A 69082-nucleotide genomic window follows, 5' to 3' on the forward strand; every position below is an offset into this window, starting at 1 on the left:
TTTTTAGAAGGGTGTCTGCCACTCATTATGCCATTGATTGATTTTAAGTGCATACACATTTCTTGAGAAATCAAATCAAAACCTTCTAGTGATTTCTCAGTAAATATTTAACGTAAGACGGATCTGAATACAATATTTCGGATTATTATTATTATGATCGCATAAGGAAATGTAAATGTTATGTTAAACTGAGAATTTAACAGCGATCTAACGAGTTCACGATTAAGGCCCGGTGCACACTTGCGTCATTTTAACGCGCGGCAACGCTGCGGCACCGCAAACGCGGCATGGAAAACCCAAAATTTAATTGCGTTATGCACACATCACAGCGGCAACGCTGCGGTGACGCGCGTCCATCTGCGACAAAGTTTTTGTCGCAAGTTGTTATCGCACCGCAGCGTCACCGCGCCTTCACTTGCGGTCGCTCAATTCATTGTATCATATTGGTCAGTGTACACTATCGTCGTTTTGTACACAAGGTACGCAAAAATAATACGTTTTCTTTTATAAATTTCCATCGCTTGTGTCAAATCCATACTGACAATATATGTAAATAATAATATATGTAAGTGAAAACTGCAAAACTGCTCAAAAGAAAAGTGTTATGTTTGCGTTCCAACGTCGTACTGACCGTACGTATGTATGACGTTATGTATATAGGTATACATAAAGTTATGTATATGTATATAGGTATGTATATTTGCCGCTAGGTGTGCATTGAATACGGTACCGCAGCGTTGCCGCGCGTTAAAATGACGCAAGTTTGCACCGGGCCTAAGTAACCAGTTTTTTTTGTTATATATATATTTGAAAATTACACTTCGCTAAGTGGTGTATTTCTACCGATCGTTTGGCTGGATTTGCGTTTAGCTTAAAACACCTAGTACTATCATATAGATGACTGTATGACGATATTGAATCGCAACTTTAATTAATTTAAACAGTTTTCGGTTCGAAGAAATTGCCGGTAAAGTTAAAATGAAATTACAATTCAAATAATTAACATAGGTATGAAACACATTGAAGTGGAAAAAATGATACATCATATATTTATAAAAGACTAAATTTAATTTCTTTCAATTCAGGTTCTGAACATTGTTAGCGATAAATAAACATGAAATAAATATCGCGTCCGGGACGAAACTTTAAAATGCGCCCTTGCATTAATTCAAAAACATTACGATTATTAGATATTGTTTTCGACGATTGCTCCGAGGTTAATGCAAAAGACGTTGAGGTTTTTTTAAACGAATTATATAGCATTGTATAAAATACAAGATTTTCACGTCCGGAGCGCAGGTTCCTCTCGACACTCCCTCGCTGCGGCTCTGCCTATGCCACCACGTGATAACACACAATTGCACGTTCGCACGCGGTAATACGACGTACTCCCCCGTGGGTGCTGTGGAAATTTATTTATTTATTTATTTATTTATTAGAATTAAACGGGCGAGCCCTGTTACAATTTAATGTGGAACAAAAAAATATTTACATAGATGAGAATTGTTGTATACAATATGTTAATTGATTAAATTACTAAGATACAAATTAAAAGAAACAATAGAATAACAAATAAACATATCAATATTATAATTATTTACATGCTGCATGGATCTAATTAAAGGGGCGTTTTTACCATATGAAGTACGCTGGAATGGCACATAAAAGGTATCTGTTTGTCTAGTCCAATGACCAGGAACTGAAAAATAAATATTTGACAATATCTTGTGGTCAATGCCGCGTTAAGCTATGTAGCCGCCCCGGGGCAAATCAAAATATGCCACCCTTAAGAAAATTACAATTCAAAATTATATATACCACGCTATTAATTACAGTCAGTAGCGTATTAACGGATAGCCCAGAAGTGCACTATGCAAGAGCAATTCATTTACAAATTACTAATGTCTACTGCACTATGTACATTTTAAATAGCACATTATATCGTTGGTTGCAATGGTATCGAAAACGACGTGTTTACACCGGGACGTCATCTCGGTTTTATCGATTAGCAACCGTTTGTACGTTTCGCGACGACCGCAAACTATTGGTTTTGTTAAAAGAGAGAGAGAGAGAGAGAGAGAGAGAAAGATATATAAAAACAAGTTTTGACGGACGCATCGTGCATTGAGCGCGCGAGCTAATCCACTCGGACGGCCGTTCACACGGCGCGGCGGGTGGGTCTCACACCGATTCTGAACCGGGCGAAAAAAGTGAAAAACAACACACCGCAGCAGTACACATCGGTCGTATACTTTATATTATAATGCAGCTGTTCGCCTTGTAAGCGCCGTGTGCATTAAATATAATTTATTTATTTATTCGGTACATAAACGGGTTTAAGCCCAATATTAAACAATAAAAAAAAAAAAAAAAAAAAAAATAATAAAAATGTTTAGTAGGTATTAATAAATACAATAGCGTTACGGCAAAATTGTATACGTTGAAAGGTAGACGGTAAATATTTAAATAATAACGAATAATATGAAGAAAACAGTAAGTAGACATCCGGTGAGAAAAAAGATAATAACAACTAGGGGGAAAAGGGGGGTTAGGGTTATCCTCTGACCAAGATTTAGCCCTCCCCCCCCATATATATTTCAAGTTATACATGGCATACCACATGTAGTGTATTTAATTCACAATAGTGTCACATACAAAATAAGACACATTGCAGTAAATCCAATCTGGCTCAGAATCTAAAATATATTAACATGGTATATAAGAGTAGGAGTAATCTACAGGTTATTTTAAATTTTGGTAAGAGGGCTGTAGCCCCCCCTCCCCAGATTTTTCACCTTTGTTGCGCCTATGTTGAAATTATTAAACGAATTAACATTGACTGTAGAATGTAGTTATATAATATATTCTATTGAATGTAGTTTATTCTATAACCAATGGTACTAGTAGCGTAAAATATGAGTTAAACGATGTTCAAATGATTTTTATGTGAAAATATTTAATTTTAATTCATTCGATAGAAACATATCATAATATACGGGTCATCAATACGGCACATCAGGTTGTTCGTAGTGTAGTATGAATTCGTAGGAAGGTAAAGTGAAACGCCACCGTTGAGTAATGGTTTCACATTTTTAAATCCACATCTGCCTCAACTACTCAAGGCACGTATACTATGGCAGTATAAACGTATATAATCATTTGTTTTTTTACGATAAGACCAACTTCCTAAATATGATTACGATCATTTACGAGCAAGAAGAACGAACGAATTGCAATCGTAAAACCAACGTTTTTTTATCGAATATGAACACAAACTGAACGTGTTTTATCATTCAACCGTGAGACGTAACCCTTAGTACTTCGTGACGATTTCACGAGGATGAGCGAGGCTGTTTTCCGCGTAGTGTCTGGTGGTGAAGCCGCGGTGTCGTCCCGAGGACAGGGCGAACGGAACACTTGTTCAGGGCCTCGAGTCTGTACAACAGTGTAGTACATCGTGTAAATAAAAATATTTCCAAACATTTTAGCAACGATTTTAGAATTTAAATATGTTTCAGATGATATCAATGTTTGCAAAGTAATGGAGAAAAAAAAACAGCAAACTGCCTGTTAGAATAACATAGTAAACAATATTATTTTGAACAGTTACTGACATTGTCAAAATACACTGTAATGGTATCAGATAAATTAATGTTTGTTTTCGTATTAAGATTCTGTTAAGTCCGTTTGCCACCGATGCCAGTTGAACGTCATATGAATATTGACCGTGTCCAACACCCTTGGATCGTAATGTTGCCCGGGGCCTTGTGAAACCCGGGAACGGCTGTGGTGCGGGGACCGAGAACGCGTACGATGGCGAGGACGGAGGCTGACGACGAGATGACAGACATCTTCGGATTGACACCCTGGTGTGCAGATTCCGGTACCAGCGTAAGTTAGTGTGACGACAAGATGTTGAGCCTGGAATAACGAAAATATCGGGAATCGTAAAAAAAAATACGAAGAACGCAGTATTAAAAATATTTGTTTTTTTAAAATTACGTTTGTATCGATTTTTAAAATTAAAACGATTTAAATACATTTTTTCTTTTTATTATATATATAACTCTAAGATAAACGCTCGAAACATAAAACCGTCGAAAAAATCCTTGATGATACTTTGGAGTTTCATTCCAAGCGCCATTTATCGTATCGACAAACGACCGCCGTTATCGATGCGAATAATAAATACAATACAACACGTGGTAATAGTTTTTTTTTTTGATTTTTATAAGATACATGTGATCTAGGGCACATTAAGAACACGTGATAAGCTAGAAATAATACGATGCCTGATGATATGTACTCGATAGTGCTCTGCACGGTCCGTTATTTTAAGGACCAGACCGGACTTCAAATTTTACCAGGGGACCGAAATCGAACCAGACCACACTTAAACGTTAATCAAAGACCAAAATTGAACCGAACCGACGGCTTCGTATTATTTTTAGACCGGATCGGACCTGTAATTAAATAACATTTAATAAAGTAGACCATGAACCAGACTGTCGGTCCGATCTTAAAACATTTTGGACCGTTTATGAACCGGTCCGTATGGATCAGTCTGTATTAGCCCAGACCGTACCGTACCATATGATGCGTTTAGTATTACATTGGACTGGACTACCCGACTTTATAAATAAATATGTATCTAAAATTGTAGGTTTTTTTGTTTCATTTGTTGTGTACATAACAATATCTGTATTTAGATTTTAAGTACCATGATTGGGACCGGACTGAAAATAATACGTTTGATCTGAGAACTGGACCGAACTATTCCTAAAAATTATTGAATTATTATTTATTATCGGACCAAACCGACGATTCAATAGTTTTTGTATGTTAGAACCGTACTAGACCGGACTGATTAAGACCGGACCGTGCAGAGCACTAGTACTCGAATATTGTCGCAGGCTACTTGCAAAAATCGATTTACATCCGTGCGCAAACATATAATGTGCTTTACGTACACGACCTGCGGGTTGTGCGGACGTGTATGATTTCGAATACAAACGAGTTGGTATTACGTACGTCGATGGGTTATCGATTAATATCAATCTCGTGCAAAACATCATTATCGCCTGCTTGTATTATATGTATAAGCGTACAGTCCGGGACGACGGTGACGGACGGCAAGGTCGTCGTCGGAATGTGATTCGCCAAATATAATTATCGAACCCGGACGGTAAGCCGTTCCATTAACACGTTTACGATTTGAAACCGGTGAACAATTGCATTTCCGCAAATATTTTCATCTAAGACTAAGCACTTAAACGAACCGTAACGTAAACATTTGACAATATTATCCATATAAATATATTACATGGGTACAGCGGCGCCCAACTCGGAGTTCAATGACCAGACGGTATTTTTAGGGTTTTGGGTGGTGCCATGGTGGATTTGCATACGAGTGAATCAATTCAATTAATCAAAAATCATAATACTGCCCAATTCATAATTACCATCGTAAAACGTTTAACCTAACCTAAATGCTAGATAAATTTAAGCATTTTGAAAGGGTCCCCGCCCTTAAAGTATGATGGTGAGGTGGGTTGTAAGTTGTAAATTTGGTGGCTATTGACCGGATCGTTCGATATTTTGTTCGGCGCCATTGCATGAGTGTATTATTCTTGTACACCGTCTTACGTTCAACTTAACTCGCATACCTAACGCTCGACCGTTCGTAATCCATGACTATAACTGTCCTATCGAAAAACCTAACTGTACGCACCATATGAACTAGAACGATTTTGAGCTCGAATTGTAAATTTATTGCCCGTCGGTATTCTCTTTGGATTTCACGTTGAACCGAAGATGCTACTAATGGTTTGATAAATTTAGTCGATTTCGCAACACCGCGATATTCGCGCCATGATATTGCACATTTTATTTTATATTCACAATATTGTTTCAACGTCGGTGACTGCAGACGTACGTTTTCAGTTTACGCGGTTTTCTTCCCTACCACGATTTCATTCGAAACCGTGTAAAACGCACGCTAAGAAAATAAATTATTCCACCACGACCACCGTCGACTTGAAACCTACAATTGAAATTCCTAAGATGATGTATTATTAAGACTGTGTAAATAATACGTGTACACAGATCGTATACAAATTTATATATATATATATATATATATATATGTATTAGTACGAATACATTTCATTTTCATCAGTGATTTCGGTTTTGATGGATTAAATACGGGGAATAATTATTTATAAAGTTGCACGAACAAGAAAAAGCATTTAAATTATCATGATAATTTACCGTTTTATCTACACTGTAAGAACGAAGAAAATCGTGTGAAATAATATGTCACGATAAAATAATTATAATCACGTTGTATATCATATGACGTATCAAATTATGTACATCTTTATATAAACTACTATAATGTATGCAGTTTCAAAATTTAATACATTATTATTTAAGATTAAAAATAAAATTTCTTAAAATAATCCTTAGTTTTATAACATTTTTTAAGTATTCGATAAATCGCTATATCATTTAGATCACTGTGACCCAACTCTTAGGCTAAGGAAGCCCATAAATGTCTTTTGTGTTGGGTAGACGACCCTAAAAAAAAAAAAATAAAAATCTAGTTTGCTTTGATTCAAGAAATTGTATTATATACTTTAACGCAATACTACAAAACTAAATTATGATATATGTAATTATATTTTGATAATTATAATATTTTACTTATCATTAAGATTATTTAACGGAAACAAAAACAGTTGTAAAATTTGTAGAATATAAAAAATATTAATTTATCTTATTATAGAAACTCGGACTAATATGTTATTATATGGTGCCTTATGTTTATGTTAAACTATATGAATATATTATGTAAATATTTTAAACGCGTTTAAAGTGCAAATTGGATTGAATTAAAAAAAATTATATTTTTTCGAGCAACTTTAATACAACCGTTATAATAAATACAAGTATTAAAATTCAAAGCAATGAGGGCCGTAATAATAATTATTTTAAAAACATTTTTTTTTTTTTACATCAATATAATTATGCTATAAACGCACTAAGATTTACAATAATTACAGCGAACCTGCATATTTCCTATAGAAATGTGTTCGGTAAATAAGTTAAAACATACTGCGGTGAAAAAGTTTACAGTAGTAATTACTGATTTTGTGTGATGTTAGAAAAAAGTAACTCTCCTCCTTGCTGTTGTCCAAATTATCTTCATAATATTTTCTGACGTTTTATGCAAATTATTTGCAAAATGTATAAGATTGTTTTTTATAATTTGTTATTTCGGTCGTGAACGTTTTTCTAAACGTTTGAAGTTAATATTGTTTCGTAGGAAAATGTACGCTTAAGATTACATCTCTCCTGTAAAAAATCGTTTGTTTAAATTACAATAAACAGTGTTACGAAACATATCGCGCACTATACATACATACTCATTGGTATCAAACGCCGCATCGGCGTCCGATCGTAATAATACATGTCGTGAAACCGCGGTATCGTCTGATTGCGGGCGCGCGGCAGGTTCGTGTAAATCGATTCGAGTCGGTATTATAATAACAATAATCGAGTATTGGCTCTGAGGCGGAGATTTAAACGCACACGAGGAGGGACTGATCGGGACGAACAGGTTGAACGCATCGGTCGTGGTGCTGAAAATGATTACGAAGCGATGACCAACGCGGACCGTGGCAGCAGCTGGGCGATTTGTTGTACGAGAGCTTATTTATGTTTGGAGAAAAAACCAATAGTATAAACGATGAAACCGCAACACGCACTTTATTCAATAATATATCGTATAAATATTATGTTTTTTTTACATTTGTATCGCAGGAATATAGTAAAAATAAAATATTTATTAATGTTTTGGGACGACTTATTTTCCCTACTGGTTCCGTGACGCTACGAACTTGACCGTCGTCACCGGCTAAGGGACGGAGAATACCAAACCAATGATCGCATTGTTACACGTAAACGTTTCTCGTGAAACGGGCACACGTCTAGTGGCGTGACCGGTGTTACGGAAAACTACCCGTTGTGTTTAAGGTTCTTGGACGATGTGCGCTAAAATACGTTCACTCGGGATGTCGATATTCGAGCGGTCGACCCCCAAAGCCATCCCGTTGGCGTTTTCGGCTTCATACCCGCAAAAACATCGTCGCCGTCGGACATTCCTGTTCTCGGCTATCGTACGGACACATGCCAGTGGCGTAGCTATACAAGGAAGGGCCCCGGTGCAGTATGACTCTCAAACTGATATTATCCTTACACGAAAATTCAAAGGTATACACATTATATTGTTTTTTTTTTTTTTTTTTAATGTGAATAATTATTTATTACGAAATGAAAAATAAAATTAATTGCCAGATAATTAACAGATGTGCAGAGTAAAAAGAAAATGCCATTTATTAAGAGGTACCTATATTAAAAAACAAACAAATATTGCGTATATTATTATTATTCTGCTTCAATACCGATTGTTACTGGAACCACCACGTACGATTAGGAAAGTTAAATACAATCAACATTGTTAATTATTTTAGAGAAGTATAGTTTCAGAAATGTTCAAGACGCCCCTATGCTCCGGGGCTCTAGGGCACTGCCCCGCTTCGCCCTATAATAGCTACGCCACTGACACACGCCCCCGGTGCACAGGTCTTTGCGCGCGTCACGCATTCCCGTCGACCGGTCGCGAACGATGTACGACCGTTGTCGTTTCCGACAGCCGCTGCCCGATCCCGTGTTTGCGCGTCACAAGATACGTCCAATTAAAAAACTTCGCCGATTCGGTCTCCTCTTTTCATCGCTACGTTGCGTGTACGGGTTTTTTTTTTTTCGCATAACCTTGGCCTTAGTCGCGTTCGTGAACAGCATAATTTCTCGCGTCGCGTTAGCGCCGCCGGAACGCGCGTACGAATCGTCCGCTTTTTCGTACCGTGCATAATACGCGTACGTGCGCGCACGTATACGAAGCGACGGAGGGGAAACGCGATCGTAAGAAAAACCGAAACGAAAACGAAGAACGGATAAAGAAAGATGTTTGTTTGAATATTTTCCGCGAGTCTTAGCCGTACCCGTCGTCTTAGAATGTGTCACGTCTTCCGGCGGTTTTCTTTTTTTTTTTTTGTTTTCCCTCGAAATACAATAGCGTTAGGTGCGCGTAAACACACTCGCACACCGCGAAAGCCTTACGACAACGATTCCGACGGAATTTGCCGCCGACGGACCGCGGTAACGAGAGAAGGTCAAGAAGACTACGGCGCACAAACGTGCGTGCACATGTGACCGATTCAATTAAAAAAAAAAAAAAAAAAACGTTGAACGCGTTCCGCTCGCGTTGCTCTTCCGCGCACGCGTTTGTACTCGAAAACAACAACGTTTGTCTGCTAAAAACGACAGTCCGTGATTACTATAATATCGTTGTTATCGCGTGTTTCCGCGGACCGAAATTATGAAAAGGAAAACAACGAACGTGTACTGTGTCCGCTGAACGCGACGGTAATGTTGCGCGGGTAAAAAAAAAACACACGTCCAACATACTCGAAAGCGAGAATTATCGCATCGACCTTTTTCTATGTCCGTCCTTGGATCGATTCATCGAATTCGGGTTCCCTCGAAACTTAAGATACACGATCGGACCTGTAATAAGTCAAATTACTTATACTGCTTTTGGGGCGATGTTTAATTCGACTTCGCGAAACATGACTGATCCATCCATTGGCATGTACACCCTTTAACTAAAAATATTATTAATATTATTGCTATTCGTAGACACGTCTACGGTTCGTGCTTATCGTAGAACCTGCAAAATTTGATTTCAACTTAATTATCAATCAACGGTAGTTTAAAGTAAAGATATCAATAAAACGACGTTTAAAATTGTGGTGGGAAATCAGAAAGTTCATAATTTTATTCGTATAAATAAGATAATAATAATTTTTCAAAATTTGAAGTTGACATTATAATATTATATAAACGATAAGTGATGATAAGCGTCTGTGTTAAAACTTAAAATTAGTGTGTTGATTTCTTCCTGCGTGCACAACGATGGCCGAAATGAAATTTAACCTTCAATTGTTTTCGTTTTTGAACGTCAGTCGATGTAGATTATAATAATACACGGACCTGCAATAATTGTAATACAAAAAAAAATCGTTAAAACTCACTTGTTCTTATTTACACGAGCACCGTCCATATGTGTACTACATAGTTTTACTCGCATTGTCGTTTGTGCGAAATTTCAACGCGAAATAAAATACGTGCATGCGCGTGAACTTATGAATAATATAGTCGCGCACTCGAAAAAGTTTCCTTTTTCCACGCACAAAGTCACGTAGTGCACGTACCGCGTGCATTTGTTTGTCACGTTCACACGACGAATTAAAAACACAGCCAATGCGTAGGTGGTGATAGGAAGACGTGGTTTTATACCATGTGCGGCAAAAGTCGGTTCACCGATTTTCAAAACATAGAAATTTCGTAACACAAATTTACCGTTGTAAGCTCGTACGTTTATCGCGGACAATACAAGGCCTATTTTAACCGACAATGCGGCCAGCTGTCATTGTTATCGATGCAGCTTAAAGTTGATATTCGTTGGGCGTACGTCGAGAACAAGTTATCGAGAACCGACTATTTCCGCACCTTGTGTATAGTTTGCAGAAACACGCCCGATCATTTAAGTGGTGAATCTTACCCTAACGTGTATGTGGATTCCAACAAATTCAATATTACGTCCGACTTGATAAACGTATCTGGTTCTTATACATATGGTGTCAGCTACGACACAAAAATACATAAGTTATACCAAAATACTTATTTTGTTCTTATACGATATTCGGATTAACGTATTTCGACGGATCGTACAAAAATATGTGCATGGGCCTAAATCATACGTAATAATATCTATAAAAAAGATGTACTACTTTCATACTCGAGAGCATTACGGCGTGGAAAAACTGGAAACATAAAATTATTGATTAGGAATGATACCGAATGCATATTACGTTACATTATAGTTTGTGCATAAAAATTAAAAAAAAAAATTCGAATTGTTTTTAGCCACGTTGTTCGCTGCTTTTCGAAATGACTAGACCAAAAAGAGTTTACAAACGTTATATTATTTTAAAAAAAAAGTATGGAATTTCTTTGAAAAAAAGCGTGAACGTAATGCTCAAAAAACGTTTATCAAATCACGTTGCTACGAGTACTTTAGTTTTCTCCATCGGGATGTCTTTTGAGGTGAAGAACTAATAGTTAAATAATCACGTAGGATATTAATTTATTGGGACTAAAAATTAGGGTTCTCCGCAGTATCGATTCTCAATAAATCGTTTTTTTCGTCAGGGACAACGTGTTACATTATTTTAAACACCTAAAAATATAACGTATGGAAATATTTAATACATTTTTATAACAGATTATGGTTTGATTAGCTACATCCTCGCCGTGTACAGTTGCTCGGTTAAGGGAAATCAATTACGAAATCCCGCCGCACACACTTTACGCGAACGGTCTCCAATCGACGACAATCGCCGACACGCGCGTGTATTATGTACGTATTTCGTATTGGTGTTGTTAGTAAAAAAGTGTATGTGCAACAGATTTGGTCGAATGTTCGTCGTACGATCTACGTCCGCGTACACGCCGTAAAGCTCTACATAACCATAGATCAATGGTTCTCAAACTTTTTTGTTCCCGGAGCCCTCATGTTCCTAAAAAAATGTACGGAACCCCGAAAACCAGAAATTTATATTCGAGACAACAATAGTTATTAATATTTTATATTAAAATTCAAGTTTTTTTTTTTTTTTAAAAAAACTCGGATTTTGTCATCTACTGTGAACTGTATTCGTTTTACGTTGTATTGATAAATTCATTTCATTTTATAAAAATATCAGCCAAGTAATGAAGTCAGAATAACCAAATTTTATCAGAATTGTAAATTAAATGAGTGTCACTATAAAACGTACAATTCATTGCGCAATTTAGGTAATCATACCAAGGTATTTTCTCGATACCAAAAAATTACAATAATATTTTAATTTAATTGATTCAGAAATGCCCCTAAACTTCGCTCGTGGAGCCCTAGGGCTCGGTGGAGCACAGTTTGAGAACCGACGCCAAAGATTATAATGAACTCATCACGCACGTCTAATTGCGCAACCGATGCGCGTAGTGAACGAGCAAGTAAGATTACTTTTTTTTTTTAAATTTTTTTTTTTTTAGTTTTTCAAAAAATCCGGCATGATTCACGTGTGTTATTGTTATTTTTATTTTTTTCTCTCCAAACATTTACTGATGTCACATGTTTAATATTACCACGTCATGTTTTCGAACAATAATAACGATTATTGTTGTTACGGAAATATGTTATTGGTGAAAAAAAAGAAAAAGAAAAAACCACCAAAATATACCTGTTTGAAAATTTGCTCATTCTGAACATTTAATACAATATTATTATGTCAAGCGTATATTGACGGTCATTATCAATGTCCAATACACAAAATTCGTATTTATTCGAACATTCTGAACATTTAATACAATATTATTATGTCAAGCGTATATTGACGGTCATTATCAATGTCCAATACACAAAATTCGTATTTAAAATTATTTTTCCGATTGTGACGGACCAATTGTACAATCGACCAACGGACAAACCATTTGTTTTAGATTTCCATTTCTTAAAGTGTGCCATTTACCCAGATAGATATGCTGCTAATTAATTTACCGTTTACCTAATGATCACGGACCAAAACTATAATGTTTCCATGTCAATAACTACTAAATATGTTGGCAACCGTGCTCTAGTAATTTTTTTTTAATATTTTGTTAACTTACACGCGTTAATTGCAATGCCGTTCAAAAAATTATTCGTCTAATGTGCGATCAATAGTACGTATATGGCATATTATGATTATAGATTTCACCGATTTTTAATTATATTCGAATCAAAATCTATAATGTATCATCAAGTGTTTTGTTTTTGAATAATGTGTACGTACCGTATTATAATTAAATATATAACGTTAGTTATTCAAATTTACGTACGAATTTTGATCAATCGCAGAGATAGTAAGTTATAATATAATTTTAAACTCATCTACATATTGCCTTCAATAAATGTTATTAAATGTATAGCTTTACTTAATAGTTTTAAGGTTGTAAAGATTTAAAAGATTAAATGTTGATTATACTTTGATCAAAATGTTTTAAATAATTAATAAATTAACTTATACGAGTACATGATGACTTTGAACATAAACCGAAGTAATTAAAAAATTATATTTTAAAATCGTACAGATAAATAAGATAATGTTATCAAATAACTAAATATTGTGTTAGTATAACAATAAATCATTAAAAATTCCGCCGAAAAACTGTACGCATTTTTTAATAACTTATGAGAATAACTTTTATTAACTTATCTTAATACGATCAAGTATATGGAATTCAATCGTAAAAATATAAAAATAAAAACCAATTTATGCGAATTTTAAATTCTCTAGAACAATAATTATACGTTTAACTTATCAAGGTGGTCGGATTATTATTTTATCGTGGAGGAAAAAGAGAATAAATTAATTTAAAACTAGCGTATAAACTGCTCCATGTGATTTCCAACATTTCCATTCATTAATGGAAGTCTGAATTTAATAATTTAGTGTTTTTACTCAACCTAAAATAAATGTAATATAATATAAAAGTACTATATAATATGCTGTTTTATTCAAAGAAAAATTAAATGTAAAGATGTTTTAATTTCGTACACGAGTGATCGTTATAATATACATAATGGTTCGTAGTTTTTCTTCAAATATACCCGACGGTGTATTAATTGCAACTACTATACCGAACGACTAATGAATATAAAACCAACTCGGTCAGCAATTATAATAATGGTGCACTGTAATGCGTGATGTTGTTATTAAATAGAAACTATTTCGCTCCAAACATCCGACGAGTATTAAATACGTTACACGTTCGCCCGTTCACAGCGACGACGAGCAAACGTTTTTTGTTATGCTGCGAACGCGCGCGTAAAACATTTTTACTCTAAACGAACTATACGTTTCAACTTTTGAACGCGCGTATTTCAATTATTTCAGAATCTGCCGGGAAAATTCATGCCGCGTGGAAGTCCGGCGATCGTTTTTTTTCCGTAATGTGTACGATTCGGACATCTTTTACAAAACTGCCGGACGAAAATCGACCTGAATATCGATTGTAGCACATTCAACACTGGTCCGAACACATTATTAAACGCATTATTCAACATTATTCAACACTGGTGTGTTCCGTTATTACAATAATTCCTCGGACATTTAAAGCGTGTTCGTACAATACGTGCAGTGGGCAATGTATGTGGTCCGATCATTTCTCGTAGCCGGAAAACAAACGGCTATTCCACACACACACCTAGAAAGTAGTTGACGATTCGACACGACAACTCACGATCGATGTTATGTTTTATATTTTCATGAGATGACTAAACTACTTTTTGAAACTTTTTTACGTTCAATATTCGCAACTAGAACACTTTATTGACGTGTATAGAGACGAACTGCACGTGGTTGGTTTAGGTTTATTTTTTTATTTTCATTCGAAATATATTTCGGTGCAAAAGAAAAGAGCGAAAAAATGAATGTTTGTTTACAATTTTATTGAACAAAGGTAGAGAATATTTCGTTCCGTTTCTTTTACAGTGTATAAAAGTGATGATAACAATAATAGTTACAGTAATACTAGTAACGATAACAGCAACAGCGTTAATAATGAGTAAAAAATAATATTGTACATGTATGCGAAACAGACGCAGTCATGATCTACGATTTCGGTAAACTATTGTTTGGGACGCACGCATACACGCAGATGCGTGTAGATAAATACATCAGACGTATATTTGTGTGCAAATAGGAATATTTTTTTCCGATTCTCTCCTTTTCGTACACGCGTTTTTCGACTACAGTTATGCAGGTTAAACAAATCGATACGGCTTGTTTATCGTACGCGAAATCATTCGGGCTTTACTGTATCCGAGTCCAAAGACGATAGTTAATGGTAATGTTATGTATGCGTGTATGTGTGTGCGTGCGCGTGCGTACGTGTGTGTATTGAAGGTGGAGAGAGAGAAAGCGAAATCATCATCAAAGTTTTCGAGTACCATCATGCAGTGGCTCTTGTCACGGTCGCACGAGGAGAACGCCAACGAATCTTTTTCACGCGCCGGCAGCTGGGCTACGGACGTTCGTTGGTTAATGTCTTTTTCCAGACGGTCAACGTATACGCGTTTCGGTGTTCCCCCGTTCGTCCGTCGAATTCCGATGCGATTTTATCCGGACACTTATTTAAATGCGTGTGCGTGAGTCCGCGAATGTACAATTTATTAAATAAACGTAAAAATACACCACTGCTATACTGCGTATACGCGTTGTTCAGCTCACACGCGCACACACATGCACACAGGTTATATGAATATACAAATGTGTGTATGAAGTGAAAAAAACACGCACACGATTTAAACGAATTCGATCCGGATCGCACTAATAACGTTTAAATAGCGATTTTACAACCGTTCGCTGTTTGATGAAATAGTAAATTGTGTTTTATTGTATATCTGTATATACACAGTGTGTGTGTTTGTAACGTTAATACCTATGTTCGGACAACGCATGCCAAAATCGTCGGCACCGCCTGTATCTGTTTTATCTACATTCCGAATTTGTCGACAATGTATCACAATATATTCACGTGTCATGGTCAATATGGTCAAAACGTTACGCGGCAGTGTAACGATATAAACAGTTATTGTTCCTGATACACCATCATAATTTATCTTACGACGGGCGAACTTTGGAGGTGTTAGATAATGTCAATGTCTTCGGGGGCGGTTCATTCAACGTATCACGCTAACATCCAACGTCTACGTATATTATATAATCTGAATTTATTGGCGGTTTCGTTAAAAATCAATTGTCCCGCGTGTAATATGATATGATATTTGGTGCGTTCAGAAACATAATATCGTCGACATGATGAATACTAATCGTAACATTATTTTGTATGTTTACCAAGAAATAAATTCCACTGTAATTCGATATACCTCGTGTATCGGTTTGAAATAAAATATGAAAAATAATAATGGTTTGACACAAATACCATCTAAAAAATGTAATGCAATCGTTTGAACATTGTTTATCAGTTTTTTTCGATGTGTTTAGAAAATCAAATTCAAAATGCAAATGATTGCAATAGTGTCAAACCATACGTCAAATATTTATATAATTTGTCCAATGAACTAATTAATAACGTCATAATGTTTGAAAGTAATACAGATTTATTACAATGAAAACCGATAGAATTTTTAAAAATTTGAAAAAGTTCTACATATTAACCGTCGAGTCTTATTGATAATTCATAAATTTACCTATTTTTATATCGAATGATTGGATTTTTATTAGATTTTTTCGAGGTAAAGAATATATTCCTTTTTGTCTATTCCAAAACTACGGTCTAATTGTCTAGTGGTAAATCAATCGACAAATAAAATTTCATCGCCTCAAAATATTTTGATTTTCATATTGTATATTTTTCTTTGTACAAAATAATTACTGTCAAATTTAAGAAAATGAAAAATTTAATTTATCTTTTATTTTCTTAAAAAAAAAAGGAATAATTTTGTGTTTTATTCTATTGTTATTTTAATAAAAACGTATCAGATTCCCTTGTTACATAATGCATTTGATATACAGTTATATAAGATATATATTTTACACTTATCTTCAATGAATTATTTTTTTTTTTTTTGAATTAGAAGATATATTGCTGCTTTGAAATTTGTAAATAAATAATACAATCAACATAACAAAAGACAAATACCGAAACCAAGTATTTTTTTTTCGAAATTTTAAACAAAATAAATAATGTCATAGTCTACGAGTTCTAAAAATGTTATTGTTATGTTATTGTTCAAAAAAAAAAAAAAGTAAGCCGATGATTCAATATTTTTAAAATGATTTACATCTAATCAAAACATGCATTTTTTAAAAAAACAATAAGATAATATTAAAACAATTTTTTGTGTCCAAAGTAATATTTTCTTCGATCGTTGGAATGAAAATTCAAAAACCAGTATCGCCGCAATCTTTATAGCAAAAACAAATAGTTCTCGGTTATAGAAATTACATGTTGTTGTCCAACTGTCTAAATGATATGACAATATTTTATACTTTATGAAGGTTATCCTTGTTAGGTAGGTATCTTAAAAAAAGAAGTTGGAAAGTCTACATTCTCATCAAGTAACATTTCATCGAATGGAACTAAAAATAGTTTTTTAATTTATACGTGAATAGTTCAGAAAATATAATTGTTGTGAGTATTATAATACTATATACATATATTTACTTACACACTCAATCGGCTATTATTTTTTTTTATTTAAATTTCGTTTCTATCGTAGAATCAGGTTTGGATTGAGAATCTATACCGCATGACCCTACGGTGCCGAAACTTGATTGCCGACTCTTCCCATATAATACCTGCTACTCACTCTTAACGAATAATTGCATTACCATTGAGCTACGAATCCATACATATAATAATATATACATAAGTACTGTGAAAATTTTATAGCATTTGTAATTATTAAATTATCATACTATGTTTAAAAATGTTATTTGATTTACAATTGTTTCATAATTTACACTTATTGTACTCGTACATATATGATTTAGTGTTTTAATACTATCGATTTAGATACCAACGTTCATTATCTGCAACGATCTTCTTAAACACATCAGCACCGAAGTCTGCATACGAACCATCATCCTATTTAGGCAGTTGAACGTTTTATAAACAGTCCAATGCCACACTGCCATTATTTTTAGACAGTTTACTCAAGGCCTCGACCTATTTGTTTAACGCTGGTATTGTTTCCCTATTGACGTTCACAACACGAATCGAACAGTTTTAGGCTGTACTTATGTGTACTCATACTTAACATGTAATGTTATGATAATTGATAATACAAAAAATATATGTAAGATGTACGTCATACACAATGCAGATACTTTTGAGGTATGTTCGTCGGAAAAATAACCTTAATACAATAATATAGTGATGGGACGTGTAAATTGTATTGTTATCGTACCCAGGCAGTTGCGAAAAACCGAGACGAAACGACCACTTAAGCACGAGCTTAATACAGTTAATTATAGTACTTTCAGCCTCCAGAGGGAATGTCAGTAGTAACATAAAGTATAAACATTACAATGGATTTGCGATGATCATATCTATGTAGTTTTTTGTACAGATTTGTACTCGATAGGAGCAAAACAATTCCGAAAACAGTAAATATTATTACGTTGATTACCATGTAATCATTCTTGTGCTTATACTAGTAAGGGGCTTAAAAATTAGACAGCCGTATTCAACAAATAAGTCATACCGTGATAATATGTTAATTTGTGACCTTGTTTGAATGATCTGTTGTTATTGAATGAATCCATGTTCTGCAATGTTAATCTTACACGTACAGGGTTCGACGAAAACGAATAAATTAATACGTTTTTTTTCCCTACAAAAATAATACGGTAAATTCGCTGTTCGTTTCTGGTGGAAATCCGATATATCCCGTGCACGCCACTGTTGAACGCCACTGCCAAAGAATCCCATGCATCGCCGACACATTTCCAAACCGAGTCCAATGCACTCCAGTCGTGTTGTATGCGTGCGTAGTCTCCGATCACATAAACGCGTACGATCCGCGTACCGATCACCGACGAGCTCAGACAATTATAACATCATCTGGTTGTACGTTGCACGAATACGTTCCAGACAACATCATAACGGATCAGAATCGCAATAAAACCGTTTACATAATAATCAAATACAATAATCGTACACACTCACAAGAAGGCTATAAAAATGATTGTGGCGTATACGTACGCGTTAAAAGCTCGCACACAAACGTACACCATAACTAGGGCTGTGAATGTAATGCACCAAAGAACCTTAAAAAATTATATTATAAAATTAGTTTATAAGGGTTTTTAATTTAATTTTTATATTTTTATTAATATTAGGTATAGGATATTATACATTAGTACATTACATGCATAAAAAGTGTTCATTTAATAATAAAAAGGACCTAAAAAATTAAAACGTCAAAAAATGCAAAATAGAAGTTGCACAAATGGATTCGTAGTTACATAATTAAAATTATGTATTTACAAAGCTACATTTTACAATCATCAAAAACAAAATGCAATTATTACATTATATACATATATTATAATACCCATAAGAGTTCATTAATAAAATGTGCTATTTGTACTGTTGGATTATCTGGAGGAGGGGGGGGGCGCAAAATTATACCCTTTTCCCCCCAAAAAATTGTCAGGGGGGCACTTGCCCCCCCCCCCCCCAAAAAAAAATTACGCCACTGTACATATCATATATGATGCGGACATGAGGCGCGCGCGCGTATTATTAAGGAGATCGCTATTTGTTCGGTCGACCCTTGAATACAATCGGTTTCGTACACGATTGCGCTGTCGGACGAGCAACAAAAATCCGGTACAGTCGATGCGACCAAACATTAATTAATGTTAAAACGACGCGGATCCGTGTGCGAGAATACGCGTTGTTCGATCGCGCAAAAACTCGTCAAGTCCCGCACCGAGAACCCGTACTCGCACAACGATTAAAAACCGAACGCACCGTCGCGATACGGCGAATAAATTATCAAACGCTGTTGCCGTGCGCACGTGATGCGTCGCAATATAATTTTACTCGCGCGTACTTTTTACAATGCAGTAGTGGTGTGTGTCCCTCTCTCGCTCCGTCACCCCTATCTCTTTCCAAAACCCTTTCCGGCTCCGCCGTACCGTGCGTGTGAGGACTGGTTTTTTTTTTTTCCACGGGGTTGGATCGCGCGAATCGATTCACCCGACATCGGTTCACCGGTCCCGTCCCGTTTGCCTACGAAGAGCTGTGTGTACCGTCACGGGCGGACGAACGAACAGAGCGCACGATGTGCCGGTAAAATATTGATGCGGCAACAGTGATTGCGTTTCGAGAAATCGCGTCGTGTCCGATGGGTGTGCACGTGCGTTCGCCGCGAACCGTTTGCCTACACGCCCATGCGAGTTGTTTTCGCGCGCGCCGTGTCCCGTCGGCCACGGAACCGGTCGGGTGACGCGACGGCGAAATCGTAGCCGACGGCCGACGCGGCGAAAGTAAATTTGTTTCCATTGTTCAGCGAGCAGACCGCCGGCGTTTCGATACGACCGACGCGCAGGGTCGAAATACGCGAAAAGTTGGCCGAAATTAAACATTTGAACTTTTACAGCTTTTCGCTTCTTCCCGTGCATTGCGCGCGAACGACACGGGCAAACGTCGACCGCACCGAGAACACGTGCTGACGAGGACCGGATAGACGTATTTCTCGTGCAACAGGATTCCGTTCGTATTCGTCTTGGATTGTCGTCGGCCGTGCAGACATTTCCGTTCGCATATCGTCCGTAAAAAAACAAAAAACAAAAATTACCACTCTAGTTATACATGTATTTCTAGGCATTCTAGTTGTTCGAAAAACGGTCGATAAAAGCGACCAAAATTTTTTTTTTATTCAGAAGTCTCTCGATACCAGAGAAAAATAACGCAGACAAGAAAACGTTCACCCTCTTCGGATCCTGAAGCCAGCACTATCTTCGCTGCTGCAAATACATACCGGCGTACAAATTATCGTTCATATCCTACGAACATTTGCGTGTATACGTATCGGTTCGTTTTTTAACTGTACGAGTAACATTATCGTCTGTCTAATTATAGAAATCCATCGTATTTTTCATGGTTTTGTTTAGCGCGCTCCACCGTCTTATCCAAACCCGGGGAGGGGGGGGAATTAGCGGCTCAAAAGTCGAAAGAAAAAAATACATAACTACAAACCACGCGGGAAAGCAATTGGAAATGATTTTACAAGACGTATTCACCGCACACGGCGCGTTACTATTACCGCTATTACTGCGCGGCCGTGTCGACGCCAACCGGTCCGGAGGATTATCAAATGATGATACAACCATACAATAAAATATACAAATATGTATAAAAATTCGTATACTATTACGCGGGCGCACGTGCAACACCACAAATTGCAACACCTTCGGTCCGATCACGATGAAATCCAAAACGTGTGTGTGTGACTGGAATCAGCACTACAGACGACGTACAGGTGTATATTAATGTCGAATCGTTTTTTTTCTCTTCTATTCTTTACCGGCGATGACGACAAAGTCGAAGGACGGACCGCGGAGAACGTATCTTCTTCTCGTGGAGAAACCTTTTTATATATAATATAATATTATACTCGTTAGCGGTGAACAGCCGATGGCTCTTCACACACTGACATGTTGACCCCGTGACGATGAAAACACACACACTGTACGTAATCGTTGGACCTCTCGAATTATGACGACTACGACAACCGGTGTGTAACACACGCATATTGGCAAATCACGAAATGTGCGGTGGAATATTTTTCTACTCGTCCTCCGCTCAAATCGTATAATTTTATTTGGTATCTTTTTCAAAATTAAAATAATCGCAATTGCTGTAGCTACCACCTACACGCGCTTCCTTCGATACTCCGTTGTGTATAGCGTGGGACTATTCGTTTTACGTAATAATTATAATTATATATATATTACCATTGATATCGTGTTTTTACTACGAATTTGTCCTTCACGTCCAATTCTAAAGCCGAATATTATCCTTAATTTTAGTATATGCACTACTACGGTTCACAGGACAGTCTTATATTAAAAGATTTATAAATTTATAAGAGGGGGAAGTAAAAACTATCTATGAAATCTTAAATGTATATATATATATATATTTTTTTTTTTGTTAATACTGATTTTTTATTTTTTTATTAAAACAAAATAAATATAAAAATAAATACTATTTTCGTACGAAGTATGTACAGCAAACGTGGAAGAAGTATATCAATGTTTACGCATACCAAACTGAACTGAATGTTCGTATTATTAACGAAAAGATATTCCGATAAACAGGTGTTAGCGAGATTTCCTACCCAATAAGGACCGTGCTATATAGTTTTCACTTTTTTGCGTGTGATTTTCATTTAAGTCATAGTGCAACATTAAGAAAATATAGAATTTGGTTTAATAGTTTCGTTTTACGGTTTTGTAATCAACACACGATTTTATTGAGAAAAAATATATATGTGAATGAATACATACTACTTAAGTAGTATCGACAAAGTATTATGTATCACATTATGTTTAAGTGCTTTCCGTGTATTTCGTATAAAAATCTGAAATCAGCTGAGAAAAATAAACTAGAAATTGTTATTTATTTATCGGCAATATCAGTTGTGTTTAAAAGATATGTCTTGAAACGCATTTTTTCTTATTTTTTCTGGTTTCCATCGAACTTTAATTAGCGCACGAATTTAGAGCAGTAGTTAGCCGAAATCACTTTTGTGTACGACGGTATACTTTTTTTGTATATACTCAATTTTGAAACTTAACTAATTTTGGAATATAGTTACAACGCTGCATAGATAAAACAATCAAATCTAATCATTTTTTTTACCATACATTTCATACAGATATCATAATTTATTCAAGTCATTCGACTAATCAGTAAAAAATTGAAATAATTTCATTATGGATTCCCCAGTTTCGTTATTTGTTATTATGTAAATGTATACGTAATTTATAAAATCCTTCTAAGTTTGCAATAATGTATATTCCGTATTTAGAATTATGTTAAAAGTTACATAAGTTATAAGTAATAATAGTTCTAAACATATTATGATATACAATTAGTGAACATACTGGCTAACAACCTGTTGGGTCATTTTTAATGCAAACCGCGGAATATTTATTATCTTTCTGAAATGTATTGGCAATCGATAACGAATAAAATACAGAAATTTTCGATCCATAAACCATATATTATTAACGTAAAATACGTATTCGTTAATACAACCGATACACAGGGTCGAAAAACACAAAAAGGTGGCCAAAATTAAATAGTTAAATTTTTGATATGCATAAATATATAATTATTTTTGGATTACATTTTTATTGATACATATTAATTATATGCATTTAAATAAATACATTACAATTAATTAAAAAACTTTTTTTATTTAATTATTTATTCATCAGAGACTAATTATAGTTCTTCATCACAGCAATAGCTAATGTCTAGCAATTAATCTTCAACTTCTGGTAGCAGTTTTGTAAATTTTTTTTCAACAATTCTGAAACTGCTTATAAGAAGATCCGATGACAGCAATATCCTTTAAAAAATATCAGTTTTAATGTTTATTCCAGAAGACTCTCGAATGTAGGATTCTCTGTACTTCTTAATGTCCTTATTACGTGATTTTTGAGCCTCCTCAATTAAAATTCCATTTGGCAATGTTAAACGATTTTATAATTGATATACCATGTATTAATACCTTGTATCAAATCTTGTGGACACTTGGTGGCATGTAATACCAACCATATAAATTGATATACAACTCTGCAGTTTCTCAACAATAAATTTCGAAATTATCAATATTTATATTTTGACCAAAATATAAACATTGTAAAATAACGTAAAATTGATAAATTATGTTTTCAGAAATGTCTGTAATTTCTGCCGAAATTGTATAACTTTTAAAGAACCTTCTTGCAATATTATTATCATTTGAGGATCCGAAACCTTGTTTTGGCATGTCTACCAGCAAATGTAAATAAATACCTATTAAAAAATGAAGTAGCCAAACACCTCATAACTTCTTAATATCATTTTATACATCATCATCTTTGTTGATTTTTAAAACGTTTAACACATAATTTAAGGTCATATTTTTTTATCTTGAATAGTATATTTATAGTACTCAGTGGCGCAACTAGGGGGGGTGAACTCTAGGTCTGGATCCCCCCTTTTGATACGCATAATAGTATATTAATATCATACTCTAGATATATATATATATATATTATAATTATTTATTATTTATTTATTAGTTTATTTTGTCAGAATCCCCCCCATGAAAAAATCCTGATTGTGCTATTGATAGTGCTATTAGCCCATAATATATTCATAAAGATCTTCACGTATAAATTTTGGTAGTAAAATCAACAAAGAAGTGTATTAGTTCACAATTAAGAAATATTGTACCAAAAATAACGTATACACAATTTAATTAATCATTTAATAAAAAAAGAGGCAAGCAAATATGTGCAACTAATTTGTACGCAGAATTGTTCACTAGACTTCACTAAATGAACTGATATCATTTTTTTCATGTAACTCGATGAATAAACATATCAAATATCTATATTTTTAACTACGTTTAGGGTTTTTTTTAGGGTTTATCGATAATATTGTATATTTAAATTTAAATATATAGCCCAAACATAAGTATAAACTAAAACTATTCAATCATAATAGTTTATATATATATATATATCTATATATATCACATTTTATGTGTACCGATAATATTTACTCAATTAAATACCATTTTTGTCGGTGAAATTGCTAAAATTGAAAAATAAAACAACTCCCAAATGTTGTGTATAAAATTCGGGCAGGATCTAAGGGTACACTCGGGTGGATATATTTTTTGAATATTTTTAGTACCTGTGTCCGTACTAACTAATATTTTAGGGGAGAGGGATTCAGCCTCCATAGCCCTCTGTTGTGCCTGACCTTCATTAATTGCGATAACTATTGTATGCTTGTGTTTAAATCCGTTTTTTTTTGAATTTGTGCGACATGAATCTTAGAGGTAATCGTTATTTATCCTTTTATCAAAAGTCAGTTCGTACGAATTATGGTGGCTATTGATTCAGTCGAAACCCGATGGTTCGCCTAAACATTTTAAGATCGTATGGCAATTTTGATATACGGGAGACGTGGGTGTTTTTTTACCGTTTAAAAAGCCGAAAATCGTTTCTTCGCCGTTGGGGTATTTTTCGCGGTTCTCTTTCCACCCCTGCTCCCTCTGAATTTTAAGGGAAACCGAAGGAAAAAAACGATTATCGTTTTGAAGTACCAGCACATTATCCGACCGTTACTTACGCTGCCGTTCTTGTAGTTCGGTTCTAACTATTTGCGTTGATCGATGTTCGCACCACGACGGGTCTTAAAATATCAGTAAAAAAAAATCGCGATACCAAAGGCACGTGTACACGATACACTTCGTATTGTGGGCACGGTGAAAACGTGTACACACGCACGTGTAATCGTTCGTCCGGTTGTTAACCGTTAACGTGTCCAGAATGCGATATTCGGATTCAGTTTTGAATTCTGCTACGTGTAAAAGTACACGCGAACAACATCGACGCCGGGTAAATGGGTTTGTGTATACCTGGCCCGATGCACAGGTACGGTACTCGTTCGAATAACCGAACGTTGTTATCGTGTCGTTGTTTGTTGATTAATTTTTTGTTTTTATCGGATGGCTGCTCGACGAAACCGGTTCATAACTGTAAAATATCGTATTCTGTACGTTATGCGTTCACGCACTCTCCCGCGCGGAGTTAAGATCGGGTCCCTGGGTCGCAGCAGTGTGCAGTAACATAGGTGTAATCTGGGGGGGGGGGGGGAGGGGAGGGCCAAATATTGTTAAATCACGGTTAATATAAATATAAAAATGGCCACTCCTTGTAAATTAATATAATAACAGTTAATAATAATAATATTTATAAAAATTAGATTTATATTAAATCATTTTGTTTAGACTTCAATCAACAAGTTATATATATGTATATAATTTTATTAAGGTATTTCTTAAGTATATAACTGCATTATTATTTATAAAATAATAATAATATATAATAAATAATAATAATTTATATTATTTTTTCTTCTAAATTTTGATTGCATATTTTTTTTCTGTAATGTATATTTTAATACATTAGTAAGTACATATACTCGTGCATGTTAGAGATATTTTTAGCGCATATTTGGTTGGTTATTAATGCATATAAATCCACGCTATAGTAATGAGGGTTGAAATTTTAAGTTTTTTTTACAGTTTTTCTTCGTTTTACTCACAAAAAGCATACACGATCAAATGATCTGAGATACAGCAGTATAATAAATGGAAATTATGAATACAAACACATTAGTATAAAAAAAGTAGTTTATTACTCAAAAAAAAAAAAAATAATAATAAATGGGATAAATGTTTCATTTAAGTAACAAGAAAAAAGTCGCATAATATTTATAAAAATGAATACTTTCGTGAATATTTCCAAAATTGAAAGTATGTAAAATTACAAAAAGCCGAGTTCTTTTATTTATTTTCATTTTTTGTTACGACGAAAATGATCTAGAAAAAAAAATTATTTTTGATTAGTAATAATAACAAAATATGTTGTTTCTCGTTTTTTTAACTTACGTTGTGCCTTATATATTTAATAATCCAATAAATTTATAAATGATTTTTTTCAAAAAATCGGGCAACCTTATTTAAATACGTTTTGTACATGAACTTATTCTCTGTACGAAGACGTTCCATTTTTTGTTGTCTATTTAATGCTAGGAAAGAGAAAACAAAATTAGCATAAGCGTTACCGATTTATAAGTATATACACTGAAAGTTCTTTAGTTACATGGATTATCCAGTTGTAACAATTTTGTAGATTGAACTGGTATTCCTCGAGTGTGAGTGTCGTTCTAAAAACGATAACACATTGTCAATGTAAAATAGTCGTTATTACTTTCAAACCAATTGAAACAATTTTACTATAGGACTATGAAATGAAAGTCGAAATTAACGCGCTTTGGATATGTCTTAGGTACTTTTAATAACGTGGATACATAGAATTTCAACGTCGTCCGTGGATGATAAAATACTTATAGCAGAAATTATAATAGTATTGTAATACGTACTCTTGTTAGATAGAGGTTCAGACAGTTCGGCTTTTTGTCAATCGATACACTTTCGTACTGTATTTGACTGAACCCCTCGTCCATTGCTATCTGCAAACACTGCGGTGCACGGAAAAAATGAAACAAAAATAAAATGTATTATTCAATTAAATTTATTTATTTATTTATTTTAATCTAAGGCAACAGGCTTATATAATATCACTTATCACATGCAGTAAATATTTGAAAATATCGTATAACTAGTATCTGTTTTTAACCAAAATATGACATTTTCGCTGTCCCGGGGATCGATATTAAGTATTGTATACGTCACATGTTGTTATATTATTATTATGTTAAGTATCGCGTAACGCGTACTTGGTCTTTATCTATATTCTTTGGTACGTGCAGAACCACTCTGGGCGCAACTGCACGTGCCATCCGAATAATAGCTGCCATGCCACCCGTGTCACGTCCACAAAGGTCTCTGGCGTCAAACTTTGCTCGCCTTTCGTATCCTGGACCGCCCCATGGTGGTGAGGTGACAACGGCGTCCACCCTGAGGTTAGTGGCCACCGAAAAAGAATTTCCCACCCTGAAATCTATCCGGTGGGCCACTCCGTAAACCTCTGCATTTTTCTTGGCCAAAGCTATTTTTTTTGGATCCAAGTCGATGGCGATAACTAAAAAAAAGACATCAACGTATCGTATTATTGCGTTGAATTATAATACTGTTCAATAATAGTATGAACAAGCTTACCGTGATCACAAATCAATGCCAGCTGTATAACATTCCCCCCGGCACCACAAAACGGGTCCAAGACCGTGCCGAACGAAGTGCACCGCTTGGCAATATGCTGTGCCAGTACCTCTGGGCAAACGGAGTACATACTGGCTGCGTAATCGCGTGGAAAAAGATTCACATCGTTAGAAAATGAATTCGCGTATGTTATATTATAACTTACCCTCGTCGAGCATAATTCCCTCGTCAAACCTTGAGAATAGCGAAAACCGCAGTTTCCAATATTTAAAAGTTTGGTTCAATGTTGACTCCTGAGAGAATAACAATTGAATCGGTTTAATATCTATGGATGTGAGTGAGTGCTTATGCTTTCAATCGATCTTTTACACGTGCGTTTGTAGTACGATTTTAAATATTTTTACATGTTAATTTTTTTTTTTTTTTATGATGTTCACTACTCTAAATTTAAATTATAAAAAACCGTCTTCGTATAATGTGTACTGGAGTATTAACGTATAATAAAATTAGTGATAAACATAAGACATGTCATATTGTACCTATATACATATGTACAGTTAACTCATGTACGAGACATATATGTATATAATATAGAAGTTAAAAAAATGTGATATTTTTTTTAGAGAATATATTTGTCCCTTTTTTTTTCCAAATATATGGTCACCATAGTATACATTGATAAAATGCCCTCCTCCACACAAATTTTTACCGTGATCTTATTAGTTTTTCGAGATACTCAATGATTTTTATTTTCTCTTTTCGTGTCGCACATTTATCACGGAACAATTAACTACTAGAAACCTGCCCTAAATCGGTCGGCATTATAATCGTCCTCACCTGGGTTTCAGCTTTTGACGAGCGATATTCCGTGCTGGGGCCAGAGGTACTATCGGCCGTCGGTGCCAAGGCTGCAGGCAATCCCAATGTTATCTGTGCGTCGACCAATTGTGCCATTTCATCGGCCATCGTCCGCGCCTTTTTTTTCCACCATCACGTTACAGGAACGTGCGGGACCGTTTACGTACTCAACGTCGACGCCTGAAGTGATCTGGCACATAGTCACATCGACCTGAGCGGATTTGTCTACGTAAAGGGTTTGATCACCGGACGCAACATCGCTAGTGGCCGGACTAGCCTGGGTGTATCCATCCGCATATGATATTTCGAAATGGCCACACGCGACGTCACGAGTGGCCACTGGAGTGCGGTAAACTGAATCTCCGTTAGTGACAGACACTTGGTCCGTCTGCGTGACAGTTTCGGCTGTGGCCTCAGGGCAGCAAAGACGATCAACATGGATATGTCGTCCGTCTCGTCGTCCCCATCTTAGTGCTCCGGCAATGCATCTCCGATGCGCAAAACCACGGCGAGCTAAAGCGTTAAAAGTATGAGACACGTATGAAAACTGAAGTAGATCTACTATCCTCGGAATCTCGCGCGAATCGAGAAATTCAACCGTACTCACCATAGTCATCTTCTGTCATTGCGGTCCAAATCTTTGGCCACCCGCAGATGACGCAAAACACCATAAAATGCCATATTTCCTTTTCCGTTGTCTCGTCAGAACTGCAACAGCGTTCGGAAGCGCAACGGTGATCGGAACTGAAAAAACAAAACGCGTTATACATGCCCGGTGGGGCATTCGGTCTCACGTCAGACGTGATAGCTTTGCGCGGCAGAGGAACAAAATCGTTACGATGTTAATTTTATGATATTATCGTTTAGTTCCGTTTACCTCGTTATGGATCCCATTATTTTTATAGTTTTGATATACGAGTATGAATCAGGAAAATTATTTTTGAAAATAGTGTTCACCTAAAGCATCAACAATGTTGAATGATATCGAATTCGCTTGGTTCGTAGTTATAGCTTAGTTGCGATATATTTGTCTGGTAACATTTAAAGCCAGTTGCTTAATCAATATTATTAATGGCCATTGTTGTAAAAAAAACACAAATTGAAATTAAATTTAGAAACTAAATAAAAACGAAATAAATGTAACTCTTTTAGACTGGCGGTATCCGAACGACGGTATTTAGCTATTCCTAAACATTTTTTATCCCTTTTAGACGCCTGACAAAATTGTTTAGATCAATAAGTGCAGCTTCATTTAAATTCATATAACCATTTTTAGAAAACAATTTTGATTAAATGAAATAATTTATTACCATTCAGAAATGTATTTCATCAAAAGATCGTATAACTAAAATATATGATCAAATGTCTGTACTATTAGCAACATCGTTAGTTTTATATAATATATAATAGCTTATATAATAATATTTATTGAGTGTTAGCGTAATTTAATTAAAGTACACTTATTCAGTATGGATATAATATGTAATTTTATCGAAAAATAACGATGGCGATGGTATATTAAATTATTTTTTGGTTTTTCCGATCGTGCTTTTATGTTCTTAAATTAATTTTATGATTTCTCAAATTGTTACATTCGACTCTAGTCATATAATTTATTATTTATCACTACTATTAACCTTAGACATAAGATGAGATTTGTCGCTATTGGCTTGAAAACATATTCCGGTAACTGTTTAGTATATATTTTAGGGGTAAATGATCGCAACACTTGAAGCATTGTGAAATAACTCTTCTTGAGTTACGATGGCTGCTTCGGTGTTAATGTATTTTACAGTGGGTGGTAAATTGCAAAATCAAATAAACCATAAATACCAGTGGCTAGGTGAATTTAAAATTACAGAAGCAATTGACATTTTACAAACAAATAATAAACACCCACCACTGACCTATGTACTTATCAAAAATCTCGCAGTGTCTCTTATTTTTGAAGAATTTTTGAAAAGAAAATAGATGATAATTATTATTATTATTATGGTTTATTTTCATGTAAAGTGGAACTGTAAATTATTTTCTGTATCACATTGCATTATAGACTATTTTTTTTTTTTACAAACATTGGTTTTACGTAATTGTTATTGGAAGAAAGAAACATAGGCGTGCGCAAACATTTGGTTCCTGGAGTGTACACTAAAAATTAAGGCCACAATAATTTTGAAAGCCATTATTGGTATATTTATATAAAATTCACAAAAAATAATTTTTTTATAAAATTTTAATTTTAATACATATTACATAACAATATGACAACATATAGATATACAATCTCTTATAATGATAATCGACGTTTAAAAGGTATGAAATTTTTGAATTCGTCAATAATTTCATTAAAATCTAGTTCACCAGCTAATTCTTGTTCTATGAATATTAGTATTAATGATTCTAGCCTATCTTAGCCCAAAGTACATATGAGTTAATTTTACTATACTTAGTTTTGAAAATATCTTTTCGCATGTAACAATTTGTTGCTGGTATTTTGATAAACATTTTTAATATTAAATATATATATTGTTAAAAATGTCTAACCGTCCACTCTCTTTTAACCAGTCTAACCACACATATACAGATTCACTGGATGTACCACTTGGTACATAAGGCATATGTTTTAGAATTGTAATATCTTACTCCAATTCATTAATTGGTTTATTGAATAATTTTGATAACATTTTTGAAAAACTATTATTTAATTATAATTTGCCACAGCACTAATCAAATCTAAGCTGTCTTGATTGAATGTTTGACTGTGAGCTAAAGGTTTGAACTAACAGACCAAATTAAAAAGATAGTAGTCGAGATTAGATTTAAGCTGGTCGTTTATTAATAAAAGAACAAAAAATATGTCGGAGATGTTCCGGTTACGAGAGTGCCGAGAGAAGAACGGACGACGCGACAAAAGAAAGCTACACCGGGGAAAAGACAGTAAGTCGACGGTGCTACCAACGCCACCGCTCGACCGACCTGAATATAGCTTTGATTGTCGTGCCGTCACGTTGGTAGCCACAATGATCGTGACGAGATGACCGTCACAAATGTAATACTTATACTGTGGCGGACACACTGCCACATATTTCCTCACCACGCTCGACGCCGCTGGATTGGTCACCCTGCCTTATCGCAGCACGGCCGTCCGAGGCGACACGGCCATCTTCGCGCGCCGAGCTTGGGCTTCTCGTTCGACCGATCGCCCGATCAACACGTACGTAACTCCCGACCGCCTTTACGTCTTTTGGTTATATACGTGCTCTTGATCGACGACCCGCTCGACCAACGCGAGTCCTCTTACTTGTTTCATTATTCGCATGTATTGATTTTATGTCGTATTAAAATATATACTAATTTTTATTATTATTCAAACGTGGTTTGTTTATTATTATTATACATATATATATATATATATCGACGCCATAAACTATCATTCGTTTGCAGTGTGCGGATAGCACACCGTCGAACATTATCTTTGTGCATCCGCGTACTCGCCAAAATACCATTGATAAGATTATCTATTAACAGATTAAATACAGAACATCGGAGTCATAGAAAAGAGATTAGAGTACAATTGATTAGAATAATTTTATCTAACCTCACATTCACTTTCTTTCCTTTAACCACAAGAATAATAATATCTAATAATATATTTGATAGGAACTTCTTCAAAAATGTTTTTAAAAATGTTTAATTTCTCAAAAATATTAATGAATTTTTAAGTGCTTGAATATAATTAATAGCTGTTAATAGATAGTTTAGGAGACTGAAGACCTAAACTTACTTTTAAAACTATTTTCAAAATTGATTCCATAAGATACAAGCCTAGAAGAAATTCAAAACTTTGAAGTTGGTGAAGTAAGCCATTACCTTTAGCTTTCATATATGGAACAGTAGTTTTTACAAATTTCATCAATGGCAACTATTAATATACTATAATTATTTTTCATTGCACATACAGCTTCTTATATACAAATCCAACGAGTAATAGAGCATAATTTAAAATATTTTAGATGTGATCTTGCTTCTAACGTAACTTTCTCTATTACTACATGTCGCATTGGACTTTCTTCAAACAAATTATATCGTACCGAAAAAGTTAATATAAGTTTATTGTTGGGTGCACTAGAATTTTCACAAAATGAATTGATCAGTACGAGATTGAGACAATGTTCATAATAGTGCACATAATTTTATTATTTTATTCTTTGTACTTCGCTTGAACACCTCCTACAATACCGATCACCATCAAAACAAACTGCCAAAACTGATGAACAAAAATAATAATTATAACAATTTTAATATTATAGAACACGATTCTGTTCAATACGACTTCTTATATTTTCGAAGAAATAAAATTACAGTTATAATATTTGGATTTTTCAAGATTTAAAATTAAAAATTAATTAATAATTAGGCCTTAAGGCCCTTGCCGTTGTGGATGAAGGGTCTAGGGGTACTTGGGACCTGGGACCTGTCACAGGACCAGCGCTAGCAAATATTGAGGGAATTTCCCAACTACTTTCTAAAACAATATTCTACAATACTAATATTATTTAATTTGTTAATGATTGCTGACTATATAAATAAATAATTTTTAGGGGGTAAGGGGGTATTTCACCCCCAACACTGGCAATGGACGGACTCTCACATTGCAGAACCCCACCACTGCGTTTGTATTCCGCGGTATTAATGAACTTTCGACGAGACATACATTTTGGTCTACGTATATCAAATTATTTATGTATTGTATAACGTTTATTGTTAAGTTTTATTTTTTTATTCCATAGAGGATGTAAAAATTACAATTGTTAAACAATATTTGAGAATTCCTCACTTATTGGTCAAATAGGTTCGCTGATGACGGTTCATTGATTGGAATTTAATTTCTTAGAAAAAATGTAAAATATTTTAACAATATATGTAATAATCGTTTCGTATTAATTAATTTCGAAGTGATAACTGCATTCATGTCAAAGATATTATAACACTCGTTTCCTATACCACTTCTTTGGTGTTGTACTCTTCAACGTTTACCAACCAATAAGATGGCTGCAACAACTGATATTCTTTTAATATATTTTTAAAAACACCATACCAAATGCATCCAACAATTATGCAGATTACTGTTCCTGTATAATAACCGTCAATGTATACTTCACAGATGCGTTCACTTGTTACACACGGCTAAATATAAAAAATCACCGTAATTAATATGATAATATTATCATTTTGAACACAACATATGAGTAATTATTTTTATTAAACAGAAAAAAAATTATCAATGAGATCTATTTGTTATAAAGTATAACTTCCAAGTTAAACGTAAAGTATAATTAATGTAATTTGTTAATCACCGTTCGCTGTACGCACGTATACGTCTTGGTCATATTTACCAAAATAAATAAAAAAAAATTAAAACAAAATACTATTAATCTTTGCTGGCGTGTAAAATGTGACAACTGCACAAATTTATTTTGCCTAAATCAAGATCTGATACGTTTTACGCTCAATCAGTGGCGTGGTGAACGACGTTTGCCTAATACAATGGCTTAACCCTAGAAACTTATCAAGGGGCTGTGTGTCCTTTGGCTCTTGTATTTATGAACATATTTTATTTAAACAATTAAATTGGCTGATTGTATACATTAAAAAATATTTTAATATGCACAAATTATAGATAGGTTAAGTATTTGAAAGAAATTACATATTTATATATATTATGTAGTATGGGGAGATGCTAAGTCATTGTCTATTTACTTTGCTTAGGGTTTGAAATATGCTTTCCACGCCACTAATACTGACCATTACCTAATTTAGATTGACAAAGATTTTTTTAAAAACATTGGAGTAACTACTTTTAAAGTTAATTAAATATTTTATAGCTTTAATTTATAGAAGATAGGAAATTGTCACTATTTAAATTGTAAGACATATAAGCTAATTTTTTCCAATAAAAAAAAAAAATAATAATCACACAAATATGCATACAACATTATACGAATATAATGAATAATATATTATAACAATGAATACTATAATTTTTACTCGGGGTCATCTTCGCTCTTCAACAGAATTCAGTCGTTTTAGTGATTTTTGACTGCGTGGAAGAAGCACTATTGAAGTTTTTTTTTCTTATCGTAATATCCCTAATACTTGTGCAACAAGAATTGCCGTCGACCAGAGGTGTTCGCGAGGAAGAAAAAAAAACTCAAAAAATACCACTCGAATTAAATTTTATATTATTTTTTAAATAATATAGGTAAATATAACTGCTACAAACCAAGTACGTGCATCTAACGAATTGTCGTTCAACTTCGCATAAAATGAATCTGCACCCATCAGTCATTCGATCCAATCGATAAGATTTTCCGTGTGTACACGCTCCATTTCACTTAATACGATTGGTCGTGTTCGATAAAACGTACAATAAATCGTTCCATGTAAGCCAACTGTGTAAACACGTGTCTTTCGGTTCCGGTAAACGCGTTGTATCGTTTTTTAGCTTTATTATGTTTTTTTAACCCTTTCGCGCCCCTTATACAAACGGACAGAGTACGCACGTCCGCAGGTCACAATTATTATTAGCCATTCAATGTCCGGTAAGTTCCGGACCATATTTTAACATGTTGCATAGTGGTCCACCACATGTACCACTTGGTGCCATTTAAAATCCTTAGAAATTGAAATCTAATTTTTTTAATTACCGTCGAAAATAGTTTTATTGTAAACGACCATCTGCACGTCATCGGGTGAACATAAAGCCTCAACTGTAAGTTGAAATCGTTTTCGTACAGTTTGCAAGTCGACCAACTTCGAAACGTTTTTTTTTTCTTCTAATTGTTCCGGATTTCACGTCCACGCAGTTCATACAACTGTTGATTTAATAAAATCCATACCAAAAACTACAAAATAAAAGATATCTTTGGTCGGCACCGATTCTGTCGCTTAGTTCTCATGGAGCAATCTTACGCACACATATATTAAAATACATTATAGTAAGTACCATCGCGCAGGTAAACGGTTGCTTACATTCGTCCAGCGCAGCATCGCGAACACCGCAGCACGAGTTCTCATGTGCATTACTATATTTTTCGTCGGTGGTGTTCTATCTTGTGTCGCATACGTGCTCGAATGGTATAAGTTTCCGTTTAAAATTACGCGACTTTATGCCTTATCGTCTTGACCGCGGTTCGGCGTGCTATCAATGATTTCGGTTTGAAAAAAAATAAAAAACAAAAAAGTTATGCCAACGTCATGGCGCGACCTCATGAAGTGCTGCTGCCGTCACGGTAATGCTTTTATTATATACTTAATATTATAACATTATTGCGATATCGACGAACATGTGCGACGGCGATTTTTTCGTGTTTTTCTTTTTTCCGCCTCGTCCTCAAAGAACTGTTTGCTTTTTCTTATCATCGCATTCTGACCTGCATTGTTTTCCGTTCGAATCGCGAATCATCATTGCACGTTTATCACGCGGCAGAAAGCGATGATTCACCACCGCGGAGAAAACAAACGAATCGGCTGCGCATGTTTTCGTCCGTACGAATACAGATACAATACATAATAACAATATATATATATGTATAGATGTGTACGTTCACGTGGGTTGATCGAGTTAAACGTAAAAACAAACACGCGGGAACGTCCGTTGCACAAGTCATAATATTTTAAACGTAAAAATCCGCATGAAAATATTGCGTCCAGCAGATACAACATCGAAACCGTCGGAGTGTAAGAAAACGCACGACGAATGGAACATAATATGTGTGCACAAACCGTAGAATGAGATAAACGTGCGCGCAGCCACCGATGACGACATACCCGACGGACGCGGGACGATTGTTAAAATGGAAAATAATCGTTTACCGCAGAGCGAGTACTCTTACGTCGGGGTATTATATTGTAATATTACGTTTTTTTTTGTAGTGCCTATGCGCAGAGACATTTCGGGCAATACTTGTGGCTACGGCGGCACCAGTTCCTCCACTCGGAACGGTTCGTTTTTTTTCGTTCCACACCTGCGTAAACCCGTATAGGTGTCAAGGACTATTCTCTTCGGACCGTAAGGATAATCATCGCGTTTCAATCGTGTGCAATGTGAATCTCGGGTCGTACGAGTGCGTTAACAGTAATACGTTGTCGTATCAATTTACCAGAAGGTCGCCAGATAGAACTTTAATTTCGGTTCGCTTGCGGTGTGCGCGTCGCGCGTTTAAGTCGTCGGCCGCGCGTATGCCCGCCAATTAGTAATAAATAATCTTCTTCTTCTCCTTCGCCTTTCTCCGGAACATTCGGCCACCCCTGTCCTAAATCTCCACTCGTCTCGATTTTCTACATCTCCTACGCATACATACCAACAGACCCTTGTATCGTTCTCAATCGTATCCTACCATCAATTTTTCGGTCTCCCTCTTTTCTATTTAACGTTCATTTGCATAACCCAAATAACTGTTTTTTTTTTCCTCTCGTCTCATCTCGTGCCCAATCTCAGCTTACTATCTTTCATCTTGTCCACTATCCACGCCACACCAATACTATCTATCACTCGTCCATCTAATTATTTTCGTTTCAATTTTCAATAAATAATAAAACAATAAAAATAAAATTTAAATGTAAAATCATTAGACGTTTTGTACTCGTAAATTAATATACATATAAATAAACAAATAGTTTACGTATAGAAATAAATAAAAGCGTACCCTGGAGTATTATTACATTTGTAAAGTACGACCGGTTTTAAATTAAAAATTCATCATCAGGTACATATGAAGCTAATAAAATTGCGACGATCGAATATAAAAAGATACAATTGTAATAAAATATAATTATAAATATCTTTTGATGAATTTTTAATTCGAAACCGGTCATGCTTTACAAATATAATAATAATAATAATAATAATACTTCAGGCTGAGCTTATATTTATTTAAATAAACAATTTGTTTATTTCTTCATACATTAATAATAAATGTTTGGCTGTCAAAAATCTCGTACACCTGCTCCACAGCGGCGTCTCTGCGCAGGACGCGTGTTCCGATGGCTGCGAAATCCACGTCAAGTGTCGTTGCATCGCGAACAATTTATTCTCTAACGCGACCGTTGTGCAATAAATAATCTCGACGAGTCGGCCGTGGATTATGAAAAGTCATCGTCGAACCGATTTTCGCTCGGATATTATGACGTAACCGCTGTAATCCGCACACACGTTTTGCTGTACAACATGTCGACGTGTACACGTTGCGATGACAATTGTCCCGTGTCCCCGAGACACGAGATTTGCGATAACGTCGTTCACAGTCGAACAACAGACCGAAACAATGTTTCATAATAACACGATAATTTCCTATTTCCACGTTATACGCGAAAAATACTCGTATCGAACCCTAACATTAAGTCCCTTTAACCGGCGCTCAAGATAAAAATTATTCGTTATTCCGGTTAAAATGCTATGTTATAGTAACGTTACAATAAGTTCTCAAAAATTTCTTAGGTTTCCGTAAGAGTAATATGGTGATCGACATTTCGACACTCGCAGCAGCAACCTCGTCGTCTATTAACTATACAGATATCGGGTTATCTTACCATTTTCTCATTGAAGACACAACGCTCATAATATTTATTATAATCCGTGTCACAGTAAAAAATTACATTTGTTTGTTTTGGTTTCATTACGGTTGTATGTTGCCCCGATTTGTCCATACAAAGCGTTCTCGTTTGGCCGCGACGTCATTGTCGAAGAAATATACGATTTTTACAATAGCATAATAAATACGCGCGTGTTGACCGACGATAACAGCGACGATGACGATGATGATGGTAATGGCAAGTGAAACGATTTGTCTCCGACGTATTGATATACATTACTTAATATAAGCGTATATTTGACATAGTTTAATTCAGTATCAATAGAATTTTTACTAATACGCGCGTGCTTTCCCTCCCATTCCAATCAAACGATTTTCCATGTTCTTCGGACCATTTATTTTTATTTATTTTATTTTTTTGTTCCATCAAATTACTTAAATAGTAACAAATCATTTCTATTATAATGTAATAACTTCTTTTTTATTTATGTGGGTAAAATTGTACAACGTTTACCTGGTAAATATTCGAAACGATGTAATTGCAAGATATATATAACTTATGCTCATCCGATATCGCGTTTTCGGTATTTCCCAATTATACCCCTTGCCAACGTAACGCGTTAAACGATTTGTAAGACGTACTAGTGCATTTTTATCCATTAAACACAATAACGTTGTAATAATTCATTAATTCGAATTAATAAATAAATGTACGTGTAAAAACGTATTTATTTATTCATATTTCCGGTTTTAAAAGTAAGCGCGCACAGCACGAAATCGACGACCAATTGAAATAAATTCGTTACGATTATTTCCTGTACTCATACGATTAATATTTAATTGCGCGTATCGTTTTAGTATGGTATATCGACTAATTATGTTTAATTAAGGTCAACGATGAATACCGGGTATACCTAAACATATTTTACACAGTATTAGCAATTAATTTTATGTCGAAAACTCTCACGACTCCAATACATTTATGCCTAATTATTATTATATTATTACCCACGCGTTGAAAACAAGAACGTTTTCATTTTTTGACCATGCACGCCGGGCGCTCGAACGTCACGAAACGTTTTCATTTTCTACAATATGTGTGAAAATATTATTTACGCGCGCCCGACAACTTTTCCTATTTTAATAGTAGTAAGTAGTCGCAGCGCTGAGACAAACCCGTTCCCTTACTCCACGGCTGAGACGACGAATTAAAAGTAATTACGACGACGTTTTCCCAAAACACACATTGGACTGTTTGCATTATGCACACTAGGTGTTTTGGAATTTTGCATTCGTTGTGCCGTTAAAATTTGATCCGATCGCTGACCTAAGGCTTATACATTTTAATAGTGCGTCCAGCCAATCGGGTTTTATGGTAATTTTATCATATATTCACTAAACATTTGTCAACATTTATTGACGGTCGATAAGCGAGAACAAAATAAATACTGTAAGTCACGAAGTACAGTAGTACAATTGTAAAGGAAAAAAAACTCAATCATTACAAGGTCATACCGAGGAACATAATATCGTTCCTAAATAGGTGACGGTGGTAGTAAAATGGATGAGGTATTCGTCTAGGTCAGGGGTCGGCAACCTATGGCCCGCAGGCCGCATATGGCCCGCGAAGCAATTTTTATGTCCCGCACAAAGGTGGTTAATTTTTGTGTTTTATTTCTTTTCAATAAAATTTTTTATACAATTTTTAATACTATTTAATTCTTTTTTTTTTTTTATTAATAAAATTTTATCTAATCGTTAATAGTTAATGTCTATTTCATATAGTTAAATAGTCAGTTTAATCTATAAAATTGTTTTTACTATTTAATCAGAGTCGAAGATAATGATGGCTGCACTGCTCAGTCATCGGGTAAATTAAATATACTTATATGTATTTAAAAATTACAATTTTAAATATATATAATCTATGTATTTAATACATATGTATCTAATATATTTAATCTATGGTCATAGTTACTTTGCGTTTGTAGCAATTAATATTACACCGTGATTATGCCCGTACGTGTGACTGTTTGCGTTTGTAATAGTTTCATTTTACAAGTAAATCCAAACATTATGGCGACTAAAAAAAGAAAAATTGGTGATGAACATTGTTTTTTTTTTTTAATAATTCATAGATTGATTTGTACTTTTTCATCGAAAACAAAGGTAAGCCATTATTTTTAATTTGTCAAAAAATTAAATTTTTTCTTAAAAGCAATTTTTTCCAGTAATATTCATATTTTTTACCCTCATGTTTCTATGTAAAATAATCAAATATAATAGCAATACAATTATTAGTATATATCATATTAAAAATTTTTTTTTTAATGTGGCACATGTTAAACATTTGAAAAAAAAATATGTCCCCCGTGGTTCAAAAGGTTGCCGACCCCTGGTCTAGGTATATGTTAGGATTATCTGCGTATCTTCGTTGGTTAAAAAATGTAAATAAAAATTTACAATTAACGAATAGTCGGAGACACTTATTTTTGGTCTAACACTTCAGGTAAAAAGAACGGAAATCTTAGACACTGTCCTGTGTCGGATCATAAGAGCACGACGACTATCCGTTATGCACGTACGCAGGGACACGTGACTAGAGATGGCAACGATATATCCATATATCGAAAATATCGATACATGAAGTCGATATATCGTGACATTCTACATCGATACAACGTTACCGATTTATCGTCTCGATGTTATCGTGTCTAACAATATTATAATGTGATTACCCTTTGGGAAATCACCAATAGATATTATTATATACCTACTATTATAAATTATTTTGTATGTTATGTATAAATATTAATATATAAATAATATAAATACAATTATTTTCATTATAATTTTCTTCGCGCGAACTGCAATACATATAAAATTGCAATTTACGAGTAAACCGATATTGTTCTGGTTTCATAAGATATTTTATATTTTTGTTAAATTTACACACTGTGATTAATCAATCTATTTGTCATTATTCCTGTAGTAAGTATCGATTACAAGTTACGGCCTCGGCCCACGGATTATGGTTATAAACTGTATTCAAATAAATCATAACTAGAGCCTGGATTTATATGCTTTTGCACGTTTGTACTGGGTGTATGTACGTCCACGGAGATTTAAAATGTCTACGATTCGTATCACACCAAATTTAAACACCAAATTTTATCTTGCATATTTGTTCATAAATGCATATAACATGCATATTTAATGGGTTTTTCATAAATTAAAAAGTTTTGGTATTTTTTTTAAGTTTTCTATTCGTTTATTGAGAGTAGGTGACTTCAAATGATCTAAAATATTTATTTTAAGTTTTTTTTTTTTTTTATTTGTATTCTCGTTTTAAAACTTCATAAAAGTTATAGATTTATTTAAATGATTTGAAATATAAAACAGTAGATATGATCATTTTTTTTTGTTTTTTTTTTAAATATTTAAAATTTTATTTGGTATAAAAGTGTGGTTTTTTTTAAAAAAAAAAAAAAAAAAACCCATTTTATAAAGTGTAACATAAACCTAATGCATATAATTGCATATTTGGCCACTTGGCCAAAGACATTGGGTATGTGCAACGAATCGAGATTCTACGACGATACATCGATGGTTAACAATTGTTCGTCATCCCTACGCGTGACGGCGCAAACGCGCATCGGTGGACGCGAACGGGCGGACCGGGCGCGGATCGCACACGTCGTATGGCCCCGGTGGTGCTGCGTGGGCATGCGCGTCCGTATCGCGAAAACGCGCGTAAAAAAGGCGCACCTAAAATACCCAAAAGCCGGCATTGACAGACACACGTTGCGGCGAGGCCGTTGTGTACGGGAGACAGCTTTGGATCCGAAATAAAACAATTATTTAAGGCCAATTATTAACCAAACCACGCGCGCGTTCCGCGGTGTTATGCGAAAAGTCGACTTTCGGACGCGGTGGAACGGCCTCCGTGCGCCGAGAACGGGTTCGCCGGAGGGCGCGCGTGCGGCCGCGTGGGCGCGAGTGAAACCGAACGGGTCGGGTTTGAAATGGCTTAATGTTTCTTGTCACCCCGGCGTCCGACGACTCGCGAATACCGTCACGTGCTCGAACGATATTTTTCATTCGTGTTCCGTTTCCCTCCCCTTAAGATGCTGCCGCGTCCCGTGCGCGTACGCGACCCGGGCCGGATTTAGGAATGCGGGGGCCCTGGGCCCGCCCTTAGAAGTAGATTTTTTTTTTTCGATCACAAGTATTTAATGACCGAAAATTCCAAATGTTCAGAATTTTTGTTAGGAAAAAACAACGATATGTCGCGATGAAACAATAAAGGGAGTACATTTATTTAAGTTTATATTCGTAAGCTCGCTACTAGTTTTTATGTAATTAAAATATATTAATGTATTATTAGTTATTAAATATTAATAATAACATTTATCAATACGTTTATGACAATATCAAATGGACTCGGAACATACAAATACATACTACTATCAATGGTTTGAACGTTTTTATTCAAGTTATGATTTTGTAAATGTTATATTGTGTTTTATACTTGGATGCAAAAAAAACCACATTTAGTGGAGGCCCGGAGCTCGAGCTCTCCCCCTTAGTACGGCCCTGTGTGTATCCATCGCACCTCGGAGACGACCACCTGCCCCGTGCGTCGGTATCCGCTCGGCACAAGTGTAATGGACAGAGCTCGTAAGTTCATGCATTTGCATGTTTTTTTTGCTGCATCGGAAAATATGCTAATTAAGATAAAAATCCGTTTCGTGACAATGGTAATGAAAATCTAAAGTTCAACAGAGCATGTTCTTGCATGCTTAGTGTGGCATATTTGGCATACAGTTGATTTTTTTTTGAGTTATTCATGCATATTATTTCATGTAAATTCAGCCAAACCTTTTTTCGTGAAAGTCAAAAATATCTTTTCGTCGGAACGAGTGTTCATCAATTTATAATTTTAATAAAACGTAACCGAAGTATAACTTTTAAAAATATGAATCGATAATGCTTGTACATTATTTTTCGTGCATAGTTAAGGATTTTGAATGCGCATTTCATCAAATGTTAGTGCATTATTGCAGGCTTGTTTATGCGTTTTTTAATGCATGAACTCACGATCCTCGGTAATTGTACGTCGTACGTCGGGTTGCGGATGATTGTATCTCGTTGGCGTCCGCAAGTCCTGCGACTCCGGTCGTCATCTCCTCTCGTCTGGATCGGCCGGAGGGGCCGGTTTTGATTACGTCCATTCGTCGGAAACGTCATCGTATTTTCTATCCACTCCTCTCGCCGCGCATAACGCGTGCCGACCGACACCCGCGGACCTGCGCTCGGGTCAGCCCATTCGGTCAATGCGCGAACACCGGTACGGTCCGTTTTGCCGCAGAGCACACGACATCTGCGGACATTAATAATAATCGTAATAGCGACGACGTACGACGGCACGTCCGTACATAGTCGTACCATGTATTATACACATTATTATGTACCATTATTGTTACTATCGCCGTCGTCGTTGTTACGTTTTACATTGTTCCGCGCAACACGCGCACGCCGCTAATCGATCGACTTTCTTCCCGTGTTCGATTTTTCCGACCGACTTTCTACTATGCGGAGAACTTTTCGGTCCACGGATTTCGTCGTACGCAAGTTATTATTGCACTGCGCGCGCGCACCGACCACACACGTCTCGCGCGTATTAATAATATCCGATCGTCGCGTGTAATTTCCCGTACACGCGAGACCGGCGAACACGCACCGTGCGATTATTATTATCGACGCACGAGATCGACGACCGGTACACTATTGTTTCCGCCACGACCGATTTCACCCAATCTCTTTCGCGCTCGAGAGCGACCACCTCACGTCGCGTACATTATCCTCTGAATCGCGTTTATCTCGTTTTAATATTCGCGGACGCGTCGATTACGCGCGCCCGCCTATTGTTCGTTCGGCGGATATTGTACGACGCGTCGGTCAAACGAAATGTCTCGACGATGCGCGTTTGCACGATCGTGCCGTGAAAACGCGGGACGAGGACGACGAGTAGATCGGCGAAGAAATCGAAACAATCGACAACGATCGGAACGAACGGAAACGCTAAGAGCATTTACACGTCGATCGGACGTACAACGTTAAACAGCTTACCCGCAGTGGCGTCATTTCAGATTTGTCTAGAGTAAAGCATTCGTCGGCATGCTCTTATAGTATCTGAACAGCCGATTAACTTGGGGGTGGGACGTCGAACCGGTATGAAAATATAACGATTCGTACACGAGTATCCGTATAGTCTCATTTTACCGATTTCTTCTGTACAATGGCGATTCGCGTCCGAACGTTGGCGATCGTCATTGATGTACAAGTTTCTCGTTGCAGTATCTCGGAATAATTCTACGGGCACTCGTCGTAATCGTTCGAACGGTATCCCGAGATCGGCCAGCCACGATGTTGTTGTCATAACCGGACGTTAATTTGCCATCTATATTTATCTTTGCAGGATTTACAACGTTTCGGGTCCGGTCCTTGTGTTCGGACGGCACAACACACGTCAGAGTCACGTTACGCATAGGCGCAACTAGAAGCCAAACACTGGGGGTGCTAAAATTATGTAGAGGACACAGACCCGTGGGGGCTATGCCCCCACACCCCCAAATACCATATTTAAATCTTATAATTACTATAACCATTCTTAAATGAACCATAAAAACATGGCACACAATATTTAAGTATACTAACAGTAATATACCTGATATTACATATATTATATTATTTAGGCGATACAAATAAAAAAATCTATTTTATAATTTGTTAAAATTATTATGTATTAATAATATAATTTAAAATTTTTAGCAGTTACTTTTATAAGGTACATTTTATAACTAAATATATAATTCAAAATTCTTACATGTCATACTAATATTATTTTTCTTTTAGTAGTTGAATATTTTTCTAGTATTTCTGATGAAGTAATTTTATTAACAATATCTCTTTCAATATTCAATATTGATAAATCTGTGAAACGCTGTTGCTTCATACTTGCCCTTAGCCAGTTTTTTAGACGACGCATTGAGGAAAAGCTTCTTTCACAAGTAGCAGAACTCACCGGAATTGTAAGAGCAACTTGTAACATTTTATACATGTTTGGAATTGTGGACTCCTTACAAATATCTTTAGTAACATCATGATTATAATTGGAAGGTAAGCAGTTCTTTATAACAGCATTTCCGCTTTCAACAAATTCAAATTGATATTCATAACAACCTTAAATTAAAATTAATTTATTTATTATTATTAGTACATAACAAAAATCACTTGCATTGAAATATAACACACTTTATAATGATTTATGAAGTATTGACTCTTTTCATAGTCCATTTCCATAAAACAATCAATCTAACTAGCCATTTCAAGACTTTCATCTGAAAATCTGAATTTTAGGTTATTGATAATAGTGTCAATTATAGGAAAGTAAACTGAGCGCCTCCAATACACTTCTACTGAATCTGTAGCATTAATTTGATCATCCTGTTCAGCATCTGTTGTTGTTTCCAAATGCAATTCCCTTAAATGAATCGGTTGTGCTCTTATACGTTTTGATCCTTTATAATCATTAACAATAATTTAATATTTGCTCAATAAATAATTTTAATTACATATAAATTTAATACAAATAATATTTTATTATTTATTAAATTTATATTATAGGTTACAGTTAAAAAACTTCACATGAGAAAACAAAATATATTTTATTACAACCGTCAACCGTACAGTAATGGGTTTAGAAAATGACAATGATCAACGAGTAGAACGTATACGGTATACAGTATTGAGTATACATTATAATATGATTTTTGATAAACAAATAGCTAATTCGTGGAACAGCCGAACAATGACATTTGGCAATTTATCGAATAAACTACAGTGACAGTATTCTATAAATAAACTACTGGTTTTATCCATTTATCACTTATCTGTTATCTAACCCTCATATTTTTAAATTATATCAATTGATTACTGCTAACCACGATTTTAGATATACATATTTAATCGTGCTGCTAATTTATTATCTATGACTGCTACGATATTGTCGATATTAATATATTATATCACGTAATATTTGATATAACGTATAACTATAATCATCACAAACAATTTGTGTTTCTGCTAAAAACGACAAATAAAAATAACTTGCGTAAAATGAATAAAATTATGTTTTTCACGCGATTTTACAATTTATGGTGTTTTTGAACTGGGGGTGCTAAATTAAAGTCTGGGGGTGCTGAAGCACCCCCAAGCACCCCCCTAGTTGCGCCTATGACGTTACGTGAACGGCAATGTCACGTTCAATGCGTCCGTCCGACGTGACAAAGTCTGCGCACGCAACACGACAACGGAACAGCCGCGTTTCCGCACCCGTACGCAAGGCCGGTTAAAGGTATTGGCGAGCTAGACACCTGCCTAGAACGGCACTCTAGTAGGGGTAGCATTTTCAAAGTTGACTCGCACATTTCTTTTAGTTCTATCGGTGTTTTATGAGAAAAATATTTAAGTCGATTCGTGAAAACCACTTACATATATAATAAAATTATATCGTCTAAAGTCGTTGTAATTACGTTATCTTACGACCGACGCTGGGAGTTTTCAATTATTCAAAAAATATAAATAACCACACAATCACGCGATTTCCGATAGTCGTGAGAGTGATAGGTTTTGAGTAATAATTATAGAAATTATTTTTAAGTATTTTTACGTATAACTTTATACGTAAAATAAATTTTTTTTTTTATTTTTTAGAGGCGGCAAAATTTGATTTTGCCTAGTACATTTTACCTGCAGCCCTGCGAGTTCGCCGTTGTGTTGATACGTTTACGAAAAGGATTTTAAGGCTTTCGTGCGACAAAGTGTTGTTTATTTTTTTTCCCCTTACCTCATTTCGGCACTTCCACCGATTGTTGAATTTTTGATTTGTTGAACAGGTTCACCGGACGATCAGCAGTGTACGCGCATGGTTTTCACTAATTGGTTCGTCAGGCGAACCGCGATCGAAGAACCGGACGGGGACGGAAAGAGTCCGCGAAGGTCGCATGAACACACCCCGAACCCGATCGATTCGGTTGAGACGGCCCGCGGCGCAGGAATTCGATTCGTCCGAGCAATACAACTTTAGGTAAAGGCCGCCGTTGCAATGGACGCCAATAACGGTTTTATCGACGAATTTATGAGAACGGTACGAACTAATATTTTAATAATTCTAACATTACTGGCAGAATTATCCGGCCACGCCCTTGATATTCTAACCGTTTTAAATCAGGTCAGAGTTTCGATGAAAAAAAAAAAAAACATAATAATAATAATTAGTCAAGAAAAGCGTAAAATCGTCGTTCTAAAATGATATCTATCCGTATTTACTTGAACTACTATACGATTGACATGCTAGGTGTACGGTAGTTATCAACGTATTAAAAAAAAAACGTGAAAAAGTATACAATCACACCATAACTGTTTGGACGCTTTACGATTTGAATTATAATGATTTGTAATTATAACTCATTTACTCTGCCACGTTATAAGTTTATATATTATGTATTTATATTCTTCTTCTTTGGGTGCCTATCCGATTCTAAATGTTGACGACCTTTCCAGTAATGCTCTCTCTTTGGTTTATCGTTGCTTACAAATATAAATTGAATAACCTATATAGGGCTCATGAAGCTTAGCTGACCTTCTAGTAGACAAAAAAAAAAAAAAATGAAATAATGGGTTAAAAAATAAGATACCTACTTAGTGTAATTGCACACAATGGAGCATTCAAAAATGTATCTAACAAACGCTATGCAAATGGCACCAAATGATGTGGTGGTCTTACATTCTATTGAAAAAGTAATTACACTTTATAAACGTGTAGTAAGTAACAGTGGTAGTAATTTGATTCAATTTAAAAGTATAATGTTAATTTATTTGTTTTCATTTTTATTTTTATTTATTTTTTTTAATTATAGTCAAACAAGACGTACGAACACAAAAAACTGCATCTAAATAATTTCAATCTTCGTTCAAAAATAAAAATCTAAAATAGCTGAAAAATTAAGCTTTTTAGTTAATGATCATAAAAATGGTAAAGATCGTCTTCCCGATCTAATTATTTTGTAATTATTATTATTATTATTATTATTATATTAATATTATTATCTAATTATTTCTTAATAAATCGAACGGTCGTGATAAAGTGATAATTACGGCTCAGATTTGTTCATATAGAAACTTATTTGCAAATAAATTATGAGCTCGAGTTGAACAGTTCATGTAAGTAATTCATTCAAAGTAACACTACTTGAAGAACCAAAAATTATCAATGATAATTTAATTATCATAAGTTTATCTCATTTTAAATATTAAAAAGTATTTTTCATCCAAAATTTTTATTAAAAATTTAATATTACACAATTTACTTTCTCATTAATATTTACTGAATAATTATTCCAATTCATCATTTGTATTTAATATTTATTTTAAGATATTACATAGAGCCTATTGTTCATTTAACTATTTCTCTTGTAATAATTGTTATTAAAAAACATTTAATTAGTTTAATAATAGTTTTATTTAATAAACACATCAATATATATCAATATATAACAAATACTATTGATAGATTTTTGATATTGGTAAATAATAAAGATATATATATATATAAATTACAATTTGTGGTATAAAAAAGTTTAATTTAGCAGATCTTATAATGAAATGAGATTAGCCACTAATTCCCCGTTTCAGCACTTTTGATAATTTCTGTCACTTGAACTTTTTCAAACCAGTTGTTTCTTATTGTAAGAGATTACTCGAACTGTTGTGTTAACCGTTTGCGAAAGTTTGTTCAATGTCTAGTCCATATCTTTTCTATTTAAAATTATTCGTCCTCATCTCAGATTTCATAATATATTCAAACAATAATAAATAATAACAAAAATTGTTATATAGAAATAAAAAAGCTTTTCGCAAAAATTAATAGCGAGGAAATATTTATATCGATAGGATATGCTATACATTCGGAGCTCCCTTATTATCTTTTTGTTTATTATTGTTTAACATTAATATCATGGTGTGTTTTTTTATTGAGATTTTATCTTTATTTATAAATTATTTTAAAATAAAATGTTTTGGTAAATGTATTAACATAATGTGCCAATATATAAAATATTTTTTTTTTCATTATTAATTATTTTCAGTCATATAATGAATATTACACAGTGTGTCGGAAAATGTCCCGAACTTTCTTTCCAGCAGCTGTACAAGTGAAGCAATTTATCAACCAAAACTGGTACTAGGTGTCTACAATTAACTGTGGTATGTGTACCAAATTGTATCACTTTCCGTTCAGTATTTAACGAGTATTTAAGACGTATTTGAGTAACACGTATTGGTGTCACAGGTGCAAATCGCGAAATGGAGGAAAACTTCGCCCGGAGTGAGCCATGCGGACGACTGACGTTTCATCAAAGGGTCGTAATGTAAACACCAACTCTCGTCACCGGTAATAATTGATGAAAAGAATGTTTGGATGTGCATCACAAGTCTCGACAACAATCGACTTGAGGATCCTTTTGCTCCGGCGTTAAAAAATGAGGGAAAAACGCGAGCACACCTTTCTACGGTGCATTTTTTCCTTTAAAATCATCGCCACACTATTCTTATTAATATTTATATCGTCTGCTAACATTCTGAGAGACATGTGACGAACTTGGTTTAGCAGCGCGCGTACACGAGCTTCGTTTTCGTGGGTAATAGCTGTTGCGAGCCGGCCACTTCTTTCGTGGTCTTCTAACGAAATTCTACCATCCTTGAATCGCTTGTAAAACATATAAACAGTAGAGCGTGATACTATACCTTCACTTTTTCCACGTTTCCTTGTGTTAAACATTTTTCGCGTTTTCGTAAAACTTTTTTTGAATCTAACACAAAATTTAACTGCGAAACGTTGCTTGAATTTTTCTCCATTTCGCGATTTGCAGCTGCGACACAATACGCGTTCCTCAAATACGTCTTAACTCGTTTATTACTGAACTGAAAGTGATAAAATTGTGTACACATACTACTAATAAAAGTAACTACATGGTACCAGTTATGTTTGATAGATTGCTTCATTTGTACAGGCGCTAGAGAGAAAGTTCGGGAACTTTTCCGACACACTGTGTAATATTCATTATATGACTCAAAATAAATAATATATATTAGCACATCATGCCAATGTGCTTACAAAAACATTTATGTTCAAATAATACATAAATAGAGATTATAAGAGATAAGTAAATATTTATGACATAAATAAAGATACCTACAGATAAATAGGATGGTGGGGAAAGAGAGGGAATGTTTATACGTTACTTCTAATTGTTACGGTAATAGAGTATAGAGTCCACGGGGTTGAACGTGACGTGTTTCCCGTGGTGCCTTACAGGCTCCGTGGTAGTATAGGATGACCGGTTTCGGCTGGATTGCGAATTCTCGCCGGAGATGCGATTCCTACGGCGATCCACCGAGTGCACTTCTTGATGACGGCTGTTTCTGGCCTTCCTGGTATTTCCTTCGGTGAAATCGCCTCGCCACGAATTCGAACCTTTCGTATTACATTTTCGCGTGTTCAGAAGTATATCGATCATGTGAATGGTTTGCCGAGGCAGAGGAATGTTGCCCGCGTACCCGGTGACCGAGTAGCTTTTCAGTTGTTTGTACACTTGTCTTGGGGCATCGATAACCTATACAAGAACAACCCACACACGTTTACCATAAAACGGTAGGAATAACCGAAAATAACCGGTAATAGTATTGTACGTAAGTTATATAATTTATGTTACTTCTTCAAGCTTTGGTGCGATTATGGTCAATAGAACACAGAGACATTCCAACGAATGCGCGTCGTGTATCTGCATGAACGTATCGATGGTATTCATTACGGTTTTGAATATTTGATCCCTCATGAACAGTTCACCCATAAGCCTGTGAAACGCATTGCGTATAACGATTATAAAATGTCCATATATTTCTATAATAATAGGGGTTCCAATGCAAATAGTATTTTTTTTTCCGAATGTCACGAGACGAGGTTCGTTTCGTACTCCGATAAATGAAAAAAAAAAAATAAAAAAATAGAACACTTATCATGGACGTTTAGATAGTTTTTTTTTTTTTATATTTTTTCGAACATTTATATCCATTACCTAACACTTATAACCCGATAATTTTTACCTGCACGTTCCATGCGTACGGTCACGAACTTTTACGTCGAACCTCTGTTCCGATCGCCTTGGGTCATGAGGCTGTCGAGACGTTCTCATCCGGAGTAATACGCCGGCTTCGGTCAACACGTCCCTGCAAGATTTTATCAGGTCGGATTTGAACGCGGTCGATAACTTTTGACATATTATCCCCATCGAGTCTACACACGTATTTTCGATCACATGACAACACAGTGTCGCGTATAAGGTGCAGTTCTCGGGCTTGTCAATCGCCTGCACAAGGAGCGTTAAATAATGACTCATAAGTAATTACACGTAAATATTGTTTAATTTAAACGTGGAAAAACGGTGAACATGTTCCCGACGGTACTGTACATTTGACACAACACAATCAGTGATCATCTTCAAGTAAAATCTATTCGCGCGGTCCGCTTGCACGATTACATCGAAAAACCGTGTGGCGTTTTCCTCAAACGTGTCCCACGTGACATTTTTCAACACCGCGGAAGCACTGCTGATGTATTTCTGCGAACAATGTAAAAAGTCGTTTTCCGAATAATACTACCGACACAATGCGAGTAAAGTAAAAGCGTTGTGTTGTTTCTCGACTGTATTCAACTGGACGAGACTCTATTTCTATTACTATATACGTTCGTGATACCATAATGATTTACTACAGTATTTTTGCTTTAGCTCATTACTAACTCCATTCATTCGGCATGATTATTATCTAATGCATCATACCACTCATGGTGGTTTCTAATTACCTCGTGCGGTTCAAAGACATTGCAAGATCTCTTTGGCTCCTCATTGGACCTGGTTACGGGTAAATTCGTGAAAACTGGTATGTGGTTTGTAGTTTCCGGGGGTTCAACAACCGGCTTTACGGTAGGTTCATTGATCTCATTCCGATTCTGCTGGTCACACCGTTGATTTTTACTGATCGTCTCTTTTCGAGCACTTACTTCTTCGTTAGTGACGAACGCATTTAATTCGTGCAACAGTAGTTTTTTGCATTGCTGCATGCACGTCTACAAGTGATCGAATTGTTGTAAAACATGAATTATAATAGGTTTACTATTAACATATGTACACCAGACACTTACCGAATATACGGAACCATCTGTCGAAGCACAGTACGGTCCGCATTCGAAGATCATTTTCCATTCCGTTGGAAAATATCTGATTGTAAGTGCCAACGGCAATTTATTACTTGTCATATAGTCGCCCAGTTCACTCGGGATATTCATCTCTGGATCGACCATCACGATATTCTCGTCAAACGATTTTCTCACAACTTTTTCATCCACTCGTTTTTTACACAATTCGATCTGTGTAAGCACGCGCGGGTGTTCAAAACAACGAATAGTTTATAATAGTGAGTACAATGTGACACATTTTAAAACGCATCGTAATCATTTCACTCACCTCGGAGTAAACATTTTGCGACTCGCTACTCAATTCGGGGCTCTTGTCACTTAGGACTTGCCAGGCCGATGACAATGTCCGTACCGGGGTTTTGGTGTAACCACTAAACACCTGAAGCTCGTCCAAAATATAACGCTTGCACTGGCGCACGCACGTCTAGTAAAACAGTTGATTAGATTGAAAAATACATGCAGCCGATATAAATCCGTTTCGGTATTCGTTAAACAAGGAATGAGAAACTGGCGACTCGCGTACTTTTATTATATACCTTACATAGCTATAGGTTTTGGGTAAAATTAAATTATATGAAGTAATTGTTGAATGTCAATTTGAAGGCCTTTTTTTATTTTTTACTTTCATTACTCTCGTCCGCCAGATTTTGAAATTCTATACATTGACCCTCTACCTACTTTGAGTTGCCCATCCCTGTATTATACAATAATTATATATAATTTACACGCACCGATTCATCTAAACCGTTCACCGAAGCAATTTGCGAACCAATACGGTAGCTGACTTCCAATTCTTTTTTATGGTACAAAATTGTCAAATCCAATGAACAATTCATGATTGTCGATAAATCACTTAGCTGTTCATCGACCGTACGTTTCCTCATCGTGTTCATAAAATACATGACCATCTTGCTCTTCATTGTCTTCGTGGCAGTAAATTCTTCACAAATCATGCTACTGGAATTCATTGCGCAAAATTAAAGCAATATTATATGTGTATTATAGAAACAGAATAATATAACAGAAAATAATTGCTGAACAATCGAGAATATTGTAAAAATCTCTGTAGTTTTTTATAGTATTCGTACAATTCGTAGAATTATATAATTCAAACGTCTTTAAATCAATAATAATCAAACATTCGATGTATCAACAGATCAACCAACGAACTATATAGTTGTTTAATTTTATTTGTTTTGGCCAACTACTTCAATAAAAGTTAATTATATACGATTTTTAATGATAAAAATAATAATAAAATTTTAATTTATTCAACATAAGCCGAATAAATTCAATATAAGTCATGCATTTTGACAAAAGTTTATTTTTTCTCTTATAAAAATTAAATTACAACATTACCCGAATCATTTTACATCAGTCAATAGTGGATAATGTTAAATATTTTACATTTAAATCGATGTAAAATTTTTGTTAATACTCAGCTGCATTTTCGTAAAGTACTCGAGTAAAAGTATTTGAATAATACAAATAGTCAAAGAGACATTTTAAATACATCAAATACTTTAGTTTCTTTTCCACCACAAAAAATTGAAATTTTTTTTTTTGGTCAATATTTAGTATAAAATTTTAACGGTTTATTATATAATGTATACTTGTATGGTTTGAAAACAATTAACTAAATATTGTAGGAGAGGAGGCACTAAAAACATTTATCTAGCCATCCAACTTATCGAAAATTGATTTTTCGTTGTAGTATGATGATGTTTAATATTTACGAATAATCTGGATTTGATGAAATTTTAATTATGCTCAACTTAATCTGTCTACAAACAGATATACAACAATATCTAAGAATTTATTTTGATTCTCAAGTATTATATAGTTAAAATTTCGTCAAGACCAGATTATTCGTAAATATTAAACTTCAACAAACCACAGATTTGTCAATTTTGTATTTAGAAAAAAACGTTTTATACGAAAATTGTTTTAAAAATAATACTTTACTCGAATATGTAGATAAAAAATGGTGTTGCGATTTAAAAAAAAATAGGTTGTAATGAGCATGCCCGTACCACATGGGTCATAAATTTGAAATTTAGCTGAAATTGTGTTTTTTGGTAGATACTCCCTTTCATTCCCCGAATATTCTATTTCAGTATAAGCATAGGCTTATGCAGGGTATGCAACTGCATACCCAAAACATAGAGCGTTGTTTCTAAAATTACAAAAAATAAATAAAAATTATGATATATTTGGTATAATATATATAAATAATTTTACAAAAATCACTGATCCAACGTTGTTCTCTTTTATCTTTTTTTAAATTAAAATTATGACACCTAAAAGCAGTTCTCAAAAACAGAAAAACAAAAAGAACAATTCGGAATTGAAGGAAATACGATGTTCTTTTGATACAATTAATTTACCAAAAACAAATCGTAAGTACCTACCTTTATAAATATAATAGTAATAGTAATTTTTAAGTATATAGTTGTATTATCTTTTGAAAGTCATTAATTATAATAATCTTAGTAATAACAAAATAAAATAACATAATTAATAATAGGGACAGTACAATATGAAAGCGTAGGAAAGCAAACATTGGTAAGATAAATGTTCCAAAATAATGGTTTGCAAAAATGTTTGAATTAAACTTTTGTATTCAGTGCTTTAAAACAAACATTTGGGACTCCCATGACTCCCATTTAAGGGGGGGCCGAAGGGCCTCGGCCTCCCATTGGCTTACGTTAAGTTTAATTTATTCAATAGTGTTAAGTTTTTATTTTAATCTTTATAATTTTATCTATTATATTATTTCTCTCAAAAATAATAATAATAATAATATAATGCGATAATGATATAAAAATTTCCAAACATTCGTGAAATTTTACTAATTTTGGCAGTATTACATATAACAACATCGTCAAGTGAGCTTATCAAGAGAAAGCTGTCTTTCTCAACGCTAAAACGTATAAAAAACTTATTTAAGAACAACAATGGGGGAAAACCGTTTAAACGGGTTAGCTTTGCATAAACTTTTTAACTTTGCATATCCATAAATTAATTAATATAAAACCTGAAGAAGTATTAGATATATTTTTAAAATCTAATCCTAGGAGATTACAAATATCTTCATTATTTAACATTTCTTAAAATATTATTATAATTTATATATTATCTTTAACAAATAAAAAAAATACTCATTTAAAATTAGTGCCTATTTGTTAATAAATAAAAAATTTAAAATTCGCGTTCTGGACTATGGGTCCCCCACCAAAAATTAAATCCTAGATCCACCACTGTTAGGGGAGGCGGGATCGAAAAATTCGCTTGGGAACTAAACTGCATTTATACTTCTCAAATTAACATTTTTATTATTATTACTTAATAGGTAATAATAATTAATGATTCTAATTATTGTAGTTTAGCTAAAATTCGTGACGAAAAAAAATTGTAAAGCTATTGATTTAATATTTAATAATTTCAACAACTCTTCATCTGTAACTTTTTTTTTGAGTTATCTACTGAAGAATACGTAACTAATTCTAATTGACCATATAAGAGTAATAGGTACCGATGTTAAAAATATTATTGACGGTAAATGAGGACTATTTTTTTTAGTTATCATCCAAAGTGGCTAAATTGCTACAAGAGGCCCATTGGAATATTTACATAATCGGATAGGGAAAATTCTTTTTATATCCATCCCCCAAATTACACCACTGTGGCGTATCCTTTATACCTGCTACACCACTTGTGACATTAAACATTATAAAGAAAAACAACGATTCAAATTTTATCATGGTTTCATATTTGTATTAACTACAGATTACAATAAGTATATCGTTTTTAAATTAATATGAATATGTTAAATTAATATTAAAGATATACAAGGTAAAACAAATTAATCATTAATAACATATCAAATCAACAACATCATATTTTTCAATATTAACATCCATAATACGAGTACATTGAGAAATGAATAATCTGAATTTTGATATTCTTAACTTCGGAGGATATACGTTCACATGTTTTGTAGTTATGTTAATAATATGATTTTATATTATGAGTTTTAAAAGTAACGTTTTAATATTATAGTAAAACTACATTCTATCAATATTATTTTCAAAAATTCAAAGTATTAAAATACATAAATAATATTCTGTTTATTTTTTATATAATAACAATATTTTAACATATTAATATATTATATTATTTATATATAATTATTCATAAGGTAAATAATATAAAACAATACAAAAATGGGTCATCGAAGAAGCTTGAACATAATACAAAAATATAAAATAATGGTCATGTGAATAAAATTAAAGTGTCTTAACCCTATCATCAGATAGTTAAAATATGTTTATTGTGTATTCATACCTTATTCTGTATGAAAAGTGAAAATATCGATAAAGGGCAGGGGTGATTAATAATGTTTACAGTTTTATCTGTAGGTCGATTAACATTTGTATATCGCGTTTTTGACCGTTATCATTATTAATCATAACACCTCTGCTCATTATAAATATTTCCACTATTCATACAGAATAGGATATAAATATGTAAGTAATATATTTTTAACCCTCGGTGATAGGGTTAGGACACTTTAATTTTAGTCACATGTGCGATATGTTATATTTTTGTACCGTGTTCAAGCTTGTTCAATGAACCATTCATTTTTTTTTTTTTTTTCTATGACTAATAATAAGTTTGCTTTTGCTATGCTTCGGATTTTTCTACCAATAAAGAAAGTGTTGGTTGGTGTACTATAGACAAAAGACCTTCGGTTATACTTGGCCGATGTTAAATATTTGTACTACAAGAGCCATTTTTTGTCGCGTAGGTTCACAAGTTCTTTAAGAAGCACACTACTACGTGGAGAGTAAATCCCTTCATTCGAAACCATATTCGTTAACTTCCTGATCACTTTTTTCAGATTGTATACCTGTAGTGATCATACCAAAAGCATTTGTTACAATTTTTTGTTAACTATATAAAATTGTAGTTTAAATTACTTGTTCCAATTTTTTTCCAGCAGCTTTCAGTAGGCAACAAGTATTATCAAACCTTCTGTTTGTCAGCTTATCCGGTATGTTTTGCAGAACCTCTAGTAGAGTATGTGCTGATAACACGTTTGCGTTAAATAATTCACCGACAAATCTAAATTTAACACTTATAGAAATAAGGTTTTTGTTCACCACTAACTTGAATGAAACAATAAAATTACGTGTATAGTTCATTATGCGTAAATCCGTTTTCACTCGAATCGTTCTGTACTCCGGGCTGCAAAACCTGATTACAACGTTTCAGGATTTCTTTTTTAAACGACATAGGCTTCACGTGTTGTTCTGGTGGATTAACTACCACGTTTTTCAATGAAGAACATATAAATACCAGCATTGGAATATTTTCTGGACAAATGTTTGCCTTAAATAAATAAAAACATAAACAATTTTACAGCCGATTCAAATAATTTTAATAGCAGAATAAGTAAATTTTTATAATTTAAAAAATATTTGAAACCATACTCTAGCGAAGATTAAGTCCACCGTCTTCTCCATCATGTCGACATTCGAAATAAGTTCAGATAACTCATTTATAGTAGTGTTAATGTTCTCTGCGGTTACCGAGTTAATAACCGATTCCACAGTCTTGTAAACATTTAGCTAATAAAATATCAAAAAAATGTTCATATTAAATTAAAAATATGTTATAATTTAATCAATAATATTTAGCTAGTTGGTTTATATATTATTAGCGTATAAATAATCAATAAATAACATTTAATCGTGATGCCTTAAAAATATGTTAATTTTAAATCAGCCGAAAGGGATGACATCAATTACTTCATTTTTAACCGTAATGTTTATCTTTTACGGACAGTAAAAATATTTTAGTATTTTTTAATTTTTTTTATGTTATTAAAACGTATATATGCATTGAGTTAATAACCTCCGGGTGTATGTTCTTTCGGATCGCTGACACCGGTTTCTTGTTGACAGAGAGCTGTGTTATGTCTCCGAAGGGAGATTTTATACAATTTTTTTCTTCTGTGTCGTCCAATAACGACGGATTTTCACCGGTGTTACGTTCCGCTAAACCGTTATTCTTGAATTGTAGCGTATCTAGGATCATGGACTGTACCCTTAAAGACAACTTTTGCTTAGTCAGGTACTCGTGTAGCTTCTCCAATACACCACTCTAAAATTTATATTGTATGTTAATATTTGTTATATTTTCAACGCATACACACAGTCCGATAGATATATTTTCTGTTCTAAATATTATAGCACACTAAAATATTCAAAATAGTTTAAACACGATTGTCGACAGTGAATCTTACATAATTGAATGCGTTCCCGGCGTGTTTCAGTATGACGCACACGCATTCAATCGGTGTATCTTTCGGACTTTGTACGAGTTTCGCCGCGCAAATCTCTAGCATCAGAGGTATCAAAATTTTCACATTTAATAGTTCGCACATGAACCTAGAAATTATCCGATAAAGAACTGTTTACAATTACAATTTGATCTGGTTTGATTATTATATTTTTATGTCTCGGGTATAAGTTAACCTGCAGTTTGCAATGGAACGACTCCTATAATCCAATTCGTTTTGGTCGAACTTCGATTGGAGTTTCTTCCGCATTTCCTGTAACGTTTCAACCATGTAGCATTATCAAGTGAACGTATTGACATTATAAATATGTATAATATGATCAATGGGTATTGTTGAAAGTCGTTCATACTTTATTCTTGCAAGATTCGATTTCTTTGCGGTCCTTGGCTACCATACGTTTACGGGTGAACATTGACTCGAACGCGTTTTGACACATTTCAATCAAAAGTGTTCTAAACGACTTGTTGGCTTTCGGGTCCCTTGAATGCACTACCATGTTTTTCATCAACGAACAAATATAAGCGTATTGGGGAGTCAATGCCGGTTCGCTTATAGCCTAATGAATTTTAAAATAATAAATAAATTATTTGACTGGTCTCGAAATAATATGTTTAACAAATATCAAGTGCATGGCATTTTTTACATATACCTTTTGAAACAGAAGTTCAACTGCTCTTTTCAGACAATCATCTGATTTTATTTGTAGCGATAAAATGTTTTTCGCCATCGGAACCACATTACCCGGAGTTATATTGTCCAGAATAGATCGATATTTTTTCTGGATTTCCTGAAAAATCATCAGAATATATTTAGTCGCACATAAAATTATTATAATCCAAATTGTATAACGGATTGACAAAAAGCTTGTACTTCTATTTCAATATTCCTATCGCTCGACGAATGCGAATTATTAGAGCTTTCGATCTCTGGGTCTACACATGGCAAGAACAATGATATGTTGCTCTTTACAGAATCACTCGATTTTATTGGTATTGATAACTGTTTTAAATCGCTCATCTCGGTAGCTTTTGGTAATTCTTTATTTTGACGTACATCGACCTTAAAGAAAAAAAATTTATTTATATATTTTATATATTAAAACTATTTATCGGTTTCATTCTTGTAGGATTTCATAAAACTATTAATTTACATTTTCACCGATTAAACAACTTATAACTGGTTTATAGATTTCAAAATAAATGATTACCATTCCAATTTCTGTTAGCAGTTTATTATTCTTCTGTTCGTTTGGTTTTTGTAGAGTGTTTGTCTAATACAATCGATATAATCGTAAATAACTATAACTATTTAAAAAAAAATGACTTTTTACCGTTAACATTACCGGCGTTGTAAGTGGTATGAATTGCTTGTTCACAAGTTTTCCCGTATTCTGTACAGTTTTTGCACTGTTAAGCTGCTCTTTGGGGCGGGCACTTCTGGGTACCCAATTATTTTCTTTGAGTTCAATAATGTCTTGAATCATAAACCGTATTCTAGTCGGTATCTTAGTCTTATACGCCACAGACACATACTCGTTTAGCTTCTTAAAAGTGGCTTTCTGTAATTTTTATTGAACCAAAAATATTACAATATTTGATTTCTATTGCATTTCTACAATCGAACATGTGTATTTCAAAAGTGATAAACACAGAATTATCTTACGTGACTTAACGTTTCCCCCGTGTTTTTCAGTATATTACACGCGCATTCGAGTGTTTCTTCATTTGGCGTCTTTAAAAGATGTTTTATACACGTTTCTAAAGTCTTTTTCGTTAATATTTCTGTCTTAAAAAGTTCGCACATAAATCTGAAAATCAACGAATATGCTGTATACAGCCTACATTTCATTCCTATTTGACATGTTCGTACCTGCAATTTCCAACTGATCTTTTTCTATAGACCATTTCGTCCTGGTCGTATTTGGTCTGCAGTTGCTTTTTAACATCCTGTAACGTTTTATTCACATTATATTTACCAGTGGACAATATAAGAGAGTTTAACGATATGTTTACTTGATCCGGGCAATCGTCTATTGCTTTAAGACTTTTCACTAATGTCTCTTCGTGGACATGCATTTCATACAACCTGTCTTGGCAGCACTTAGTCAATAGATTTTTGAATGACGTTTCTGACCCCTTGTCGTTCGGCTTGACTTCTTTCTTGTGCATTGCCATGCATATATACGCGTATTGCGGTGTAAAGTTTGGTTCATCAATGGCCTAGAGAGCATTCGAAATGGTTTACACTATTAATAATATTAATTTCCAGAAACTGGCATGTATTGCAATGGTTCGCACGAGGTTAAATCATAAATCAAATGTCTCAGCATGTACATCTTGTACGTCTTACAGTTGATAATTCAACATACTTTTTGAAACAGAAGTTCTATGACTTTTTTCAAGCAATCATCCGTCTTAATTGGTAATGACAAAATGGTATCCGTCAACAAAGCCATGTTCTCCGGCGTTATTTTGTTGAGGATAGACATGAATTTTTTTCTTATTTCCTAGATTAACATAAAAAAATGCATAGTTAATCGTGTATGCAGTTGTGCAATCAAAATAAAATATCTTGCACGAATAGCAATCCATCTTGAGCTCTGCTAGAAGTGATATTATTATCGGTTCATTTAATCTACAAAATTATTATTTACTTCTATCTGCGCGTCTTCCTCGCTTAGTGGCTGACAATTGTTCGCGTCTTTCGCTCTCAGACAAGACGGAACCCATGGGTTTTCGCAGGTTTGAAGTTGGGTTGCACTTCCTTTCGATAAGGAATAATGAAACACTTTGCGTTTCATTGGTTCCATACTTGGACTCGCTCGGCTAAATAGCGGTGTCTTCGTCTAAAGTAATCGTTTAGAATTAATAATTTCTTTAGTTCAAAGACGCACAACGTGTAGATTGACACTATAATACCGTCATCTGTGTTCCTACCTGAGCCGGTTCAAGTGGTTGCGATTGATTCATATATTGATCCCGCCACATCGGACGTCCATTGACGGTTCTTCGGGTACCGAATACCTCGCTACGCATGTTTACGGCTCCACCGTTGTTCAAAGCTTTGGATGCTGGATTTAAGTTTTACATGAATATTTATTTCGTTCATTTTAGCATTCTAATATTGGTGCTTAAAATACTTACCGTTGATTTTCACAAATTGACTCATATTTTCAGTATTATTTATTCTAACGAAATAATAAAACTTATATTGATGATATTGAATTAAAATTCAACTCAACTTAATTACTTTGAAAAATTATGTGATCAGACAAGAAAAAATTCAAAGTTATTAATTCGTGGCGATTGGACTGTAGAAAATTAGATAACTGAAATATTTTTCAAATTGCTTGTACAAATCGCTTAATTTTTTTATGTCGCATGGTAACCGAAAAAAATAACATTTACAACGATATCAGCCAACGTTTTTATTGCTTTGTGCTGCCATAACTTACTAGTTCTCAAATTCCTTCAAGAGTGTTTTTTTTCATCAAATATTAGTAGATTAAATAATAATTGTCGTTAGTTGTACAATGCATTTACATCAAACGTTTTATATATAAGTTATTTTCAATAAAATTTTTATTTTTTTTTTTTCTTATGAATTTCATAAAAGCTATTTTTTGTTTCTAAAATACCTATTATATTTTGCATAAATGGAAATTAAGAAAAAACATCCTTAAAAATATTTTAAATATTTTTGTAAACACCACATACAATTTGATAAGGTAGTGTAATTAAATTTTGTTTAAAAATTACAATTGTAGTATTGTATTGTATTTTATGTTACTCAATCCATAGTTCCACTTTACATGTACAATATACTTAATGTTTAAGATGTAAATACCTAACTAAAAAAGTTTATGGAAATAAATAATTTAATGGAATATAAAATATTTAATTTACCTAAACTGATTTGAAATAAAAACGTCATTGCTAAAAGTCATTGGACGGATAATTATTTTACTTATTATTAATTTTCGTTTAACACGACTACTTTGTTCGAATTATAATATCTTATATTAAATTTAGTTATAAAAATGTTGATATTAAAAATAAAGAGAAAACAATAAAAAAAACACAGTTGAATTTAGGAAGTTAGACAGAGTTAGAGTTAAACACGTATTATTAATATTGAATTTACAGGAGACTGTAATAATATTTCGGATGTAGCATTTACACCCAGAGAAATATCCAGATATTATTAAGAAAATGTTAGGTTGGATCTAAAAACTGTTCGCTGAAATCCGGTAAACAAACCGTTTATTAATATTACAAGGCAATTAAGGTCATATTAACCAACCTCTCTGTTGATTTGAATATAGGTAAAATTAACCAAGTAATTTTTAATAATACCAACCATGGTTATCTTTAATCAAAACACTGATTTACTCATATCAACACACCTTTTATTATTTTTACAATAGATAGTAAAGTCTATTATACAAAAAAATATGTAAGATTTATAAAATTATTTTTGATTTAACAAACTGTTGTTTATACATATCATTACATTGTAAGGTAGAAGCAATATAATAATAATTGATATTACAAACTGGTTAATTATAACTTATTATATATTACATTTATATACATACAATATATTTATATACTATATACTAAATCATTGTTAACACTATTAATTATGCAGATATAATTAATAGAAAATCAATACAAAATGAATTAATTATAAAATTATACAGGTATAGCACAAAATATGTAAAAATATACTTATAAAAATATAAAAACTAAATATTTATAATTTAACTCCTTTTAATTGTAGTAGGTACCTAAGTAAAATAAAATTATCAAACAAAAGAATATATTATATATTCGAATATTCCACATACAGTATAAATATAAAGTATAAAAAAAAGTATTGACTGTATAATCAAAATAAAAACAAAATATTTAAAATAATCAATTATAATAAACCACTCAAATCTGAATTCAATAAATTTTATCCAATTATGAACAAATTTATCTGATCAAACTACAACTCCTATCATATTTTGTCACAATTTTATAATAATAAATTTGTAAAAATAACCATACATTATTACACTGTAAAGGATATTCTAAATTGAATACATGGAAAATTTTCAAACACATGTCTACGGCTTTAATTGCTGAGAATACTTTATATTTTATATCGTCAAAGTAAATAAGTATTTGAATAGAATTTAATAATGGCCCAACAATTAAAATACAAGGTTCTATGTTATTTTTTTGTTTTTTAAGTTTTTCTAAAATTAATTCTAGTTCTACTGCAGTATGTGCTATGATGATAAATGTGTTTTGTGAATCTTTTATTGAATATTTGATTGTTGATTTTTTGCCTTGTTCATACAAAGTGACTTTTTTAGTAGTAGGTAAAAATAATGAATGTAACAAATATAATGAAGTCAAGGTTTCACCATCTACAAATAAATTAAATAATTATGAATACATTATGCAGTCCAAAAATGTTAACATTAAAACTTACTTTTACATAAATTGGTCGATTCTTTTAACTGCCGTAATAGAGCTACACTTCCACCATCTTTGACACGATCATGTAATATACTCAGTAAAGTCGGTAAGGTTTTTTCAAATTTTACATTTACGTTTTTAAAATTTGTGTACATTCGACCAAAATCAATCTCTATCTATAGTTATTAATTATTTATAAACGTATATTTTAATAAAAATTTAAAAGTTTTTTGATAACTTACTAATTTTTAGCCCATTGGCTTGGTGTAATGTACCCATTTACTAAAAATACTTGCTGTATCATTGTTCCTTATATATTGAAGTCGGAAATTAATTGTTTTTCGCCATATTACTTCTATTTCAGGCCAAGACAAATCATTATTATTTAATAAAGTAAGAGCCATATCTTCTGAATCAGGTTCAATATCTGTGCGAATCATATAACGAACAATATATTAATAGATATCAATTACTTTTATGCATATTATAAATACCTAATGAAGAATTAAGTAAATCTTCGGATCTATAAATAATTTTCTTAACCTCAGATGTATTATTGTTTTCTGATTTTAAGGCTCCATTTTTTATATATATTTTTACATATATTTTATATATATACAATGTAGCAGTGCCGCATTTAGACATTTTGCGCCACGGCGCAAAAAAAAAAATTAGCACCCCTCTAAGGGGCATACCCACGGAAAATATAGGAGATAAATCCTTATGAATCTTTTAGATCAGTGGTTCTTATCCTTTTTTAGTTCATCGCCCCTTTATCGTAATAACTTACTGCTTACGCTCCCTAATTTAAATTTAAATTTTCTTACTATTAATATAAATATACATATATATTAATTTATTCATCAGTATACTAAATTAAAGTAAAAACTCTTATTTTAAGAAAATATTTATGGTTATATTTTACTCCACTTAACAAAATAATTTGACTTTACTTTACAAAAAGATTTAACTTAACTTTAAAAAAAAAAAAATTATAAAATATAAAAATTATGCCTATCAATGATTGCCCTGAGCCTGATGAGTAGTTGGCTAATGTGGGATGTCTAGTTCGATATTAGACAAAGCTAAACGTAGATCACCTCTTGTTCCTCTTCAGCTGAATAGTTTTGATCAACAACACAATAAAAATATTATTTGGACAAACAATCGAACTTCATCAACTCGATTTTGCCGTCCAATAAAATTTAAGTTTGAAAAGGAAACGATAGAAACTACTTTAAAAGAAGTAAATGCAGTCGAAGATCAAATAAAACAGTTAAATCCTACATTAATTTTGTTTAATGGAAACCAATTATTAGTAACACATACGTTGATATTTACTATAGTTTACGGAAAGGTAAAATAATTTAAACTAAATATGCTACAAATATCTCTGCTTACATTTAAATTGTAATATAGGTCTATAATTCTATGACTAATACGTCAAGCCAAAAATGCTTCATTTGCGGATCTTCTCATAAAGAAATAAACAATATTGAAAATTTCATTTCATTTAATGTCAACTAAGAGTCATCAAGATTTGGATTATCCACACTCCATGCGTGGATAAGATTTTTTGAGTGCTTCTTGCATATTTCACGTGGGTTAGAAATAAAAAAATGGGCGGTAAGTTTAGTAGAAATATATCAAATCATAACAATATATAGTCAAAATATATTTAAAATTATATTTACCTATAGGTAAGGTTAGCAATACATACATTCCTATTAAGCAAAAAAAAAAAAAAGTATGTTCAAGACAAATTTCGATCAGAATTAGGTTTATAAGTAGATGTTATTTTGCAAAGTAAATAAAAGTATAAAATGAGTAAAAGAAACTAAATTCAAAATTATTTTACAAAGAGACAACATTTATGTTAAAAATCTACTATTTTATTTGATTATTATTATATAAAGTGGTTATAATTTACATTTATTATATGTATAAATAATTATTAACACGTTCAATGTCGCGGTCAACATGTAGATTGACTTTAATGGCTCATTGTTTTTGCTAGTGTTGTTTGATTGTATTATTTTTTTTTCTTTAATAATTGAACGTGTTAGTTACCCATACTATAGCCTAATTAAAAAGTACCTACTACTTCATTAAAAATTTTAGCTATATTACCAGTTTCAACTGCAACGCCGAGAGAACGTTGAAACGCTGAAACGGATGAAAACATTTTTGCGAAACGCTATTGGACAAAACCGTTTAAATGGCCTATCATCATTAAGTGTTCATAAAAATATTAAAGTGGATCCCGAAGACGTCCTAAATAAATTTGCTCTTTAAAAAGATAGAGCTATTTTACTAATATAAAATAGTCAACATATTGCATGCTTATAGACTATAAATTAATAATTATTTTGTAAATTAAATATTGAAAAAATTGTATTTTATAATGATGACTTATGTTTAAATAATAAATAATAATAATATTACTTTATGTATTAATAATAATAATAATGACATTTTAATTTTTTTAACGTAAAAATGAAAAGTGTTTAGTATCTATATTTAAAAAAATGGTAGATCCCCTCAATTTTTTTTTTCCATTTACGGCCTTGCTCGTTGAATTATAATATAAATAATAATAGACATTGGTGTTCCATTGTTGCTCAACGTTTACAGTAATATAATATTCGAAAATAGTTACTACCTTATACCACTGAATAGAAAATACATTATTTGATACAAACATTATCTGAATGATACATTATTTGTCGACGTCGTCGATAAACAATTTCCTGGGAAAATAAATCTAGTTTGGCTATAATTTATGATTTGATTTTCGAACATTTTCATTCTTGTTGCACATCTAGTGTGTCAGACGAACTAACAGTTAAGTCAAATTTTACATTTGTATGTTATGCCGTTTATGAGACGTAGCGATCAGCGTACGAGTGGCATTCGAATTAAATAAACGCATATCGATTATATATTTATTATTATGTATATTATTTATTTTATTATATTTATTATTATTATGTATATTATGTCGTTGTACGATTACGTATTTGATACGATTTACTGAAAACATTACACATCATTCATTTTTAAATAAACACGAAAAACCTAATCTCGATATTATTTTTTGGGGGAGGGAAATGTCATAACCCTTTTGACCCCTTCGCTTAATCCGCACCTGGTAGTATTTGCGTCCTATGGAACTGAAAAAATGCCTTTTGAACCGGTACAGGGGCGATGGATTTAATTTTCGCGTCGAAACGGCTCTCCACGTCCTCGCGAGTACAACCACTTTTTCCGTAAGCCCATCACGTCTATCACACAATAACGATTTTTGAACGATAATGATATCTCACACCGGACAGTATGGTAACAGTAGTGATTGCGGAGGTCTTGCTGGTTGTTCGATCGTACAACGTATGCAATGTACAATGCGGTTTTGCGAACGGGCTTTTAAACGGTGGAAATCAATTGCTATCACATTACAATGTACTGCGCAGCAGATAGGAAACTCCATCAAAGTATGAACGACACGCGACCGAAGACCATACATTATATTTATTATTACATGTTAGCAATATTATATGCTCGGTATATACACATAATATTGTCTATATTATAGTAATATTGTATGATAATTTTATCACATACGCATGCGTTGTGTGTATCGTAGACGGAAGGTCGTCGCGCCGTTCAAGACAATATCAAATTAAATAATAAATTAGGTATACCGCGTTTGGCATTGGACAACAGAGGACAACAATTATGGTTTGTTTTCGCACACGCTCGTTAAAACGTATACAAATCCGTTCGCTCGAGACTAACGCAGTTCAATATCATCATCGATATTACCATATTGTAGCGTATGGAAATGACCCGTATGTGTAGAATAATAATAATAATATCATATATTACGTGGCCCATATATTTTCATCGCGCACTTATGTACACGTATAAAGTGTGTGTGTGTGTGTATTATAATACTATTTGCGGCCAACGAGTAGAATTATATTTCACCGCTCGGAGATCGTGTAATAGTAAATATTTTAATCGTTTTTGTTGGACGTTACACGAATTGTATCAAAACAACGTATACTTGATTTAATGAAAAAATTCCTATAACTACATATGGACTTTTATAACATAAAAATTCTAAAAAAAAATTTCTGCAGTCGAATTCGCTTATAACAATCTTCAAGGGACCTAGAGAATCGGGACGTTACACCTGAACCACGTTGTATTCGGAATACTAAAAGTACTTGATTTCTAGAAAAATGTATTTATTCAAAAAAATATTATTATTACATTTAAGCCATTTAGCACTTGAAAACCAATACCAAGGTCTTGTATATTGGATTCTAGCTTAATGTAATAGGAGTGCGTATTAGTTGGCTAAGAGAAAATAAGAGATAAAAGTGAAATTAATTTTCAAGAACTCACTCATACTTATAAATTGTTTACTTTTCTACATTCTGATAACTCTTCATTTTATTTTTGAAATTGATTTCAATTATTTATTTACTTTAAAACACGCACATCTCAATAATACATCTCCAAGCGGGTGATGGTCTTGCAAATTCATGCTAGTTACAAGCTAAATATTGGCTGAAAAAATTTTTTAAGAAAACCAAACCTTGCATTGGGTCGGGCTAGCGCAAACAAAACCACTTTTTTTTTACTATTTTTAAGGTTTCATTTTTGTGAATATACTAACCTAAATTAAAAAAAAAATCAAATGAAAAAGTCTATTTTGATAAAAACTCGATAGGGACGCATTTTGAAATA

General features: G+C 33.7%; 2 protein-coding genes across 2 annotated transcripts; both read right to left on the reverse strand.

Annotated features, from left to right (window-relative positions):
• Window positions 1-26458: 26458 nt before the first annotated feature.
• On the reverse strand, window positions 26459-28615 carry LOC112680856 (trimethylguanosine synthase-like). Its single transcript, XM_025551076.1, has 7 exons — window positions 28499-28615; window positions 27867-27954; window positions 27662-27796; window positions 27280-27584; window positions 26923-27021; window positions 26643-26706; window positions 26459-26568 (listed from the first exon to the last, which is right to left on the reverse strand). The coding sequence occupies exons 1-7, from the start codon at window positions 28613-28615 to the stop codon at window positions 26462-26464; spliced, it is 915 nt and encodes a 304-aa protein (XP_025406861.1). The 3' UTR covers window positions 26459-26461.
• Window positions 28616-29192, reverse strand: LOC112680876. Its single transcript, XM_025551100.1, has 2 exons — window positions 29127-29192; window positions 28616-29032 (listed from the first exon to the last, which is right to left on the reverse strand). Exons 1-2 carry the CDS (start codon window positions 29188-29190, stop codon window positions 28617-28619), a joined length of 480 nt encoding a protein of 159 aa, XP_025406885.1. The 5' UTR covers window positions 29191-29192; the 3' UTR covers window position 28616.
• Between the last annotated feature and the right edge of the window lie 39890 nt (window positions 29193-69082).

This window comes from Sipha flava, unplaced genomic scaffold (assembly GCF_003268045.1).
Source record: "Sipha flava isolate LNK unplaced genomic scaffold, YSA_version1 181_pilon_pilon, whole genome shotgun sequence".
NCBI classification, from domain to species: Eukaryota; Metazoa; Arthropoda; class Insecta; order Hemiptera; family Aphididae; genus Sipha; species Sipha flava.

Bases quoted from the DNA above. Each gene is read 5' to 3' on its own strand.
- LOC112680876 (XM_025551100.1), bottom strand. From the start codon at position 29,190: ATGGTGTTTTGCGTCATCTGCGGGTGGCCAAAGATTTGGACCGCAATG. The intron at 29,033-29,126 runs GTGAGTACGGTT...TTAACGCTTTAG, and splicing joins AATGACAGAAGATGACTATG to CTCGCCGTGGTTTTGCGCAT.
- LOC112680856 (XM_025551076.1), bottom strand. From the start codon at position 28,615: ATGGCACAATTGGTCGACGCACAGATAACATTGGGATTGCCTGCAGCC. The intron at 27,585-27,661 runs GTAAGCTTGTTC...TCTTTTTTTTAG, and splicing joins GGCATTGATTTGTGATCACG to TTATCGCCATCGACTTGGAT. The intron at 26,707-26,922 runs GTACGTATTACA...TATCGTTTTTAG, and splicing joins TGAACCTCTATCTAACAAGA to AACGACACTCACACTCGAGG.